At 39.3% G+C, this 72089-nt stretch overlaps 3 protein-coding genes and 1 long non-coding RNA gene across 4 annotated transcripts; 1 reads left to right on the top strand and 3 right to left on the bottom strand.

The window, feature by feature from the left end:
- Positions 1-22566: 22566 nt before the first annotated feature.
- LOC133806800 (diacylglycerol kinase 7-like) lies at positions 22567-23891 on the bottom strand. The gene is made up of 5 exons (XM_062244890.1): positions 23685-23891; positions 23439-23521; positions 23190-23260; positions 22805-22882; positions 22567-22633 (listed from the first exon to the last, which is right to left on the bottom strand). The coding sequence occupies exons 1-5, from the start codon at positions 23764-23766 to the stop codon at positions 22567-22569; spliced, it is 381 nt and encodes a 126-aa protein (XP_062100874.1). The 5' UTR covers positions 23767-23891.
- Positions 23892-24414: 523 nt separating this feature from the next.
- Positions 24415-26138, bottom strand: LOC133804830 (uncharacterized). The gene is made up of 5 exons (XR_009878652.1): positions 25866-26138; positions 25235-25288; positions 24750-25017; positions 24540-24599; positions 24415-24437 (listed from the first exon to the last, which is right to left on the bottom strand). It is a non-coding gene; the product is annotated as an uncharacterized LOC133804830 (long non-coding RNA).
- An 11669-nt stretch (positions 26139-37807) lies between these two features.
- Positions 37808-41567, top strand: LOC133806964 (probable methyltransferase PMT10). Its single transcript, XM_062245059.1, has 9 exons — positions 37808-38684; positions 38866-39015; positions 39115-39385; positions 39513-39623; positions 39794-39953; positions 40298-40555; positions 40689-40811; positions 40934-41011; positions 41135-41567. The coding sequence occupies exons 1-9, from the start codon at positions 38031-38033 to the stop codon at positions 41331-41333; spliced, it is 2004 nt and encodes a 667-aa protein (XP_062101043.1). The 5' UTR covers positions 37808-38030; the 3' UTR covers positions 41334-41567.
- A 344-nt stretch (positions 41568-41911) lies between these two features.
- LOC133806965 (BTB/POZ domain-containing protein At4g08455) lies at positions 41912-44001 on the bottom strand. Its single transcript, XM_062245060.1, has 2 exons — positions 43527-44001; positions 41912-42557 (listed from the first exon to the last, which is right to left on the bottom strand). The coding sequence occupies exons 1-2, from the start codon at positions 43890-43892 to the stop codon at positions 42090-42092; spliced, it is 834 nt and encodes a 277-aa protein (XP_062101044.1). The 5' UTR covers positions 43893-44001; the 3' UTR covers positions 41912-42089.
- Positions 44002-72089: the final 28088 nt, after the last annotated feature.

Below are 72089 nucleotides of genomic sequence, written 5' to 3'. Positions count from 1 at the left end.
CAGCATTCGATGCGGAGAGGTCCTAACCCGAGTCAGCAAATCATTGAGCCACTGTATAAGTCTGCACAAGAAAAATAACAATAACGATGATAAGCAAAAGAGAGAGAGAGAGAGAGAGAGAGAAAAGTGGTAAGGCCAATGTAAGATTCATGAACTCACCCAAGTGGCAGAGCGCACAAGAGTCTCCCCAAGCTCTAACATGGAAAAACTCCCAAGACCTCTCCAATCAGCCTCAGGAAGATCCGTGGTGACCTGGACATACCGTTGCCCATAAGAGGTCGCCATGCGACCTACCCAAGGTGCCTCCTCTGAGCCAAGGGTGTCTGGCTAGGTAGGGACAGATGACCCGCTCACCGAAGGAGGAGGGTGCACAGGAAGATAGAAAAAATGAGACCTCAATGGACCAGGATTGAGGGAAGCTTGAGGGAAAACATCGAAGTCCTCAAAATAGGGATAGGCGAAGCCCCTCGGCATGGCCTGTTGATCGTGGGAGTGGGAGTCCATGTCATGGTCTATAGGGGCTAAAGGAGGGCACCCGTTAGGAGACAGAGATGATCGACGGGGTTGCCTAAGTCCTAGGGAGAGCCCCACTGGCACACTCTCTACCTCACCCCCATCCAAGTGAGGTTCAGCCAAAACAGCCTTTTTCTTCCGCTCAGAAATATGCCACAGCAACCCAGGCTCCGAAACCGCAGATAGGTTGTAACGGTTGAGGTTAGTCACAGTGAAGAGACGGGCAGCCATTTTCTCGGCAAGGTCAGCGTCGATAAGCTTGCTCACCGCCTCCACCTCCGACTTGGAAACGCTGGGAACGATGAAGTTTTCTACACAATCAACACAGTTCCCAATATGAACGTAAGTTCCAAAACAGTCAGTTCAAAATTAAAAAAAAAAACTTGAAGTACTTACTAGGAGTCGAGCGAAAATGCTCACGAATAGAAAGGGGACATTTCACAAAGAAGAAGTCCTGCTTCCAGGTCCCTGGGTTGGACACAGAACCCTCTATCAAGGAGACAGTAGAATTGTCTTTCTGCAGGAAATAAAATCCTTTGGATCTAGGGGTGGGCATGAGGTTGTACATGTAATGCACCTCCTAAGTAGAGGGAGCATGCCCGTTATGCTCCATATACGCCATAAAGAGGCAGCTCAAAGTCAGCCAGCTGTTGGGTGCCAACTAGAGCGGAGCAAGGTCGAAATGGTTGAGAACCATGATGAAAAATGGGTGTAATGGGATTGTACCGCCCACCTTTAAGATGTGCTCACTCGTGGCCACAAAGCCCTGAGTAGGGTTGTCAGCCCGGAACTTGTTCGAAGGAACATATAGCTTGTACTCCGGGCTAACACATTATTTCTCTGCTAATTCTAGCAGTTTGTTCTTGGACACGTGGGACACCAGAGTAGATGCCAACAGGGGACCAAATTCTTGTTGCTCAGGGGCCACCTGTCGCCGTACTCTCTTCGACATATCTACAAAACCAAAAGAAAAAGGTGAGGTAGAAATAGGGTACTTTACCCTCCATTTTTTCTTCCTAGCAAGGGTCTTCCACCGAGGCACTGAGTGTGAAAGCGCTAAGCAAGGGTAGCCCGAGAACAAGGGTTGAGGAGAAAATGGGATGGCCCCATGACAGTCATTAGGGGAAAATAGGGTAGGAGGCTCGGGTGGGAGATTTCCCTCCATAAACTCCAACTTCATCTACAAATCTAAAAGGGTCACCCTAAGGTTTGCTATGTGGTCATTAAGGTCAAGGGGGAAAGATACTCCGTCTCCCCTCAAAACTGAGTCTATTTCGCTCTCTACCACCCAGATTTTACGTCTAAGTTCAGCCATGTGCTCAAGATGATGAATACGGGCCTACCTCAAGGTGTTGTAGTCTTGGTGAAGGTTGTCTTCGGAGGACTCCGAGTCTGAAGATAAGTCTACAAACTCGACCCCCGGAGGAACACCGGATGATCCTTCACATGCCATGGGACCTCATCTCGTAAGTAAATATTGTTCACGTATAAATGAGGGGATTGCTACAAAACACAAAGGAATGGGCTCAAAACCTCTAGGCACAAGCACTCTAAATGACCAACTACGGGGTATGAATGAGGGCATGCAACTGGGTTAACTCACGACGAGCTCAGGCCAAAGTACCCCATCCCGAGTGGTGCTAATTTAGACCCAATAAACATAAGGGAGAAAGAAAGTATACCTCAAGCAAGTAAAATTGGGCACTGTCGTGGTCAAAAGCAGGTCGAGGGCTGAAAGCACCGTCGCGGTCGAAGAGAAGCAAGTGGTTGAAAGTACGCGTCTGGAAAAACAAAGGAAAAAGGTGTTTTAGTCCTCAAGTACCTGCATGGATATAGACATACAAGAAATGAACTCAAATAAAAAGAAGAAAAACAAGAAAGAAAAAGTGAGGTTGTGGGGGATTGAACCCCTTACCTCCTGAAAGGAGCAAGGATCCCAAAACCACTAAGCTGAAGAGGTAAAGTGTAAATAATAGGCTAGATATGAAGGCTTATTTATAGGAGCCGTAGGCTCATCTTAACCATCGATCCTAAAGACTGATCAATGGCCAAGAAGGGAGCTTGGCATCTAGATTGGGATCCACGAAGCAAAATGATAGGCTCACGATCAATCTCAAGAAATCACAAGGATCACCACTAACACCACCCATGCTTTCAAGACACGATATCGAAAAGTCTACCAGAGCGCCTAAAGGCCCTCTCCTAGACTGGGGGACAAGTGTGGATGCTCAAATTTCCATGCTTGTAGAAAATCCAAAGCACACACTAATGTCCCAAAAATGCCCAAATACAGACCTGTGCCCACGCCCCTAGGTGTGTATTGGGAAACCTTACCAAATGAAACCCCAGCAAGTGTGCTGCCCAGGACCTCTCGTCTCATCCCTCATGAGCCCCGGAGGTGTTCCACGTGAGGCCCTCAAGAACCTACGCAAGGTCGTCACCCCCACATCTCCGCAAGGCTGTTATGCCCTCGCCTCGTCTCGCGCCACCAAGGCCTCGCGAGGGAGCGTCTCACGCCACCAGGGCCTCACGAGGGAGCGTCTTGCGCCAGCAAGGCTTCGCGAGGGAGCATCTCGCGTCACCAGGGCCGCGCCTCTAGGAACTCATGAGGGAGCGCCTCGCCTCACACGCCCAAGGAATTTTGCGAGGCCACATCGCCTTAGACACCGACAACCGTCTCGCGCCACCACGGCCTCGCGGGGGAGCGTCTCGCACCACCAGGGCCTCACGAGGGAGCACCTTGCCTCACACGCCCAGGTGTCTTGTGAGGCCACGTTGCCTCGGACACCCACGACCATCTCGCGCCACTGAGGCTGCACCACCAGGGCCTTGCGAGGGAGAGCCTCGCCTCGCACGCCCAGGCATTTTGCGAGGCCACATCGCCTCGGACACACACAACTGTCTCGCGCACCAACAGGTGTCTCACCAAGAGTGGAATCTCACGCACCTATCACCCACGTATCGTGGGTGGCCTTGAGGTGCTTCGAGCATCTCGTGCCAAGGGCCCCGCCTTGCGCCAAGGGCCCAAGAGCCCCGTTTCGCACCACGACCCCTGCATGCACCAGGTGTCTCACACCCTGCACCTTAAGTGGGTGTCTCCTATGAAGACCTATGGAGAGTCCAACATTTAGAGGTAAAATCCCAAGTATAATTCAAAAGGATCGTACCAGTACGATCTTGTACGGGGTACGACCTTTAAGACCCCATATGTCTGATCCGAATACTCATGCCAGGCAAGTAGTGGGAGTACTAGGAGAAGGGACATGGCCTGTATGTCTCTGGCCAGATGTCAGAGTCAACACCACCACCATCTGCACCACTACGCCTGGCGCCCCTCCTCTGACACTCGTACTAAATAAGTAGTGAAGACAACCCCACGGACCCTGGCTATGCACTGGGGCCAACCCCACTACACCTGATACCACTCTCCTGACAATGTACTTGTGTACAATCTGGTCCCCTGGACCACAATGTATCAGGGGCCATTAGAGCCCACTATAAATGGAATCCCACTTCAACATTGAAGGGGGTTGGAAAAAACACCGTAGCTTGAGACAACAAAAGAATACAAGTTCTTTTCCCCCATTTTTCTTCCGCAACTATTTTCTAAGTTTCTAAGTCTTTGATTACATTGTTGAAGTTTTTCATTGATAAGCAATAGAATTTGATTTTTCTAACTTAACTTCATTGACGGGTTCTCACCATCAACAAAAGGGACCAGGGACAAAGAACACCCAAGATCGATTGCAAATACACTTTTTTTAAGGCGAAGACTCTTTCCTCTGGATTTGCCTTTTCTTTTTATTTATATTTTAAAGGAAAATTTGTCTATTTATAAATAAAATAGGGTACCAAATCAAAAATACCCTACCCACTATATACATGTCCATTTGATCCTAGTATTTTCCTTAGTTCCGAAAATATCCTTGTCATTTGTTTCCCACTTTCTCTCTCTACTCTCTCAGACTCTCTCTATTCTCTCCCTCACTCTCTTGGTCCCGAAACCAAAATCCCCAAAATCTCTCACTCTCCCTTCACATTCACTGTGGAATTTGTGGGCAATGTCTTCCACAACCGAACATCAGTGGCAAGAAATCTCGACCGGAGTAGGCGGGTAGGCGAGAAAACCCAAGAGATCGACGAAACAACCCCGAAAAAGAAAAAGGTGAGGGATTTACTTGTTTATTCTGCAATAAATTGTCCAGACTTGGTTTATTTGTTAATTTTTTGTTCATAGGATAGATCGGGGCTGGGGAATAATGAAATCTGGGTTTTTTTTTAGATTTTTGTTCACCTCGATAGAAATCGACATGCCTCGATAGTATATGTTAGGTTCTGTGTTTGATTGTGCCTTAATAGACCTTGATAGACCTCAACAGGCCTTGATAGAATTAAGCATAAACTTATTTTTGCATCTGCCTCGATAGAATTAGGCACAAACTGATTTTTTGCATCTGCCTCAATAGGTCTCGATAGGCCTCGATAAGCCTTAATAGAGTTAGATATATTCTGATTTTGCATTCCCTCGATAGACCTTGATAGGCCTCGATAGAATTAGGTATTTTTATTGTAACGTCCTGGATTTTTAAGACTCGATAATGCGGAAATATAAACATGTTCATGTAACAAAATGTCTAAAAAACCCGTATATAAAAATAACTTTTTAAAATTCGTATGGTCATACTTAATATTTAATACAAACATAGTTTATGAAGAGTAAACTGAGCCTAGTTTATGAAAATAAAACAACATTTCCAAGAACAAAATAGCTTCCCAAAAGGTCGGACCAAATGTACATCCACAAAGTAAACTCCAGCGCTCACTACTTTGTTTTGCCCTTGTTCTTACCTACAACAGGAAACAACTAGGTAAGCGAAAATGCTTAGTAAGTTCAACTTTAAAACAAAAGCATGCCGAGAAGACATGTGGTCATTGACCAAGTTACTGTCCACTGATAACAATAGCTCACAAAATTAGTGTTCCGGACCCTGCGCAATCAATTTCAAGAACGTAAAAGCGTCCTGGAAAACTTATGGTTATGCCTGATAACCAATGGAAAACTATTTCATATAAACACATAAATCCCTACACTCAAAATCCCAGAGCAAGCGGATATAATGTATCACAATATAATTTGAGACCAACGCTCTTAATTTTCCTTTTATTTTTCTTAAGGTTTTAATCTCTAAAACCGTTTTAAGAAAATAGCCTAATTCTAACTTAATTAGGAAAAACTGTTAATAATTGCTTTTAAGACTTACCAAGTCTTTATCTTGCAATAAGCACAAAAATGTATTTTTTCTTAAGTTCCAAAATCCCATTTTTGCACCAAGTGTTAAAACCTCGTTTTTCATATTTTTAACAACACACTTTGCTAGGTCGTAACTTTAAATTTACGTACCCAATTGTTACCAAAATTTCCCAATTCAATCTTTGGTATGCCATTTAGGTCTTTGTAAAATATTAGGTCAAAAAGATCATTTTTTATTGGTGAAAATATTTTCCTAACAATTAGTTAAAAATTACCTTATTTTCAAGTCCTTATTTTTTCAAAACTTTGGCACTTAATAACTCTCAGACCGTTCAGTATTTTGTTACCAGATTTTACAGTGGAATACTAGGTTAAGCCAAAAACATGTCCACCAAATTTTAGTAAAACTGGATTCATTTTCCCTATACAGTGGCTGTCCAAACTTGGTCCCGAATTTAAGAATACGAAAAAAAAAACAGTTTTTTACCTAAACTTTGAAATAGCATATCTCATTCATTTCCAAATGTTTTTGAGAGTTTTAAAAGCTCGAATTTATGTAATACATCTCAAAAATATCACAGTATAATTTATTTTTCAAAATCAGTAGACAGTGGATGCTTGACCCAATGGAAGTCACGGCCCAAAACTTGTATTTTTGTTTTGGGGTTTCCAACAAAACCCTTAGGGATTTTGGGTCCCTATTTTCAAAAATCAACATACAAGCATCATAAAAAATTTGAAGAAACTACCATTTCCTTATTACACCATCAATAAGAAACTTTAAGCATAAAATACACAAAATAATGCTTAAAATAAAAGCCATACAAAAACAACCATAAAAAGTAAATTTTTTACCTGTTGTTGTTCTTGCTTTAGGTTTTGATGTTTCTACTAGCTTTAGATCCTTCAAGACTCTTTCAAAACCTTAAACCAACTCCCCCAACAACATATATAGTTAGTTATTGAAGGAACTATGGTTAAAAACTCTATAAAAGTCAAGTTTTTGAAACTTTTACCTTAGGGAAAAACTCTTCCAAGACCAAAGCTTAAGCTTCCAAGCTTTCTTAGTGTTCTTGGTAGTTGAAAATGATGAGAAAGCTTGAGAGATAATTTTTGAACAAGATGAGAGTGATATGAGAGAAGGGGGGTCGGTTTGGGGTGGTTGAAAGAACATAGACAACTCTAAAATATCTAAAACACTTAAGTGTTTTTACCTTTATCACTTTATGTCATTAACAATAATTTAAATGTGATTTAAAACTTAATTAATTTGATCGACACAATTAATATCCTCACTTGGTCGGCCACCTTTTTCAATTTATGCATTTATATTATTTTTTTTATATAAAGGTTAACAAACATTTCCTAAGAATTTGTCTTTTTTTCCAAAATTTCAAAAATGACTTTCTATAACCGTTTTAACTCTTATAAAGTTTTTAAAAAAAATAAAATTTAACACATAATAATTAAATTAAATGTCTCGCACATTTAATTTAATAAATCACACAATACAATTTAATCTAAGGTTCATTTATAGAATAAAATTCCCCAATTCAGTAAAATTAAGCATTTAACACAAAATGCCCTAAAATTCCCATTTCCTCCTAGGTTTATTATTTTTTTACCAAACTTTAATTTTTATGATTGTATTTTATGCCCAAAATATATTTGCCATACTTTTTCATTTTATTTTCTGAGATTTTTATCTAATTAGGGTTTTTGTGTCGGTCCAAGACCGAAAGTCTTCTCTTGACTTTTAATCACAAACTTCATAATTTGGCTAGCAATAACTTATGGAAATAAATTCCAAACAAATATAATATTATTTAAAATAATATTTATAACTCGGGGAAATTAATCCTGACCCGAGTCGTTTAAAGGTACCCAAAACGCAGGGCGTTACAATACCTACAATTTATAGAGGTTTCGTCCTCGAAACTTGAAACAAATAAGGATACAACTCCCTCATCTTGTCTTCTGTTTCCCAGGTCGCCTCTTCTATGCCATGGTTACTCCACTGCACCTTTACCAACGGTGCGGTCTTGTTCCTCAACACTTTTTCCTTCTGGTCTAGAATCATCACCGACTTCTCCTCATAGACGAGTTGAGGATCAACGCTCAGCTGCTCATAGCCGAGTACATGCGAGGGATCCTGCATGTATTTTCTCAACAAGGATACATGAAACACGTCATGCACCTTAGATAGGGCAGGCGAAAGAGCTAATGATAAGCTACTTCCCTGATCCTCTCTATGATTTCGAAAGGTCCAACGAACCTTGGGCTAAGTTTTCCTTTCTTCCTGAACCGCATAGCCCCTCGTAGCGGAGCTACCTTTAGCAAAACATTATTGCCAACCTCAAACGCTAGGGGTCTCCTACGTCAGTCGGCATATTTGCACTGTCGATCTACCGAAGTTTGCAAATGTTGCCTTATTTGCCGGATGTCCTCGGTAACCTAATCAACCTCATCTGATTCGAGAAACTTTCTTTCATCGGCCTCATGCCAATGAATTAGTTTTCGACATTTCTTTCCATACAAAGCCTCATATAGAGCCGTCTTGATGGAATCATGATAGCTGTTGTTGTAAGTGAACTCTATCAGTGGAAGCTTTTCATTCCATGACCCCTTGAAAGTTGAGCACGCATGCTCTTAGCATATCTTCCAGGGTCTGAATTTTTCGTTCTCTTTGACCATTTGTTTGCATGTGGAAAGAAGTGTTGAACTTCAGTTTAGTACCCAACCTCGTTTGGATTCTATCCCAGAATGCCGAGGTGAAACATCCATCGCGATCTGATACGATGGAGTTGGGTACACCATGCAGTCTCACTATTTCTGCAATGTAAATATCTGCTCACTTATGTGCCCTTTAAGTTGCCTTGATCGGCAAGAAATGAGCAGACTTAGTCAGCCTATCTACGATAACCCACATGGCATCATGTCCCTTGGGAGTGGTTGGTAGACCTGTGACAAAGTCCATAGTGACCATCTCCCACTTCCATTCCGGAATTTCTAAGGGCTGCAACAATCTGACTGATCGTTGATGCTTGGCCTTTGTCTGCTGACAAGTCAAGCAGTGTGCCACATATTTTGTTGTCTCATTTTTCATCCCAGGCCACCAAAAGTACTTCTTCAAGTCTTGGTACATTTTCGTGGTGCCCGAATGCATGGCATAAGGAGCATTATGTCCCTCGAAAAAGATCTGCTTCTTGATCTCGTCATCGTCTGGAACAAATATTATGCCCTTGAACCCCAATACTCCATCTTCAGAGATATGAAATCCTGATCGCCCCTCCTTCCTCACTTCATACACCATTCCTTGTACCCCAGGATCGACTAACTACCCCCCTTTTATAGCTTCCATAATTGTAGGCTCGATAGAGAGGTTAGCCAATTGACCGACTACTATCTCTAAATCCAAGATAGCAAGGTCGGCACGTAACTACTGCGAAATCTCTTTCACTATCATCTCGTAAGCTCTTGGCTGTCGACTCAATGCATCTACCACCTTGTTTGCTTTTCTCAGGTGGTACAGAATGTCACAATCGTAGTCGTTGAACAGCTCCAACCATCGACGTTGTCTCATATTCAATTCCTTCTGATTGAAGAAATACTTCAGGCTTTTGTGATCAGTGTAGATGTCGTAGTGTATCCCGTATCAGTAGTGCCTCCAAATTTTCAATGTGAAAACCACCGCTGCCAGCTCTAGGTCATGAGTGGGATTGTTCTTCTCGTAATTCTTTAGTTGTTGAGAGCATAAGAAATTACTTTAATGTGCTGCATCAGCACTGCTCCCAACCCTCGGCATGAGGCATTGCTATAAATAGTATATCCCCCTGTGCCGTTAGGGATTGTCAGCACTGGGGCAGTTGTCAATCTCGTTTTCAGCTCCTGAAAACTCTTCTCGCACTTGTCAATCCATTCGTACTTGATGTTTTTGCAAGTGAGAGCAGTCATTGGTGCAGCTATTTTGGAAAGTCCTCCACAAATCGCCAGTAATATCCTGCTAACCCAAGAAAACTTCTAACCTCATGAGCATTTTTCGGAGGTTTCCACTACTTAACTACTTCTATCTTGGCGGGATCTACCGAAATTCCGTCTCCCGACACTATGTGGCCCAGAAAACTAACTTTCTTTAGCTAGAATTTGCATTTCAAAAACTTAGTGTGAAGCTTTTCATCTTGCAGACACTGGAGGACCAGTTTGAGATGCGTTGCATGCTCTTCTTGGTTTTTCGAGTATATTAGAATATCGTCAATGAACATGACGACGAACTTATCCAAATACTCGTGAAATACGCGATTCATGAGATCCATGAATGTTGCAGGCGCATTGGTTAGTCCAAAGGACATCACTAAGAACTTTTAGTGACCATAGCGCATTCTGAAGGTCGTCTTTGGTATATCCGTCTCCTTAACCTTGAGCTGATGGTAGCCTGATTGCATGTCTATTTTGGAGAATACTGACGCTCCTTGCAGTTGATCGAAAAGATCGTCAATCCTGGGAAATGGATATCAGTTCTTGATCATCACTTTGTTCAACTCCTGATAGTCAATGTACATTCTCATCGAGCCGTCTTTCTTCTTCACGAATAAGATCGAGGCTCCCCACGAAGAATGGCTTAGCCCTATGCACTTCTTGTCTAGTAACTCTTGCAGCTACGACTGCAACTCCTTCAATTCAGCTGGCGCCTTCCTGTAAGGAGTCTTTGAGATCGACGTAGTTCCTAGAATTAGATCTATTTCAAACACAATCTCTCGGTCTGGTGGAAACCCTAAGAGATTTTCAAGAAATACCTCGGGAAACTTGCACACAACTGATACATCAGAAGGTTGTTGACCCATCTCTTTATCCTTATCCACTATGTTTGCCAGAAAACTAATTCATCTGTCACTCAACATTTTTCTTGCCTTCATCGCAGAAATCATGGGGCACTTCTTTTCTCTTGACATACCCTTGAACTCGAATGGTTTTTCTCCCGCTAGGGTGAAGACCACTTTTCTGCGCTTGCAATTGATAACGGCTCCATATCTGGTTAACCTATCCATCCCAAATATGATGTCGTATTCATGTAGGTCCAAGACTAACAAATCCACCGTCAGCTCATGACCTTCAACCCAAACTGGTACGGCTCTAACCCATGTTCACACCAGCATATCCTCTCCTGAAGGTAAAGATACCCCACAAATAACAGGCATAGGCTCAGGCATTCTATTTGATTTTTCCACAAAGGATGCATATACAAAAGAATGTGATGCACCAGTATCCATTAATGCATATGCCGAGGTTTAGGCGATAGAAATCTCACCTAACACCATATCAGATGGTCCAGCTCCTTTATCTCTTTGCATAAGTGCATAACCTCGAGGCGGAGCTCCAATTTGTTTCTGCTGGTCATTTTCATTTCCCTTGGCTGGAATTTGACACTCTTTAGCAAAGTGCCCTGGCTTTCCATAGTTATAACATATCCCACACTCGCCTCGATGGTGTTGGTTACACTTGTTGCACAGTGGCCATTGTTCAAACTCACGTCTCAACTTTTTGTTGGGACTAACCATTGCCTGATTGGGAGGTCCCCCTTTTCTTTTGTTATTTCCCCCAACATTCGGTCTTGTGCCTCTTGGATTGTTTGTCCTCCCTGAGTTCTGGCCAAACCTCAAGTTCAACTTTCCTCTTGGGCCATTTTGATTGGCCTGAAACTGTTTGGGTTTGTTGGGAGTGTACCTCCTGTCTTCGTTCTTATGTGGTTCTGGCTTGTCCGACACGGCCGAAGACTCTTGGCGAAGAGCCCATTCCACAGCCTCGGCATACATTTCTGGGCCAGTCTTACCAGTGTCTACACACCTGGCAATGTCTCTAGGCAAGCCCTTCATAAAACTCCAGGTCTTATTCTCTTCAGTGTTCACCTAGTTCTTCATGAACCTAGTTAGCTGGTCGAATTTTTGAACATAGTCTTGCACGCTCGACATTCCTTACTTCAGATTAGTGAACTCATTCACTTTGTGCTTGATCACTGCCTTATTGAAGTATTTTCCATTGAACAAGGTCAAGAACTCTAACCATTCCATCTCGGCAACATTATGCCCTTTCTTGGCTGCGTCCCACCAGATGTGGGCATCTTTTCTTAGCATATAGGTCGCGCAAACTACCTTCTCTCTCTTGGTAGTTTCAATGAAGTCGAAGATCCTTTCCAAGATACTTATCCATTCCTCTGCCACTAATGGGTCAGTGGTCTCCTCAAACATAGGTGGATTCTGGTTGCCGAACCTTTATGATATAGGTTTCACTCAGGCAGTTCTTGGTTCTTCTACTAGCGGTACAGGTTGTTCAATGACAGCCTGTGGGCCAGGGTTTTGTTCTTCATTATTTTCAAGTGATATTTCATTGTTTTGAGAGTTATTGGGTGGCATGGGGAGTCATCCCAAAAGGGTGTTAAACCTTTCAGCGTGGAGGGCATCAGAGTCCTCCTGTCTCTTTTGCCCTCTTTCAATTTGGGCTCCCTACGTCTCCACTAGCCTTTGCAGATTATTCATTTACTCTGCTATCTCGCGAACTCTAGCAACTTGGTTTGGAGCTTTAGCGGTAGACGCGTTCTGAGCTCTAGCAGCAGGCACAGCCTGGCCCCAACCAGCAGCATCCATTCCTCTTTGAGCTCTTTTCCTTACCATTTGTTTGATTTAAAATCAAAAAGCTCTTAAACGCATAGGGGTGAGAAGTTAATACCAACAAAGATAGTTACTTAACATTCAGAGATATAATCTAGCAATACAAAATGATAATGACAGATCATGCCATAAAGTTTTAGTTAGCAGAACGATAAATACACAAGAGAAACCTAGCTACACGTCGGGTTTCTACGTCTGCCTACTACAACTATACAAAAGTCCTACAACCTAGTAGGTTTGCGAAGTCTTTTCAAAAAGTATCAACAAGACCCTCACATTATAACCTAATCTAGGTTATCCATCAAGATATCCAACTTATGTTGGTATCCTTGTTCGGCTTCTCAGGATCCTCCTCTGACTCTACCGCCCTACCTCGAGGTATGTTATCAACCACGGAGATAGGTCAATACATGGCCCAAATGCTAGCTCGATTTGCACACGAAATTCATCCCATGTGTCACGAATCAGTCGCCAACGTCTGTGATGAAACCATATTTGTGTCGAGCCTCTCAGACAAGTGCTGACATATCACACTCCCCGTCGCTCAGGTGTGTTGTCCCTATCAAGGACTTCTGTGATATAATGAGTCCATTGCCAAGTGACACACCGATGTTATTGATAGTACTCGAAACATCACGGATTCTTATCGTTAAAGATTCTATAGTAATCGATCCTAGGCATAGGGATCGTGGGTAGGTTTCCTATGACAAGGTCACCTATCTCAGGTATATCGACCATAACCTACAATTTATAGAATTGAGGGAAATAAAAGAAAGCAAAGAAAACATATATGAAAAGACGGTACTTATAGTGAGTGTTGGTCTATCTTTGCGAAATGTACATGTGGGTTGTCTAAAGAACCAACTTAACTTGAGCTCTGATACGAATTGTAATGTCCCGGATTTTTAAGACTCAATAATGCGGAAATATAAACGTTTTCATGTAACAAAATTTCTCAAAAACCCGTATATAAAAATAAAACTTTTTAAAAGTCGTGTGGCCATACTTAATATTTAATACAAACATAGTTTATGAAGAGTAAAATGAGCCTAGTTTATGAAAATAAAACGACATTTCCAAAAACAAAACAGCTTCCCAAAAGGTCGGACTACATGTACATCCACAAAGTAGACTCCAACGCTCACTGCTCTGTTTTTCCCTTGTTCTTACCTACAACAGGAAACAACTAGGTAAGCGAAAATGCTTAGTAAGTTCAACTTTAAAACAAAAGCATGCAGAGAAAGACAGGTGGTCACTGACCAAGTTATTGTCCACTGATAACAATAGCTCACAAAATTTGGGTTTAGGATCCATCCGGACCCTACGCAATCAATTTCAAGAACGCAAAAGTGTCCTAACAAACTTATGGTTATGCCTGATAACCAATGGCAACCTATTTCATATAAATAGATAAATCCCTGCACTCAAAATCCCAGAGCAAGCAGATATAATATATCACAATATAATTCGAGACTAACGCTCAACAATTTCCAACAATTCGGGCGTATCACACCCTCTAACAATTTTGCTAATCAGTAGGGGATAACCGAGTCTCAACACTAAGATCTAGCCAATAAATATCCCCATCAAGGGTAACTATCGAGTTACCTAGGGCATCACTACTTATCCAAGAGTAAATCCCTCACAAGGGTAACCATTAAGCCACTTAAGGTGTTGCTACTATTCAAGAGTGTAATCGAAGCTACACAAGTTTACAAAGACTTCTATGTTAATCAGTGATGCTGGTGAGCAGTTGCCCCTATGGTGTTCAACCTCACTCAAACTTGGCAACCCCTAGTATCTCTAGGCACTCTCACTGAATGGCCAATATTCATAGCTACTATCTGGGAATAACTTATCAGAGCACTTGCTCGGGTTCCAACTGTTCAATGATTAAGTAAGCATGAGGGCCCCTAGGTCCCATTCATTTTGGCGCCCCTAAGTTTAAACCAGCAAACCTCACCTCTTGGCCACTCGTCGTGGTAATTAACCGGACATGATAATATCAATCAATCAGTCTGACGGTGAGGGCCGCTAGGTCCCATTCATTTTGGCGCCCCTAGGTTTAAACCAGCAATCCTCACCTCTTGTCCACTCGTCACGATAGTGAACCAAACTTAATAAAATCAAACAAGCAGTGTGACAGGGGTTAGCCATCTAGGATATGACGGATATTAACCGTTCATATATTCTGAATCAACACCTACTAGACTAACATCTCTGTGTAAACTTTCTACGGCAGTGTATACATGTGCATGTGTTTCTATACTAACATATTTTACACCAGTTGTTTCATGTTGTAGCCAAACAATAGAAGTTGACTTACCTGGAGTCCTTAGCTCTCTGCAAGATTTCAGCCTACAATGTATTACGCTTAGCCAATACTGTAATTATCCATACAATATACTCGGATTAATTATGGCACTCATAATTCATTATTATTATTTTGGACAGTTTGGTCATTTTCAAAATCATTTGTAAGGATTAAAGATCCTTATTTGGTTTTAAACCCATTCAAGAAATTCATACTCAAAAATTTGAAACTAAACCCTAAGTCTCGGGGAGACCTATCCCATGGTCTGGATACCTAGGCTCGGGTATCGCAATAGTATTTTCCCATAATCCGCTAAAAATCTTATTCTTTAATAGTTTTGCTATTAACCCATACTTTCAACAAGTCGGTTAAATATATAAAAGATTTTAGCCAGTATTATATCCAGAAAATACTAATTAAATTCCTCAATTATTTTTCAAGAAAATATTCTCTTAATTTTCCTTTTATTTTTCTTAAGGTTTTAATCTCTAAAAACTATTTTAAGAAAATAGCCTAATTCTAACTTAATTAGGAAAAATCATTAATAATTGCTTTTAAGACTTACCAAGTCTTTATCTTGCAATAAGCACAAAAATGTATTTTTTTCTTAAGTTCCAAAATCTCATTTTTGCGCTAAGTGTGAAAATCTCATTTTTCTCATTTTTAACTACACACTATGTTAGGTCATAACTTGAAATTTACTTACCCAATTGTTACCAAAATTTCCCAATTCAATCTCTGGTATGCCATTTAGGTCTTTGTAAAATCTTAGGTCAAAGTGAGCATTTTTTATTGGTGAAAATATTTTCCAAACATTGAGGTAAAAATGACCTTATTTTCAAGTCCTTATTTTTTTCTAAACTTTGGCACTTAATAACTCTTAGAAAGTTTAGTATTTTGTTACTAGATTTTACAGTGGAATACAAGGTTATGCCAAGAACATGGCCACCAAATTTTAGCAAAAACTTGATTCATTTTCCCTATACAGTGGCTATTCAAACTTGGTCCCAAATTTAAGAATACGAAGAAAAAAAACTGTTTTTTACCTAAACTTTGAAATAGCATATCTCACTCATTTCTAAATGTTTTTTAGTGTTTCAAAAGCTCAAATTCACGTACTCTATCTCAAAAACATTGTAGTATAATTTATTTTTACAAATCAGTATACAGTGGATGCTTGACCCCTTGGAAGTCACGGCCCAAAACTTGTGTTTTTGTTTTCGGGTTTCCAACAAAACCCTTAGGGATTTTGGGTCCCTATTTTCAAAAATCAACATACAAGCATCATAAAAAATTTCAAGCAACTACCATAGCCTTATTACACCATCAATAAGAAACTTTAAGCATAAAATACACAAAATAATGCTTAAAATAAAAACCATACAAAAACAACGATAAAAAGTAAACTTTTTACCTTTTGTTGTTCTTGCTTTAGGTTTTGATGTTTCTACTAGATTTAGATCCTTCAAGACTCTTTCAAAACCTTAAACCAACTCCCCCAACAATATATATAGTTAGTTATTGAAGGATCTATGGTTAAAAACTCTATAATAGTCAAGTTATAGAAACTTTTACCTTAGGGAAAAATTCTTCCAAGACCAAAGCTTAAGCTTCCAAGCTGTCTTAGTGTTCTTGGTAGTTGAAAATGATGAGAAAACTTGAGAGATAATTTTTTAACAAGATGAGAGTGATATGAGAGAAGGGGGGTCAGTTTTGGGGTGGTTGGGAGAACATAGACAACTCTAAAATATCTAAAATACTTAAGTGTTTTTACCTTTATCACTTTGTGTCAGTAACCCTAATTTAAATGTGATTTAAAACTTAATTAATTTGGTCCACACAATTAATATCCTCACATGGATGACCACCTCTTTCTATTTATGCATTTATATTATTATTTTTTTATATAAAGGTTAATAAACATGCGTAAGAATTTGTCTTTTTTTTTTCCAAAAAATGACTTTCTATGACCTTTTTAACTCTTATAATGTTTTAAAAAAAAATAAAACTTAACACATAATAATTAAATTAAATGTCTCTCACATTTAATTTAATAAATCATACAATACAATTTAATCTAAGGTCCATTTGTGGAATAAAATTCTCTAATTCGGTAAAATTAAGCATTTAACACAAAATGCCCTTAAATTTCCATTTCCTCTTAGGTTTATTATTTTTTACCAAAATTTAATTTTTATGAATGTATTTTATGCCCAAAATATATTTTCCATAGTTTTTCATTTTATTTTCCGAGATTTTTACCCGATTAGGGTTTTTGTGTCTGTCCAAGACCGAAAGTCTTATATTGACTTTTAATCACAAACTTCATAATTTGGCTAGCAATAGCTCATGAAAATAAATTCCAAACAAATATAATATTATTTAAAATAATATTCTTAACTCGGGGAAAACAATCCCGACCCAAGTCGTTTAAAGGTACCCGAAATGCAGTGTGTTACATTTATGATTTAGCATGGGCCTCGATAGGAATCGATAGGCCTCTATAAAATGCGATAATATTAGGTATATTTTATTTTTCCTATGCCTCTATAGACCTTGTTAGTAATGGTTAGCATCACTATTGTGCGATACCTCGATAGGCCTCGATATTTTATCCGTCGCTTGATTTTTTAAAACCTCGATGGGCCTCAACATGCCTCGATGGTCCTCGATGTTTACCAGATTGTTTAAAATATATTCCTAACAAAAAAAATTTCTTCAGATGCCTGACTTTATTGTGCCATTGGAGAAGCACTTTCTTGGTCGTGTCACCTATAGGGGTAGTGCTTACTTGGATCCCCTTATAGAGCAGTTTAGGAGGCATGGGCTAATTGAACGGGCAGAGGCATGCTCGTTGGGACAGTACTTCAAGGCTATGCCCTTTAGTTTTTATGAGGTTCTACTGCATCAGCTTATGTTGTGGAATGTGGTAAGCAAAAAGCTTAAAGATGGCTAGTTCTACCTAGGCAACACTCTCTGCAAATTTGGGATTGCAGAGTTTGCCCTAGTCACCATGCTGAATTTTAGGAACACACTGTCCTAGATGAGTTGAGAGGACATATTTCAAGTGATCGGATCATCCAAGAATACTTTAATGGTGATTTTAAGATTAGTTTCGACTAGTTGGAAGACGCTTTGAAGGCCTCAAAAAACCCAAAAGATGCATTTAAGCTGGGTTTGTGCTATTTGATAGAGGGGGTATTGAATGCCCCAGAGAAGACAACACATATATGGGGTGATTCCCTAAAGATGGCTGAGGATCTTGACTACTTTTTCAAGTATCCGTGGGGGAAGTTTTCCTTCAAGAAGGTTATTAGAGGAGTTCAGAAGGACATGCAGAAGCAATTGAAGCATTATGAGGAGAAGAAGAAAGAGGTTTTAAGAAGAAAAAAAACAAAAGGAGTCGAAGTATAGTTTCTATGGCTATGCCCTCGCCCTTCTGTTGTAGCATCCCAGATTTGCTAATAAGGCTTAGGGCCTTGATTAGCATGCCGGGAGGGAAATAATTGATTTAATTATGCTAGTATGTGAATTTAATGATTATGTGATTAGAAATGCATGTTTAGGTGAATTAAATTTGCATGTGGGCGCCATCTGGTTATTAGGGGCATATTTGTAATTTTAGCTCATTGAGGGCATAAATGTGATATATGTGAATATTGTGATTGATACCACAAGAGTGTGTTGATATATTTGTGACGCACGATCTGAGACGGTCCTAGAGAGCAGTTTAGCTGAATAGTCACAACAGGGTCGAAACAAGCTCCTAAGCAATGGCATGAGAAATTTGATCAAGCCATCATGTCTAATGGGTTTAGACATAACAATGGAGACAAGTGTTTGTATTCCAAAACTTGTAAGGGATATGTGATCATTGCTTGCTTATACGTGGATGACATGCTTATTCTAAGTAATAGCATGAAAGGGATAGAAGAAACGAAAAGGTTTCTATCATCAACCTTCAAGATGAAAGATCTTGGAAAAGTTGGCACCATACTTCGTATCAAAGTAAAGAAACATAGTGGGGTTTTCCATAAGGGCAAGCCCACTATGTTGAGAAAGTATTGAACAAATTTAACCATCTCAAGGTTAAAGATACCAATACTCCATTCGATCATAGTGCAAAATTAGAGAAGAATGAAGGAAGAGCAGTGGCTCAATTGGAGTACGCTAGTGCTATAGGGAGTCTAATGTACGCTGCCCAATGTACTAGACCTAATATAGCATTTGCGGTAAGTAAACTTAGTAGGTTTACAAGTAATCCAAGTGTGGACCACTGGAAGGCAATTGGAAGAGTCCTAGGTTATCTCAAGAAAACCAAAGGACTAAGCCTTCACTACACCAAATTTCCTTCAATTTTAGAAGGATATACAGATGCAAGTTGGATATCCAATCTTGGGGACAACTTGTCCACAACTAGTTGGGTATTTACACTTAGTGGAGGTGCAATTTCTTGGGGTTCCAAGAAACAAACCTGTATATCTCATTCCACTATGGAAGCAGAGTTCATAGCTCTAGCTGCTACCGGCAAAGAGGCTGAATGGTTAAGGGATCTGTTGATAGAGATTCCCCTAATCAAAGAAAATGTATCTACTATATCGATACATTGTGATTGCCAAGCGACATTGGCTAGAGCATACATCGGAGTGTATAATGGGAAGTCTAGACATATTAGTCTAAGACATGGATATGTAAGAGAATTGATTCAAAGAGGAGTCATCTCAATATCCTATGTGAGAATAAGTGAAAATCTGGCGGATCCTTTCACTAAGCCACTAACGAGGGATTTAGTGGCTGCATCATCTTGAGGGATGGGACTTAAACTCCCTAAAGAGATTCACGATTGATGGTAACCTATCTTAACACTAGTTATTTAACTAGTGTTAGGTTCAATAGGTAACAACAAGTCAATCAAGTGACTATAGTTGTACTCAAAACAAGTCCCATCTGACATATTGAGTACTTGTGTGTTACCAAGTGGAGGGTTTAAACCGAAAGGTTTTTTAATAGAATTCAGTCTTGTGAAGACAAGTATTTTTGGTAACAAAATACTGTAAAAATTCTACCTATGTGGACCTAGGGGTGGTGCTGCCTCTCATGAGAATTGGGAGTATTCTCAAGAACGTCCATGAATGGAAAGTGCACATGGCCATTAACGATGCAAAGCAAGACATAGAGGTCTCAAGTGAACATCGCAAAGGTGTGTGTGTTATCACCGATTTGTTATCATGAAAAGATGGTTCAATGCCTAGTGCAATCAAATTTTCGACAAATTTTGTGATAATTACACTATAGTAAAGTTCAAGTTGAAAAACACTTTTCTTTATGCACTAATGCAATGACTCCTATAAGAGAGAGTTCTTATTTAATCAATTGGGGGATATGTTATATTTCAAAATATAATGATTGATTAAATAAGTGTTACAATAGACAACTATTTAATCTAGTGGGGGAATGTTATATTATTTTATAATATAATGTAATATTATATTATATTATAATATAATGTTTTAGATTAAATAAATGTGACAAATAGTGTCACATATGGTAACATATAATAGAGAGTTACAATATTTAGATATATGAGATATATCCAAATAATGTAACATATTTGGTGTTACAAATTTGTAACTTCCAAATATTACCCTTTATTATGTAAATTTTTTGTTCATAATATTGAGATGAATTTCATAAAGCCATATGTGAAATGTTTGTTAGAGATATGATTTTAACCCTAATAATGTGTTTTGGGAGTTACAAAATCATTTGGGAGGGTTTGGAACCGTTTGGAAAAACAACACATTTTTAAGTGCTGAAATTGGTCGGTGGCCGCGGCCACTGAATGTTGGTAGCCGCAGCTTATGGGACAGAGACTAGTGGCCGCGGCCACTAATGTCTCTGGTCGCGGTCACAGGCCAAAAACTGACAAATTTTTCAGTTTTTTCAATCTTTGTTGAACGGCTCAAAAAACCTACATAACTCCCAAATCTCATTTTTAATTCCATATGAATCCAATTAAACATTGGTAACAGCCATGGGGGTTGGTGGAATTTGAAATTCAAAGGGTGTCTCTAAACTCTATAAATAGGAGCCTATAGCTCACTTGTAAGACACAACATTTCTATCCATTACAGCACTTGGCTAGAAACACCTTGAGGCTTGATAATTCCAGAAAGCTTTTCCAATATCTAAGAGAGATCCCTTAGTTCTTTAGTTAGGGGGAAATAAGCTTTTGGACAAAGGTTTTAAACCTTGTTCAAGTTGGTGATCCCCAACCCTCTTCACTTAGGTTGTGTAAGTGAGAGTTTTCTTGTATTTCTGCTCTCCATTTTATTGTATTGTTTTCTTCTTATTCTCTTGTTCTTTTTACTTGTATATTTTGTTTAAGAGTTGTAATCCTTTCTTTCGTTTCAACCACCTTTATTTTACTTGTAATCCTTTGCTTAGAGTTGTATTCTCACCATTCTCTTCTTCATCATCATCTTCTTCATTTTCTTTGTTTATTTGTAATTTTCAGTTATAGAGTTGTAACTCCTTTTAATCAATCATTATTTATTTGTAATATATTGCATATAGTTGTAATTTCTTACCATTTCCATTGAGACAAAAACATATTTTCCTAACATGTATTGCTTATAAAGTTATGTCAAACATGTGGTTGTGACTGATCGGCAAGAGTCGGAAGCGGCAAGATCTAGGAGCGGCAACGGGTCGGGATTGGTGTTAAGCATGCTAAATGCAAGCCGCTAGGGCGAGATCCTTTAAGGGTGTTGTACACACCCATTCGGTTAAGATCGCGGACCTGGTGCCTGAAAGCTCACCCTGAGAGAAGGAGACCGTTGCTGTGATACTGTGTTGCTAAGATGTTATGCTATTGTGCTTATGTGTTGATATACTTCTATGATGCTATGTTGTTGTACTTATGTGTTGTTATACTGCTATGATGTGATGTTGTTGTGTTGTTGTGCCATTGTGTATTCCACTACAAGAAAAAATGCTTTTAATAACACCGAAAATGTGTTATCAAAACATACGATAACACTTTCTGATGTGTTAAGACTGACTATGTTATCGTAGGTCAGGGTACTTTACATAACACTTTATCAGTGTTATACAGATGTGTTATTGTACTGTCAACGATAACACAATTTCTGTGTTATTTAAATATATATTTAAGTGTTTAATTATGTTATTTATAGTCGATTATATAACACATTTTTTGTGTTATACTACACTTTAGTATAACACATTTTTTGTGTTATACTACACTTTAGTATAACACATTATTTGTGTTATACTACACTTCAGTATAACACATGTGTTATATTAGCTTAGAGAAACATAATCTTTTTTTACTTACACAAAACTAGGAAAACAAATATGAAAGTTGAAGACAAATAAGGTAACATAAATAGATTATTATTAATTACTCAAATGTAATTACAATATTTAGTCTACTAGTCTAGGCTTAAGAAATCATATTACAACATAATTTATGCCAAATTCTGATTCCTTTATCACTAAACACAAAACAAGAAATGTATACAAAAATTAGTGAAATACATTCTTCCATTCTAAAGGCCTCAACTACAAATGTTGTCAAGAATTGCTCCAAAGAAATCATCTCAATATACCTGCACATTGTAAAAAAAAAAATCCTTTTATTATTAAGAACATAAGACTTAAGCTAGTTTCCACCTGTAAGCATATAAAGTTTAAATTAAATTTGTAATAATTCCAAAACTTGACGAAACAGCAGGGTATAGCATGATGTTCTACCATGCAAAATGACTGAAGCAACAAAACATGCAACTTAAAACAATAAGCTAAACGAACGAAGAGAAAACTCCACTTCCATAGTTATGAAGATTTAAAGCAACAATAGCTCTTACACTAGAGGAACACATAATTACAAAATGAGATTTATAGAATAAGAATATCAATGAAAAATGTATAAATGATGATAATACTTAGCGACAGAGATGGTACTAATCTAAGAAGAATAAGAAGAAACACATTGCCAGATAAAATTATATTGCAAATAAAACAAACTCACAAACGTACCTTGACGGAACAGTAATTTGCTCCCATTCTGAGCAATTGACCTTTTTGACATGCAGCCTTAAAATATTTGTTAGTCCCCTGAGCCAAAAAAGTATTAAGACGTGTAAGCAAATACAGATTATGATCAAGGCAGAATATTGTTACTCTTAATGACTACAGCTCTGAACAAATTATCAACCACAACAGGAGAATCATTTAAAAATATGCTTTGTGCTTTCACCCCTTAAGCCCTAGTAATTTTAGAAGGAGAAAAGCACAAGAGAATAAAATTAAATCAAAGTGGAATCCTACTTGCTGATAAATTATTTCCATCAGCAAGCAACAAATCATAAAGCAGAACAACCCTCTTAACAAAACAAACTGCTTAAACTTAAAGATATTTCACCTTAATTGTGGATCACTTGTAAAAGGTGTAAAGAACCAACCTTGACCGCAACTATAACCAGAATAGATCAGCTGCGACGATCAATTAGAAGAGTTTAGCTGGTAAAATAAATAAGCATTGTGCTTTTTTTCCAGCAGGGTACATTTACATCAAGATACAAATATCCAAATAACAATTTTAGTTCTAAAAAATCATTGGTAATAGTCCGTAATCACAAGACTTTTCACATAATAAGATAACAAACCAGACCTTATTAGAAATTGGTCCTTGTGCCAGGTAAGGTTTCTCATTACGTAAATGATGAAAGCCGTAAGCCACCTGAGCATCCATTCCTGTAATATAGATCCAAAAAATAAGGAGGCTTGTGTAGAATGATAAAAAATACAGCCTTGGTCTGCTTCATATAAAACTAAGAGGGAGCGAACCACACACACACATATACTAATACAGAATAATTATCAGCTCTTAGACAAGTCAAAAATCACACAAACATACCTATGCTAAAGTAATTATAAAATACTCCTTCATAACAAGTCTTTTTCTCAGGCAACTCCCCTTCAATCTCCAACCCCTGCATTTAAATACATTTCACCTATTTAGGTTAATTTGTTCACATGAAAATAAATAAATTTAATACTTCACATTTTACAAAGACTAACACAAAACATATTCTAAGTTTAATATGCAGCACATCAAAGATTTCAAAACAAAGTTCATTTTCTTACAAGCAATTAAAAAAAATAGCTTTAAAAAAAGTTAAATTTTCCATGTTTATATTGTTTTATATATCTTGACGATTAGAATAAATCTCTCTAGATCAAACACTAGAATGAAAACAGGAAAAAAAAAATTAATTACATCAAAACTTCAAAAATCCCATTAACTAGCCTCTACAATTTTATTTTTCTGGATGAATTATAAGATTCAAAAGAATGATGCACAAGAAATTGCCTAATGTCACATCTAGCATTATACACAATCCAGAGCAGAGCAATAGAATATATGCTATAATGCTATATAGTCCACCTTCTCACTAATTATTCTTACTTAAAAAAAAAACTTTTGTGAGGCTTGAACAATATGAGAACCTAATATTTCATAGCAAAGCAACAGCACAGATATTAGGCCCAGAACGCAACCTGATCGTTATAATGGCAGAGCATTAATCAACAATGGTCTGCAAAGAAACAGCACAAAGTCCAATCTTTCATAGCAGAGCAACAGCACAAAGTCCAATCTTTCAGATATCTGCAGCAGTAACAACAATGGCAGAGCATTAATCAATTAACAGCTCAATCACAGAACACTAATCGAACGGTTAAGCATAAATATTCATAGAAGTGATCTAACCTTCTCAGTAGATCCAAACTGTACTAGTCCTCGTGGTTCAACCGGTACTACCACAATGGTCTGCAAAGTGAGTTTGATTGTTAATAATTCTGAGTTGTGAGGTAGAATTGAACAACTTTGACAACATATGAGAAGAAACCATAAAATTTATAACACAAGTTTCTACCATACTAATCTCAATTAAAGTACTCAAAAAGAAAAAAATTGTACCTTTATTCCAGAGGAAAACTGATAGCAAACCTTAGAATCATCCTGTAGAGTGAAAGAAAATTCACAAAATAAGCAAACATAACAAGAATTCTAACTTCAAAAAATTCAACATATGTATGTGATTTCAACTCTAAAAACTGAAAAAGAAAGAAGAAATACCTGAAATGTGTGTTTATTTTCAGTAGATCTGAAAGAATTCCATTCCCCACTTGGCCCATCAGCTTGAATCCATTGGTACTTCCCATTTAAAGCAGTTTGACCAATAATTCTACATTGACACATATACAAACAACAAACATTAATGTATAGTTTCATGAAAATTCAGAGAAGCATCAAAATATGAGCAATGCAGAAGAAAGAGCACATAGTCCAACCATGGAAAACAGAAAAATTATATAAGTTTCATGCAAGTCAATACCTGAAATCAAGAATTTCAACATCTATGAGTAATTATACACAGTTATGTTAGGAAAAGAGATGCTTACCGCCCATGTAAAAAGAAGGCTGACTTTTTCCCTTTCCTTTCCTGTGTTCACCAACTGAAAACAGACAAAGTCTACTAAGTAACTTTCTAACAACAATATCAAATTCGTAAATTTATGACTAAAATATCATATTCTAGATCATGCTAAAATATTCACACACTTATTTAAGTTACACTTGTATAGAATTTAAAAATAAAGGTTATATTTCTGTATTAATTATGCTCATGCTAAATATTCCTACACAATCTAATGCATCAAATTTTAACAATAAGACCTACTTCTAACATTCGATATGAAAATACCAAGTTACCAACCTAATAGCTTCAGGATCATTTTTTAAAGCTTGTAAATGCTCAGAATTGGTTGATAGACCACCATTGGAAAACACTCTCTCTGTTTTACCTGAGTCACTGATGTCTCGTGATTGTGTGACTGAACACTGTGTTGATGAACATTTAATGTCATAAGAAGCTGCACTCTCATCTTCATTTATCTCTTCAATTACTAAGCCTAAAAATCAATCAAAAATAAAATAAAACTTACAAAGTTTAACATAAAGCTTCATACAAACTTCATGCAAGGTAATGAACTAACATCAACTGAAAATAAAATAAGTACAAAATTAACAAACCTCTTGGTGCACGTGCACCTCCCTCCTTCAGTAATCTTTCCTCAACATCCCTGTTAAAACAATATATGCTAGTTAAAAAAAGAAAAAGAAGGAACAATTGATGTTAATCTGCTATAACAAAGTCCAAGAAGATCATTCACAAGAAATCACACCTCAAGACCTCTGCAATTGTTTCATCATCAGGAGAAACTTCATGAGCCTTGATAAGATCAGAGACAGCATCCTAACAACAAGAATGTCCCCCAATGGTTAGCAGGGCAATTGCATAAACATCCTTCAGAAGACATTTATTATAAGCATTATTTTCTGATAATCAAATTGTCAGTTTACGCATTCTTCATTTCATTCTAACTCTATAATCCACTCTTCATTCCATGTTCAGAAAATCAGAAATAGTAGAGGAGTATCATTATAAGAAACAAAAAATGGAAAACTGCCCGTCCTCTAAGTCACACTTAAGCTATAAACGAAACTACTATATAGGATTTGGGCCACAGCTTTCCTATCAGTAAGAGGGTTAAAGCTTATGGAAGGTAGTTGTTTCAGTTGAGGCATCTAGCCAACTTGCATAGGCCTCATCTCTACAGAAAGCAATGAAAAATATTTCCCTATAAATTGCTGAAGGTTTTCCTTTCATCTCTAAAGGGAACCACAAGCGAGTTTGGCAAATAGGTTCCTGATCTAAAGGTCTCAGGTATACATATCCTATAACTATAACAATGGGGTATTCTTTCCCTTTTAAGTACTTTCTGCTCCATGTTTATCAAAACGAAAGTTAAGATTGCTAACATCCTGTGGTGCTAGTAATTATTAATAAAGTTGGTGTACCAAACAAATAAAATAGTTCATTTCGTTTTGGCAGCACTACAAATGACAAAATCCACGCTACCCTCTAAGTCAATAAAACAAAAGTTAATGAATTTAACGTTCAAAATGTATTGAGAATAGAACTTAAGCTTAGGCATACTATCTTTCATCGTGTAGGTGGCCAACTTAACGCAATGCTTACTGAGCCATAAAAATTAAGAATCTCAATGTTAACATTAAAATTTCTCAAAATGAAAAAGTAAAAGATCAGAACAAACAAACCTGTTTCTTCAGCATCTGAGCTCCATTCAATTCATAAGTGATCTGGGCATCAAGACATGTACGCATAGCTGCTATCTCTTCAGGCGTTGAGTTAGCCATCTTCTCTCCAATCTCAGCCATCTCCTCTGGACGGGTATGCTTCAACTGTTCTGCTGCATTCTTCAGGTCTTCAGGCCTCAAGTTCTTCATGCCTTCAGAGGCCATCTTCAATAACTCCGGATTAGACATCATCTGCAGCGCCAGTTAGGCAAAATTACCATCACAACCATAACCAGTTAGGAGATCATAGGTGAATTCTAATAAAACCAAAACCCCAATTATCAATGAAAGTCTTATAAGAATGTTTTAACCCTAGGATACAATGAGCCTAACATAGAAGTAACAAATAGAATGTTTCATGACCTGATTTGGAAAAATATCATGAACAAACCAAAAAACTATTACAAACATACCCACTTCTCAAATTTAATAAATTCTCTTTACTTTGACAAAAAAAAATCCAACCAATTTAACTTTTAACTATAAGTGTCCCATTTTACTAATAATAAAATAAAAAAGAATACTACATGGTCCTTGCATTCTCAATTTTACTATTCCAGTCAGTATCTCTAAAAGAAACAACAGAAAAGCAAAGGGCAGAACAAAGACAAGGACAAAACAATTAACCAAAATAGGCACAAACAAGGTATATAAATCATAATGTCAATGTCCACCAACTCCAACCTTGCACTGACATAATCAAATCAAATCAAATCCAATGAACTCTTTGGCCTACGAAAATAAAGTAACTACAAAAGAAGAAGCTTTAAGAAGAAAAGAGAATAAATATGGTTATACAGGGTCATCAACTTATTCTTAGAGAATAAATATCGAAACAGAAGGCAGGGTAGTGAGATCCCTTTGCCAACATCCCAAGCCTCATCATCGAGAGCCCGTCGTCGTCACCACCTACAGAAGATAAAGAAAGGGTGAGCAAGAGAAAGACGAGAAAAAGAAAGGTACCGAGATACCTATGTCGTAGTACCGAGATTCAAAATCAGTGGTCATATAATAATAAAAGGCCACAAACAGAATTATAATTGTGCTTCATCTTAATCAATTGACTATTCTCCTTCACACCATGGCAAAGAACTATCACCTTTCCTCATTTAACTACAACAATATCAAAGTTCAATAATAATGTAAATTTTTTATCATCAATAACCTTAACTACCATATCAAATTCAACATGACACAAAGGCTTAAGTCTTTTACATATGTTTCGATCAGAGCACTTTGAATTTTTTTTGTAGCAAGAGTACTTTCAATTTAATAACAATATAGAAATATATATGTATATATAACACAACCCAAATAAATCATTCAATGTCCTATTAAAAAAAACTACTGCAGTACCAAATTTTGGTTTTCAAACAATCCACTTTCATTTCCCATGATTAAGGGTAGTCATGACTATAAAACTTTTGGCAATTGTCCAGATAGAAGAACTAGTCCTTACTCAATTCTATCTCATTACACTCCAGCTTGTAATTAAGTATACTCAAATTTATGTGTTCTCCCTTGCTGATATACTCAAAGCAATGCCCTGATACCACAACTGGAACCCCATGGTTTCCTGCAGCAATAGAAGCCGTGTGCCTATACATTATATCAAGATCAATCAGTGAATCTTGAAGAGTTAAAGAGGCAATAGGGGAAAGAAAAATTACTATAGATTTTTTCCTCAAATCTAAAATATTTGTGTATTTTATATACATATATTTACCTTTCTCATCGAGTATGTCATTTCAAGATTTATATAATTATACTTTACATTCAAATGAATCTACTGGCAGTGTTTGTGCTTTATCTAACAGAAATATGAATGAACAAACAATTGTGTATCAATATCTAAATGTTTGTGCATTATCTAAATGGAGACTTGGTGTGGTGCATGCCCAACTTGGGAAACAGACAAAAGACAATAATATAGCAACAATAACAATATCAATTATACTACTAATAATGAAAAATTTTAGTTTCCGTTTAAGTAATAAAAACAACACATGGCCAAGCACAGAGCCAGCTCATTGGCAGTTTTTTTTCTTTCCTTTTTAAAATTTTCTTTTAATAGCTAAAAATATGACAAAGCTCCAATGAAAATTTGAAAATATAAAAGCACCCCCATGAGCTAAATTCAAAGGTCATCTCTGTAAACGATAGACAAATTGAGAGATTTGGGAGTGTGAAAAGTGATTTCTGTATTGAATAAATAATTACAGATACAAGAGAGTTTATATACAATAATTAAGCTTGGCAAAACTAACTCTAACAAACACAGATACTAAATACAACAATGACTAACAAGAAGAATCTTTAAAAATCCTACCAGCCCAAAATGGAGGCACTCCACTTAACAGAATGTAAAGAATCACTCCAGCACTCCAAACATCTTTAAAAATCCTACCAGCCCTTTAGATTGTGGCTTTGCCTAGAGGGTTCAATATGAACCACATTGAGATTTCACAGAAATTGAGTGAATCAGTCACCACATGGAAACATAATTTTCTTTGGTTCCTGCACAATTTTATGACAAGAAACAACGATCAAGGTCTGATATATCTATTTCATACCAACAATAACATGGAATCCAGAATAAGTAGTTACAAGTGTAGAATGAAATAAAAGCCAAGAAGCCGCCGCAACATTTTTTTACCATTGCTTAAAATCTGCATTATTGGGAAAGGAAACATAGAAGAATAGTAGGAATTCAAATTACCGCCGCTGCAGAAATAGTGGAGCTAACAACCACTGCACATGCCAGAATATTATCAGAGAAGACAACATAATGATGAAGGTTCTGATCATGCATAAATTTTAGCTTCTGTTGCTTGGGAAGCTGCCACTCTTCTGGCTATAAAGCAAAGCATTCAACAGTAAGGCGCATAGCAAGACAACGGAGCCCTTTCAAGGTAGTTCGTGAAGCAATATGGAAAAGATATGTTGCTTGCTTCTTTTGCAATCGGTTGTGTGAGCCATAGCACAAAGCTTAGCAGCCATGGCAGAGCAATCAGGGTACACCGCACTGGCTTTAGACAATGAAGTTTCCATGTGTTTCATTTTCTGCAAAGCATTGCAATATCACGGGTTTTAGATTGAAATGAATCTCTGGAACTCACTATTACAGAAAACAATTAAAAAATAAAACAAAATTATATACCTCCTGGACAACTCGAAATCCTTTGTACGCTCACCAAGTGATCGCTCCACCTCTTTAATTCGTAGTCTCACCGATAAGCAATACTGTAACCTAGATGTTCAAATGGTGAAATGAATATACTAATCTGGCACTTCATTTTTAGACAAAGTTACAAATACCAAATTGCTTCTCACAGATTGACCAACCAACACGAGTGGGTGCTGACCCAACTTAAAACCAGAGTAGTAATATTCGAACCATTCCAATCCCAATTTCTCGTCCTAGTTTATGCAAATAATACTTAAAAATCGAAATGCATTTGGCTTTAGCAAGAAAAGGGAAGATAGATAGATGAATGGAGGAGGGCAGAACCTTAGATTTTGGAGCTTGCCGAAGATAGAAGATCAGTGCCTCAGAGTTTTGGGTTGAGTGAACTAGAGATGGTTAGAGCTGCACGGACTTTGGGTTGAGGAAATGGAAATGGGTCTCTCGGTCTCACATATTTTCAGGGTCTCTCGGTCTCACTAAAATTCAGGAAATGGGTCTCTCGGTCTCACTGGAATTGAGGAAATGGGTCTCTCGGTCTCACATATTTTCAGGTCTCAGGAATGAAAAAAAAGGCTAAGTGGCGGGTCTCACAAATTTTCAGGTCTCAGTAATGAAAAAAAAAAGGCTAAGTGGCAGGATGGTGTATATTACCGCCCTTTTTTCATGCCAATATAATACTCTAGCATAACACATTTTTATTAGTATTATATTCATGTGTTATAGAAATGGGTATTTGGTGTAGTGAATAACAGTTGAAGATTGTTTATTGCCTTTGATTAAGTATTTATTTGTTGAGATAAATTATAGTATGTTGTGCTTTAAGGTTCTCTTGCTAGGCCTCGGCTCACGGGTGATCTGTGGTGCAGGTAAGGACAAGGAAAAGATCGATAAACCATGAGTTATAAGGCATGGAGCGGTGCGTAAATGTTTGGCCTACCTGGCCACCATGGCCAGGGTATTCTGAGGAGCGGGTTATAAATGTTGATTTTGTCGCTTAGGTCGACTGTAAAGTAACTTTTTGAGTTGTAAATATGTTTCTAAATAGTATTATGGGATCCTAATGTAACCTTTTCAAGATTTAAATGAATGGCCAAACTTTTGCACCAAAATCTTATTTAAATGAGTTTTTATTTTAATTAACCACACTTTTTGGTCTAATACCTTGATTAGCGAGCTAATGATACATTTTAAAATCACATCGTAATGACTTTAGGGGAGGTAGGGCATTACATCTGTACTGGGCTTTTGAGGCCATGCCAGCTATTAGGAGTAAGTTTGGTGAGAATAGTGGGAACCAGATTCCAAAGATGCTTAGTTGGGTTACGAAGAACGACATCACTCTTTCAACAGCTGAGTTGGTTCCTATGTTCGCTAAGCGTCAAGTAAGTTCCACTTTATCTTGTTAAATGTCACAAATTAATTGATTAACGATTTATTTTATTAAAGTTTTTCTAACATATGTTATTCGACCATGCAGTTATTGGTATTTTCCATGCTGAAGCCACGTCCCAGTGAGGTAGTGTACTACAATAGCCTCCCAAACGTTGATTCCAGGTTATTTCCCGAGTTGGAATCTACTGTAATGGATGCTGGGATTGCAACGGAGGAAGTAGAGCCCGAGAAGGAGGCAGAGAAGCTGGCAGAGGTTGCAAAGGAAGCTTCTACTTTTTACGAGGATGTCCCAAGGGTTGAGGAGGGCACTTCACAGGCCTGTACATCTTCCTCTAGTCAGGTTTCCTAGCCTGATTATGTGTAGTTGATGCAAAGGCTCAAGAGGATTAAGGAGGGCTAGTCTGATTATGCCCAGATCACATGGTGATGCTTGACAGTGGTCTTTATCTCGAATTTCTTGTGAGCAAGTGTGTACTTCATTGTATACAGTAATCTCGAACATTTCAGATCGCATTTTTTTTCTTTCCCCTCAATCTCCAACCACAATCAAGATCCTTGCAGGTAATGTAAGGCCTCTATATCCTCTTTGGTGAACATGGGAGCACTCCATGTTCTACAATCTTCACCTAAGCCCAATGGAGAACTCCATCTAAAACTATCATCGGTTCTACTTAGAACTGGACGACTACTGCTAGTCTCAGGTGTTTGCTGATCTTCTATTCTGCGCTCCTCAACTACCATAACATCTTAACTCTGTGTTGGAAAATCTGCCCTAATATTTGACCCACCAAGATCTGCTACATCAGCAACAGGATCGTCGTTGACATAAGGATCGTATCCATAGGGATCATACTCCGCTATGTCATGAAAATATGGTGGATCTCTAACAGGGATATCATCATGGACTATAACGTCTGGATTTGTCTCGGGAACAAATGTCTCAACCTCACTTTGAGTTCCTTTGAAACCATGACATGCGGGAGAAATGTTCTCTTCAAATCGGACTTCTTTATTAACGTTGGGAGAGGCTGATGCATTTCTTATACCTCCCTTCTTAACCAATGTCACACATACAGGAATCAGCTTCTCCACAGATTTCGATGCTAACCCAATGAATGCATGCACATGCCTATCATTTTTTATAACTATAGGTTTGACAAATTGTGAGAGGCATGTGTATGGGACCTCAATTTTAAAGTCATACACACATTTATCCACTTCAAGCTCATTGTACAGAATGTTAAGCAGTTTCTCATACGTCACACCCTTCTCCAAAGGCAGAACTTGATTTTCAGCATCCCTAAAAATCCAATCCCTATTTTCTAGTTCCCAAACACCATTGAATGCAACAAATATGGAAACAGTTGAATCAGTAAAAAAAACAAAAAAATGTCAAAAATTAAAAGTATAACATAAAACAACAAAAAATCGATTTCTATCCAGATATGCCGAGGCCTATCGAGTACAATCGAGGTACATCAAGGCAGACTACCCAAAAAAAATTTCTTATGAACCCATCGAGGCACATACAACATACATTAAGTTCTATACCTCTATCGAGGTCCATCGATGACCATCGAGTCATATCGAGGTAGCCAATTTCCCTAAAGGTATGAGGGTTTTATTGAGTCTCATCGAGGCATATCGAGGTATCCAATTGACATAAGCATGTGAGGGTTTTATCGAGGTCTATCGAGACTCATTGAGGCAGACAAAAAGCCTAGAAAAAAAACCAAGAAAGGAACGAAAATTCATTTCGACAGTGAAAAATTACAATAAAACACGAAGGCATACACAAATCTGTTTGAAATAGCACAAGCAATGTAGATAAATAAGTTTTCTCATTGCATATAATAAATATATACTTACCCATACAATTTTTGCCCCTAGATCCAAAAGAGAAATGGTTTCTTGGTTTGAAAGGATTTACAACTTGCTCCTAGATCCGAAATACAAAATGACCTCAAAAATTAGTATAGATTAAGATAATGGCGTCTGCCTTTGTGTATGAGAGCTTAGAGAGAGATAGAGAGGGAAAACGTGAGAGATAGATATGGAGAAGACAATAGGAGAAAACAAGAGGAAAACTTATGTTTGGAGCATTTTGGGTATAAAAGAGAATACTAAGATAAAAATCTGATATTTTTTTAGCTAGGTACTATTTTAACATATGACCCCCTATTATGCATCAAAAATCAAATTTCTCTTTTTAAATTAAAAAGAAAAGACTATCAGAGACAATGTCCAACTTTAATTGTTGCCACATACTTCTATTGTCAAAGAGTTCACAAGAAAAATTATAAATTACATGCGTCCATATTGTACCCTTATGTTTACCCATGCTTTAAACCAATTAGAATCTCAAACAAAACAACCGCATGGTGCGCCCGCACCAAAGAATTTTTCTATATTTATATATTTATGACAAAAGTGTAGAAACTAACTTGGATGTTACTAAAACTTATGATAAAGAAGTAACGAAATAAATAAAGAGGTATGTTGATGCCATTAATCATAAATAATATTAATTAATATAAATAATTATTTTTATTAAGGATTTAATTGTTAAAATTTTAAGAATATAAATGTAAGGTTAAAAAAACTACAATTTTTTTAAAAATAATTTGATAAGAAAATTTAATTTTAAGAAACTAATTAATAATTATACTTAATTTATTTATTTTTAAATAAGACCTAATCATAATTAAGAATATTTTAGAAATAATAAATACTATGTGATCAGGTAATTATTATGGGCCCATTTGATAAAAAATTTGTTTTTGAATTTTTTAAACACAAAATTAGAAATATTATTTTATTTTTGTTTTTTTATTTTTAAAAAATAAAAATATGTTTGGTAACTATTTTTGTTTTTTGTTTTTAAAAACAAAAAATAATAAATGTGTTTGATAACTTTTATATTTATTTTTTATTTAACAATTTGATGTGTTGATTTGAAGAAGAGAAAAAAAAATAAAAGGGAAAAATAGAAATTGTTTAAAAAAAATTTGAAAAAAATTTGAAAGTGAAAATTTTTCATTTTCAAAATTTAATAAATTTTAATTAAAATTTTAAAAAAATAATAAATAAAAATAAAGTTATCAAATATATTTTATGCTTAATTTTTAAATTTCTAATTAATTAAATAAAAAACTATTTTTGTAAGTGTTACCAAACAATCCTATGTTATTGGTTATTAATTAATTCTCATTATATTTTTTTAGTGAATTGCGAATTAATATCAATCATACAATAACAATCTAACAATTAGAGTCAACGTAACCATGAATATATATATATATATATATATATTTTTTTTTATTGATATAATAGTAACCCTTGAAAAAAAAAATATCAATAGTAACACCCTACATATATAAAAATATTTCAACTTGATAACTTAATATCGCACATATACCCTTCTTATTTTTAAAGCCATACTTTTGTTCACGTTTTCTCTTGTAGGGTAGGCATCTTGTTCAACTTCAGGTATGATGTTGTCCTAACATATAAAAGACACCAAAAAGTTATAGCTATCTAAACAGTGTAGTAAGACTTTTATGGAGAGAACATATTTATAATAAAAAAAATATTTAATACTTAGTGTATTAAAAATAAATATTAGGAGTTTTATTTTTAAATGTATTTATAAAAATAGGGAATGTTAAAAATAAAGAGTGATTTTATTATTATTATTATTATTATTATTATTATTATTTTGACTTGTTGGAAAAGAGAAAGAAAAAAAATATTTTTTTAAAAGAAAAAGATAAATGAATTGAAAATTTTGAAAAATAATATTTATTTCACTTGTAACTAAACAAGTAAACTATAAAGACCTTCGGCAAAACTTCTGCTTTTGCTTATAATATAAGTAGAAGTTTTAGTTCTATCATACAAATATATTTTTTAATGAAAAATTCTTTTTAAAATATTTAGATATCAATTAAATAAGATATTTTATGAGTAAATTACGAATAATAAAGTTATTATAATTTAAAATAAAGCTTCTCAAAAATGTTTTTAGAAAAAATTAGGAATCTCAACTTCTTCAAAAAGATATTTTAAATTTTAAAAAAAATATTTTTTTAACCAAAATACTCTTAAAAGTAATTTTTTTAATCCTAAAAACTAAAATTAGCTTAGCAAAACATAGCCATGATTAAGATATTGAAAAGAAAAATCATATTACATATAAATTTTTTGAATAGGCAATTACTTATAATTTCATCTATAATGTACATAAAATTGGATGGAATCTAAACTTATAATTAAGGTTTAAACAAGAAAGTTCTCATATATTAATCACATCACAGCTCCCTCTTCAAGACATGTGTGCCAAAATATCTCTCCAACTATTACTGCATACATTCATTAAACAAACTAAAATGAAAAGAGTTTAATAATTTATAAAAAAAAAAAAGTTAATAATATTGACCATATTTACTAGGAGGGTACATTGGTTAGTTTGGTTGGATTATAGCATATTTTAAGTAACCCAATGTAAATATTGAGTTGCAAACATCCAACTGTAACTCACCCAAATAAAGAAAATTTTTTTTAACACACTCAATAATTTTGACGATTTGGTTGGGTTAACCCGTTAAACCAATCTTCAATGTTTTTTGTTTTTTTAGTTTTCAAATAATCAAATTTAATAAATTAAAAGTATAGTATGTATCTTTCAAGCATAAAAATATTATATTCTAAATTCATTGTTAAAAATATAAGTTTTCATTCTTTTAATTTTTTAAAAGGATAATTTATGTAATATTATATACTATTGTTTTAGCTAAAACTAGCGTGATGATGTGGCATAAAATTTGGACACGTGGCGGTCCAAACCACAGCCTAGTCGGCAGAGCTCTCGTCGACCCTCGACAAGGGGACAAGGAAGCAAGGACAGTCATTTTGTCACATTTAGACTTAAAGATAATTCAAATAAATGCTAACTAGACTGGTCGGTACACACACAACCAGAGGTGGTCAGACAATATGCGAAGAACTCACAAAGTTAGTTAAAACTAGATATTTATTGAATATTCACTTATCTTATATTATTTTATTAATATTTATTACATAAATCGTGTAAGGTTTAAGGCCCATTTATGTACATTCCTAAGTTTATAAATAGATGTCTTGGTGAATCATCAATTCTTATGTTGTGATTGTTGAACCTCTAGAGAATTTACAATTTTAATTGCTTTTATGCACGGATTTTGTACTCTCTCAAACTCGCAAAACTCAATTGATCCAATTCATCGGATTGGGGGTTTGAGGCTTCTACATATATAAAGGTACTAAGGTGGACGTAGGTTATTGCCATTTTGAGGTCGAACCACTATAAAAATCATGTCGTTTACACTTCTTAAGTTCAGTTCTCATTTCACATCGTTTAGTTGACTCCGTGTCATTGGATTATTTCGACGGGTCAACAACTATATATATATATATATGTATGTATAAAAAAATCTCTTATTTGATTTATTTGGATGGGTTGGAAAATATTTCAATCTGCATAATTCTTAGATTGGGGTTTGAATTTTCGTTGGGTTATCTGGGTTACGTTTTTTACTAGTTTTTTCAGTTGGTTTGTGTGGGTTATTCAGTTTGGGCAGTTTGCAAAAATTCTTCAACCCTAATAGTTACTTTAGTATTAGTTATATATATATATATATTTATAATAATGAGGATTCTCCCGTGCACCCCTTTGGTGTTTTTGACTCAAAAAATATTTTTGACAATTTTTTATAATTGTGTACATTATAGTTATTTAGAGTATCGTACAAATTTTTAAAAAATTATGAATAATCTATAATAAATAAAATAAAGTTTAAATATTTTACCTTCTATATACATACAAAAATAATCATATGTGTCAAACTATTTAAACTTTGTGTTTTATCTTATAAATTATTTAAAATTTTCTAAAAAAATTTTAAAATATTCTAAACAACGACAGTATACACTGCCATGACAAAAAAAAAAAGAACAATCAAAAAATTAACGACGATGCAGCCACATGAGAGAGCGGTAAGAAACGGAATCCACGTGAGGAACACGCGAATATTATACATTCAGTCAGAGGCAAAACATATTATAGTACAGCCAATTTTTATTTATTTATTTTTGAGAAAAATAGGGAGCCAAGCCAATATTTCTACGTTATCCTTTTCCCCATAAATATATTTAAAATAGTAAGTAATAAATAAAACTCCCCCGTTTATAGTAGAGAGAGAGATTTTTTATAGCACAGCTCTTGTGTTGTCTTCACTATAGTAGTACTACTGTGCTTTGTCCTCTTCACTGATTACTATGGAGACGGAATGAGTCATTCCTTCTCGTTTTCTCTCTCTAGAATCCAAATTCAGAGATCAGCTTTCTGATCAAACGGATCATTTTCCCCAGAAAATTTATTTACTTACTTTTCTCATCATCCAATCAAATCAATCAATACCATGAAGACCGTCACCTCCACCGCAACCGACATTCTCAAAACCCCGACTTTTGTCAAAGTATCCGCCATTGTTCTAATCTCTCTCTCCGTGTTCTTCCTCGCTTGTCATTTCTTCTCTAACTCTTACTATCCCCTCGCCTTCACTTTCTTCTCCCCTTCCTCCGTGGTCTCCGATGATGATGGTGATTTTCGAGGATTCACTTCGTCTGTTAATTCCCCCTCACTGATGGATTCTCCATTGTCGTCTCCTCTTCCTCTGCCACCGCTGCGGACACCTCCACCTCCGCCACCTCCCTCGGCAGCGAGGAGGACGGGGATAGTCGACGAGAATGGGGCGATGTCGGAGGAGTTTGAGGTCGGAGAGTTCGATCCGAGTTTGATAGAGGATCTGAGGAATTGCAGCGGTGGAGGTGAAAGAATAGACAATGGGGTTAAGGAGAAGGTTAGGGTTGAGAAGTTCAAGCTCTGTGATCAGAGCATGATGGACTACATTCCTTGTCTGGATAATGTGGAGGAGATAAAGAAGTTGAATTCGACCCAGAGAGGGGAGAAGTTCGAGAGGCATTGCCCTGGCGAAGGCAAAGCTTTGGATTGCGTGGTGCCGAGGCCCAAAGGCTACCAGAATCGGATTCCATGGCCGCAAAGCAGAAACGAGGTAAATTGAACCGGAAGTATCTACATTGTCGTTGATATTGAATTGGGTTTCTTTCTTTTGGAATTGTTCTGGTTCTTGTTCTTGCTGCAAAAACTGTAGTTCTTCAATTCTTTTCTTTTTATATTCATGATATTATTATGAAGATATGCTCTCAGTTGATGATCAAGATTGAATTTTGCAGGTATGGTTCAGTAATGTTCCTCATACACGTCTGGTTGCAGACAAAGGCGGTCAGAATTGGATAGCTGTAAAGGAAGATAAATTTGTTTTTCCTGGAGGTGGGACACAGTTTATTCATGGTGCGGATAAATACTTGGACCAGATTTCAGAGGTTGGGGACTTTCACGATTCTTTGTAACATTAAATTAATTTACATTAATGGTTTTTCTTGTAATGACATTCATCAGTCTTATGATTACTTGAATAACAGATGGTTCCCCAAATTGCATTCGGGCGAAACACACGAATTGCGTTAGACATTGGTTGTGGAGTGGCAAGTTTCGGAGCCTTTTTGATGCAACGTAATGTGACCACTTTGTCAATAGCACCGAAAGATGTCCATAAGAATCAGATTCAGTTTGCATTGGAGCGAGGTGTGCCTGCTATGGTCGCCGCATTTGCCACGAGGCGGTTGTTGTATCCAAGCCAGGCATTTGACTTGATTCATTGCTCAAGATGCAGAGTTAATTGGACTCGGGATGGTGCTGTTTTCTTCTTGTATCTTTTTCGTGTTGAAAATGTTTCCTCCCTACAAGATTTTTGTAGACAATTCCTTTTGCTGATTTCATCTCACATTTTAGATTTCTCACTCTTGTGCTTGTGATGTAGACGGAATTTTGCTTCTCGAGGTCAACAGGTTGTTAAGGGCCGGAGGATATTTTGTTTGGGCAGCACAACCTGTTAATAAACACGAAGAAAACCTGCAAGAACAATGGAAAGGTTGTTCATCAAGTTAATTTGTTACATTTCATTGCTGCATAAAATATCTTTCTTGGTTTTAATGCTGCAAATCCAGGAGTGTGGCCGTTTTGTTTTTCAGTCTATGCATCTGAACCATTTTGGTCTTCTTCATTTTGGTTGCAATCATTTTTGGGTTCATTATTTTACAGAGATGGAAGACCTCACCACCCGTATTTGTTGGGAACTTGTAAAGAAAGAAGGATATATTGTTATATGGCAGAAGCCTTTGAACAATAGCTGCTACTCTAATCGCAACCCTGGAGTGCAGCCTCAGCTATGTGATACCACTGATGATCCAGATAGTGTTTGGTAACACCCTATTTCCTTTCATGCTGCCGTCAACTTCATAAAAACTCATTTTCAACTGCCGTGGTCTATAAATTTGCGTAGTTTACTTTTTGCATGATGTCTGAGTGAGGAATTGAGAATGTCACGGAGTAGGTGGAAGATGACTTAGTAGGACTCTCGTAATGCAGATTGTTAGAAGTCCAAGTCCAACAGTAGGAACTAATGATTGAGTGGTTTTCTGTTATTATCTTGAAATGTGCTTCATATTTGTGGCAGGGTATATCTGTGGATATATGGGATTTGAAAATATATTTTTGGCAGGTTCATTTCTTATTTTCACTCCTTAATTTGTATATTTTCGGCAGGTACGTTAGTTTGAAGCCATGCATCACTCGATTGCCCGATAATGGTTTTGGAGCTAACCTTACTGCATGGCCTGAACGACTTCAAAATCCACCAGAAAGGCTCCAGAGCATAACGATGGATGGCTACATATCTAGAAAGGAACTCCTTAGAGCAGAATCACAGTACTGGAAGGATATAATAGATGGCTATCTTCGTGCTTATCACTGGAGAGAGTTGAAGTTTAGAAATATTCTGGACATGAGAGCTGGATTTGGAGGGTATACAAATAAAAGAAACATTTATTCTTCTGCTACCTTAATCATGTTATTAATTAGTTTGGTTTAATTTTTATGCCTTTTCTAACTCCATATTCATCATCAATTTGATTGGAAATCATGTTTGTCATGGCAGGTTTGCAACAGCTCTCATCGAGCACCAATATGATGGCTGGGTTATGAACGTTGTCCCTGTTAGTGGGTTTAATACGTTGCCTGTTATCTATGATCGTGGACTCGTTGGAGTTATGCATGATTGGTATGGCATTAACGCACCTCGTGCAAGTTTTTCGTAGTGTTGGAAGGCAACGATTGAAAAAAAACAGTTAAGACTATTTGTATTTCATCCCCTGTAACTTTGGACTCTTGTTTGCTTGGCAGGTGCGAGCCATTTGACACTTATCCAAGGACATATGACTTAATACATGCGGCAGGTCTCTTCTCTATTGAAAAAAAGAGGTATAATGTCCCTTGACCTCTTATTTGTGCAATTTAATTACTTTAATTTTACGTAGCCTATGATGTTGAGCAAGTAAACCCTATTTTCTCTGCAACTTAAAGACTATATTTGGTTGAGTACAGATGTAACATAACAAGCATCATGCTTGAGATTGATCGGATGATGAGGCCCGGTGGCCGGGCTTATATACGTGACTCAGTATCTGTAATAAGCGAACTTCAAGAAATTGCTAGTGCCATAGGTTGGGTGCCTGCATTACATGACACAGGTGAAGGTCCTTTTGCAAGCTGGAAAATCCTAATATGTGAGAAGCGGTTGTGACAAGCTCCGGTGATCCAAAGCATCTTCAATGTCTAGGTTTCCATCTACCTGAAAATCTCAAATATAACATTTAAGCTAACTGTATGTCATTATGCAAATTTATTTTTAATATGTATGTAGTATTTTAGCATTCATGTCCTTCCTAAGAAAAGAGAATAGGAAAAGAAAGAATTTCATACTAGCAGATTGTTTTTTACATTAATAATAATAAGATAACCAAGTTGGCTTTTGTTAAAGTTTTTTCTTGAAATGTACTATTTGCATTTTGTCGCTTTTAGTTACTTTAATGTTTAGCTTTGTCTTCCCTTGAAACTTAAAAAATGAAGTTTGGTCAATATTCTCATTTCTAGAATGAGATCCACAAGACAAGGCACACGGAGTGGCAAGAATTGAGCTGCCGTAATACAACTCCCAAAACAATATTAAAGGCACGGAACAGATTGTTTATTTTCCCACTCACCACGCCAAATTAGCTATTTACGATTGACAAATCAAGAAATTATTTTACGAAGTTTATGCAAGTTGCAGGAAAAGGAACAAAATAACAAAATATATAAAAACATTTTGGAGAGGATCAGTTAATGCACCATGATTTTTCCAAACTTCTTTATTCACAGTTAGGGGACCGAAGAAAACAGAAATCTCTACAGAGAAAACTAAAAACTAAAACTCGTCCAGAGTCAATATTCCACAGACTAGAGAATGATTTTTTGCCCCAAAATCAGCATAAAACCACAATTGCTCAAGTAATCATCTCTATGTCTTCTGAGAAGAATCTTTACAGGCAGCTGTATTGACTTGTTTGGAGAGAGAAGCTTCATAGATTTCAACTATAAGGCGTGGATCTTTCTCCTTAAGCTCCAAATACTCCTCTCTTTTAGTTAGCTTGTCCATGTTCTCTGTAATCAGTAGCAAGGATGCCTCGAGGACAAGCTTAGCATTGTGCTGGTGGGCGAAGGCATAGCTCCCAATTGAATTGTCCCAGTTCAAAGTGGATACCAGGAACCTCTCACAATAGGTCTTGAGATGATTTACCTGATATTTTTCAGCCAACACTACGAGGGAATAAGCCATACGCTCATTAAGACTGGCCTCGGCTGTGTACAAATAGTTGACAAAGGCACGAAGGGCCTCGTATGATACATCGTTGATCTTTATGGTGCCGCTTCGGCTTTCTTCCATTTCACTCTCGAGCATGGCTTTGAATACTGGGGAACGACTCACCTGTTATGTGTCAAATGGCACAATAAATGTCAAATCCAAGAAGACAAAGATAATAATGATGGTGATTTGTTCCAGGACTTCACCTTTTCCAGAGTAAAAAAGCAGAGCAGAGCAGGTAAATTTGCTTAAATCAAAGAGCAATTTGCTACGTGCACTAAGCCAGATAATCACAATTGACAAAAGAAAAGACTATCTTAAATTCTCGACACACGAAACTTCAGCAGGAACAAGATTACCATTTATATATATATATGGCTAGTGTCAAGTAATAAACCACACGCGCACATAAGCTGGAACTTAGATTGAAGGGAAAGCATTGAATATTCACTATATTGAACTAGCAATCCAATTAAAGGCACATGACTTGATACATAATTCAGCACCTCAGGTTTTAAAAAATTAACATTGCAAGTCCTCCATTCCATCTATAAAATTCACAACTACTTGTACAAGCGCAAACAAAATCACCAAATCGAATGGATTTGGGAATGAATCAAGCAATGGAGCCAGATAAGAATAAGAATAGCTTCATAGTTTCGAGACATGTCTCTGAACTCTACACTCAAGGTAAGGCAAAGTATGTACCAGCACAAAATTAACAAATGATAACTAAAGTATTAACACCTGACTACCTGAATTACTTTTCTTCATCAACAATAACACTCTAACCCCATCACGATTCACTCTCATGTTTAAGGATTCTTTACCACCATAATGCTATGCCAGCATCACATAAATTCAAACTTAATGTTTAAGAGGTTTAAAGAAGTGGAATTTCGCCCAAATACACAAAATTATATATTCCAGTACTCCATTCAAATGGATAAACAAAGCATATTTCACTTCATTTAATAACCACACTGCGTGTCGCATAACATTATAGTACAGAACAATCCATAGACATTTGCATAAAGAAGAGCAAATAAACGAAATAATAATAATAAAGAAGAAGAAGAACCGGGTACTGACCAAAACAGCCTTATGAGCCGGAACGGGCGGGGCAGGAGCACCGGAAGTGCCTTCGAATGCAACCAAAACGACGTCGGAGAAGCAAGGAGAATAGGACCTAGGGCCAGTGCAGTAATGGTTGGGATAATAGATAGGATCGCAGAGCTTGAGAAAAGCGACCTTGGCTTTGAGGTCTTCGATCTCGCGCTTGAGGTCCTCCTCCGTCTCGTTGGCCTCGTCGTAGCACTCCTTGCAGGTGCCGCCATCATGTGCGTCGTAGTCCTCCTGACACGATATGCACCTCGTCGTCTCCGTAACTGAATCTGAATCCGAGTCCATATCCGTCTCGTAATTCTGACTCTGCGACGTAAGACGGCGCCGTCGCATCACGCTGTGACAGCCCTTTCCGACGAGCCGTGGATATAGCGTTGAATTTATTTATTTATATTCTAGAGTGCTAATAATTAAAAGATAAAAAATGTCCCTCTCACCTAGCATTTATTACCTTCAATTCACAATTCTCTTTTGTATCGAGGGTTAGATGATTTGATAATTATCTTACATTTATGGGATTATACATTTGGGTACTACTCCAACATAAATTTATTAGTCAATACTTCAAGGATTATTGGTGTACCTTTATGTTTTCGCATTTACATAGTTATAATTAATTTTTTATATACGACGATATATATTATATTTACAGTATTTATTTTATTAGTTTTTGAGAAATTTTAAATAATTTAATATGTCCCAAAATCCGTTCAAATAATTTGTTGCATGCATACTTATTACTATTTGAATTTTTATTTCGACACTGTAAATTATTTAGAATTTCCAAGAAATAGTGGTATATCTGCTATAATTACAAATACAATGTCATATAAAATAAAAATTAGTTGTTGACTGCATTTTTCGCTATCAACTTAATAAAATAACTTTAAAGAAAATAATAAAGATAAACACCAAGATTTTATGTGGTTCAAATTATAAAATAACCTAGTCTACGAATCTTTAGTATTAGTGTTCTTGAACCTTGAGATGGCAAGCTTCAATTGAGGTTTTCTGAGGCAGCGTATATATTGCTCTGAGTACAAAAGTTGTGAATCATTTTTCAATTGTATCCTCGCCCTATTTATAAGGGCTGAAGGTCATTAGTATCATTAATTACAAATATTCTCCAATTATTTGGGGAGTTAATTGGTATTTAACCCTTATGAATGCTCTAATAAAGACTGTGGGCCCGTGCGTATCGTAGGGGACCCAATCCGTAGGTCGTAGTCCATCAACTTTACAGGAGACATGCCCCTGACACTGTTAAGGTGCAGTTGCATGTTTTCCTGTGTGAGGCGGCTATGTGGGAAATATCAATTGTCGATAGTACAAACTTGGTGCCACTACTCGAGGCACCCAAAAAGTTGTCAGACAATCTTGTGGTGGCCCAAGGCTACAGTGAGTGACACCTGGCGCTCTCCCCAGGCCCGAGGACAAAGCTCCTAAACCTGGAGGACTAACGGATCAAGAAGACAGGTGGACCTCCTGGGTCGTCCTCGAAACGTGGCCTCACTTGGGAGACATCCACGCCCGAGAGAAACTCGGCCTGCTGGGACAGATACTACACTCCGAGGAGCTCTGGACGAGCTCTACAGAACTTCATCAACTCCCGAGGAGCTTAATTACTTCTCTAATGACTGCCACGTGTCCAATGATGAAATCATAGACAACATTTCCCCCTAAGTCTTCACTTGTGTTTCAGACAATGGAGACTTAATCTGAGAGGAGTAATTTCAAGGGTCCTCAAGAGGTGGCTCTTGAGCTCTTCATGATGTCATATTCGAAAAATGCAAAACCACGTGTTGGATCCCCATTGCTAGGCTCATCAATCAGTGCAATTAATAAAGAGTCTATTCCACTCCCAAGACATCCAATCTATACCCGAAGTGTCCTTTCGCCCTGTATCCGGGGCTACCTTTTCCCATGCTAATAATCACGATCCATGCCTTGATAATTGTGGCTGTTGGATCACGCTTGAGTGCCTACCTCATAGGTGATCAACAGTCGGGGTGGAGTTGCTTCCACCCCAAGTTCTTCGAGTATAAAACTTGAGAACTGCCTCTCACACAGTCGCCTTGGTTATTTGAAATTCGAAAAGTATCAGAGCTCTCAAACTCGTCCCAAATTTTTACCACTTCCAGAACCTAAAACCATCATCGACATCTGTGTCTTTGACGACCTGGACGGTTGGAGAGAATCATTATTTTTCTGGTTCAATAACAAGAAGCACTTCCGGGTTTGTACGCGACACATCACCTATAGGCGCTTCATATCGAGTAAGTAAATTCGGCCAGTTCTTGTTTTTAAGTTCTGGTTTGTCAAGTGTGTGGTTGCAGGCTTATGGCCTTGATGTTTTTGGCATTTAGAGATCTTTTAGACCTCTTTTTAGTCATTTTAGGCTCATTTTGACGTTTAAAATGGTCACAATGGCCTGTTCCACGCTTTATGCGTTCTTTTTTGTGCCTTTGGGCATTCTGCCGGAATTTGGAAAATTTCCAGATTCCAACGAGGTTCATGAACTCCGGTGGTGTTCTTTGGCACCAATCTGTTGGTTCTGAGGATACCCTAGTCCCTTAGCATTCTTTCTCTTCCACTCCCCGAGCAGTAGTCTTAGGGTCTCTCGTTTTGACCTGTTTTCTTTCTGGTCAAGGCATTAACTGCTTGGTTTTGTTTCAGATGTCCAAGGAGCTACATCATCTCCACCGATAAGGATCTTACAACTTTGACCACGAGATCTTGGAGATGGATCGGGATGCGAGATGACTCCCCGAGAAGAAGAAGCAGAAGGCTGTGGAGCAAAGCAGGGCCCTCGTAGTGAGGGAAGAAAACGCTCAGGCGACATAGAGGCCCGTCTAAGTTGGCATCTCAGAGGAAGAGGCCAATATGGGTCCCTTTCCAGGGGATAGAACCTATACCGTCGACGGCTTCGAGGCGGAGGAGCTCCCGAGCAAGCTTAGGCACTGGGGAGCTCTTAACAAGATCCTCTCCCACCACAGAGTGGATACACGGGACATGCTGGTGCGCTTGTACCGGGAGTGTGAGAGGGCGCACAAGAGCGTCTACGGCCTCGGAGCGTGGAGCACCTCTCACCTCCAAAAGGGAGCCACACTACTGCTCCACCAGTACTATGCCGACTTTTTTAAGTTCGTCGGTATAGATCCTATCCAGATATCTCCAAATGGATATCAACTGCTATCAAGGCTATTCTTTCTGTACAGGAAGCTGAACTGGCATGCCCCTTCTCCAGCAGAGATCCTTTACGTCTACAATTTCCAAGCCTTCCCAAATAGGGATAATCGCGATGAGTACTATACTTTGATGAAGTATACGTACCAGAGTTTGTCATACAAGGCTATGAGTGGCAATGAGAGCCACATGCAGGACTACAAAAACCACTTCTTCTGGAAAAGTGGCTTCCCCACGCGGACCAATCCCACCTTACTCTTGGACTTCGCCAGGGCTGGTAAGTTTCACCTCGAAGTTCAATAAGTTGTCCTCCTCTTGTGTCTGGTCCTTAGGAATTGAGTTTTTTGCAGGTCCTTTCCATTGTACTCATCACGTGGATGCCTACCATGAGAGGTTCCAAAAGATGCAAACCCTCCTCGACGAGGAGATGAGCCTCACCTTCCTCATCACGGTGGCTCTCCTGCGCAAATATGGTCTTTTGCAGGAAGGTCAACGCATAAGCTCCGTGAGCCTGTCCAACTTCCGGGACTAGAACAAATCATTGGAGGACACCATGCTTCAAACGAAGTACGTGGCAGGGCAGGCACTCCTTTGGTATAACTAGAGGATGCTCGAGGAGCACGTGGAAACAGTGCTCGTTGTTCAGGTTGCTGCCGAGTCCCAAGAGAGCGAGGAGCTTGAGGCGGAGCTCGAGGTGGGGATAGAGTCATCTTCCATGCCTCAAGGTAAATCCCCCATAACCCTTTACCATGCTAAGCATGTAGGGCACAGAGTTAGTAGTGACCACACCTGGGATTCCCCATCACTCCTCAAGTGCAGGTAGGTCTTGGAGCATCAATGGACAGAGGATGAGTTCCAGGATTATCAAGACTTGATTGATGTTTTCCTTCGCCACCCCAAGAGGAAGCTTCCCCCTCAAGGATTCATGCCTCTAGACGAGGTGACGTCCATGCATGCCGGGTGGTTTTTCCAGTACGAGACCAACACCACACAAGAGATGGGTCGACTAATCCGTGAGTTTTCCCACTCCATTCTTCACCTGGGGAAGCTTTATAGCGGTGGGGTTTCTGAGGAGATTCTGCATACTTGCATGCATTTGTCATTTTATGCTTTATTAATCCATCTTTCCTTCCCTTCGAATTCTAACATGGTTCTTTCTTTTGCAGACAACATGGGCATGTCCGACTGCATCCGGGCAAAACGTCAGAGGGTATCAGGACCCTCTCAAATTGAAGTCCCAAACACACCATGAGTTGATCTTCCTCTCCCGGTGACTGATCCTGCGGCCTCAGCGGCCCATACAGCCCTGGCAGCCTCTGCGCTCCTGGCGCCTTTGGCGTCCTCAGCGGCCCCTGCAGCCCCGATGACTGCTCCACAAGTCCAACCCATGGGACCAGTGGTGTCTGGCAAGGTCATTGACCTAGAGGAATCCCTTGCATGCGATGTGGGGTCTTCTCAGAAAGGAAAGGAAAGGAAATCCCTTCTTCCGAGGTGTCTGGCGGTCCTCCAGCTAGAACACCTCGCCTCATTATCTTCCCCAAACACTTCAAAGGGGAAGATTTGGAGAAGCTTAAGTGCGTGGTTGAATACTTCAACAATCATATCAACAAGGGGAACAAGGACTTCAAAGTCCTGGCGGAGTACCTGCGCAAAGACAGGTCGCAGAATTCGCTGCCTCCTCTTAGCCATGAGGAGGATAAGCCCCTCCAAGCGGGGAGGGTCAGTGATCGGATGGCCTTGCTAGCGGTGGAGCTTCTTCAGGGATTGGCGGGGTCCCTCTACGAGATTCCATTTCACAGCTTCACCCATTGTACCAATGATAGCGAATTATCATTCCTTGCCACCTGCCATTTCGCCGCTCTGCGTGTAAGCTACCTTCAATTTTTCCAAGTTCTCTATTTTAGCCGCGTCTTCCCTTGTAACTAGCTGATTTTATCGTGCAGACCATGGTATTCTGTCAGAGACTTGGGGACGTCGTCACGATGAGGTCCTTTGAGTTCTAGGAGCTCAAGGAGCTTAGGGATACCTCAATTCCCCTGGAGGAGCACTCGTGGCTCTAGAAGGCCATGGAGGACGAGAAGAGCTGCGCCTCTAAGCTGGAGAACCAACTGGCCATGGAGCGGTCCAAGTTGTAGACACTCGAGGATACTTCGTCAAAGTTGCTGGAGGATGCGGCAGACTACACCCAAGTCGTGGAGGAGGCCGCCCGTAAGATGGTAGAAGATCTCGCGATCGCACAAGAGGAAATTCGCATCGCCCGTGAGGATTCCTCCAAGCAGTTGGCTGAAGCAACCAAGGCCCGAGAAGAGGCTGCGCAAGCCGAGGCAGTTTCCAAGGACATCAAGGGCCTGAAACTTTAAGCTAAGAATCTGAGGCGTCAAACTGATGATCTGAAGCATCAAAATGAGAAGTTGACCAAGGAACTCAACATTATGGCCGAGGACACCGTCTCTGGGCGAATAAGCCCTTGTAATCTTTTATTTTCTTTCAATAGGATTGTGTGCCATTCACTTTTGGGGTACAGACAAGTTTATTGCTCAAGCCCCCGAGCACAATTTGTAAATAATTTGCCTTTATATCCTTGTGAATGACTTTTTCTTGTACTATTCCTATGCCTTCATTACTTTATCACTCGACACATTTTTAGCGTTTAGTAATTCTGCAATTTTGTCTTACAAATTTGTCAAGGTTTATACCTTTATACGTCCACTACTCATGGGACTTAGCCTTCGAGATTTAGGACTTTATTGCCCTAGTTAGCTCAACTAGGGACTTGTGCTCGAGTCTTGGCTAATCGAGTCTTGTCAACTCACCTAGTATTATGACACTTTTAGGCACTTAGTGTTGTTCCCAAGGCCCACTGTCCTCTGGAGTAACTTTAGTACACTATCGAGTGGAAGCACTCGACGTGTCATTATACCCACGAGTTCCAACAACTCAGGTCTTAGGAGGTTAATCTTACTTAGGGTTCGAAGACGTAGTGTTACTCCTTCGGCGCATAGTCCTTGAGAAGGTATACTAGGTCCATTTTACGGGTCCGCCCCCGAGTAAAGATTACTCAATTTTTGGAAATTGAGAACCCGTAGCCAGTCCTCAAGCTCATAGTCCTCAGGACGTGGGTTGAGTTCTCCGCCCTGCTAGGCCAGGCCTTGCGGTCAAGTTTTTGGCAACTTGACGCTTGCACCCGAGCACGGGAGACTAGAGGCTTGAGACGTGGTTACTACTCCTCGGGCGCGCAGTCCTTAGGGGGTAACTCTAGATCACCCATTAAGTGGGTTTTTTAGGTTTTACTAATACTAGATCTTACTAGGTTGCTCCGTTCTCGCCAGCCTTGATGTTAGGCTTACTCCTCTTGTGATAAGCTTAGTTTCCTAGGTCCTGCTCTGCGAGTACGGGTGGTCATGTTTTAGGTAACTTGAAGCTTACGCCTGAGAATCGCTGCCTCGAGCTTCCGTTCACTTTTTGGGGTTTAGGAATTGGTTAGTGCTCCTCCGGCGCATGGTCCTCGAGAGATAACCTCGAATTCACTCTCGTGTTACTTTGATTTTTCAGCACTAGGGTTTACTCCCTAGGTTGTGACACTAGGCCTGCTCTGCTCATGACGAGCATAGCTTCCTAGGCTACTCAGTGCTACTCTGGGCTCATGGTCCCTGAGAGGTTAACACTGGACAGAGTTTCCCCCGAGTATAAATGACTCGGGGGTCCGTTCGCCCATAGGAAGTCGGGAACCCATAGTTGGTCTTCAAGACACAACTCAGGTTCTCCGCTCGTAGGTTACTTGGTTTATCAGCCTACTTACACCGACCTTGACACTAGGATAAGCTTAGCTTCCTTGGTCACGCTTCGCGAGCGTCTATCCAGCGAGGAGACCCAGCTATGCCCCCCGAGTGACCGGAGACTTGTTTGCGTTCACTTGTCCAAGCCAGCGAGCGGGTACACCTTGGGAAGTGAAATTACTGAATTAAAATTTAAAATACAAGCAATTTCTATGAATTTCATCTATCGTGTTTTGCACACACAATTTCCATTAAATGCGCTCGTAGGCTAAAAAATGACTACAAAACTTAGAAAAACATTGCTTATATTACTGGTAATACCGACGAAGGTACTCGACATTCTAGACATGGGGCACCAACTCCCCACATAGTCTGGCCAATTTGTATGTCCCTGGACACACGATGCTCTCGAATTGATATAGGCTTTCCTAGTTAGGGCCCAATACTCCAGCAACAAATTCTCACATGGCTAAGAAGAATCTTCACAACATCAAATCTCCAACTCCAAACTTCATATCCTTTTGTTGGCGTGGTTTTTCGCCAACAGTGGATTAAGAAATCTGACAACAGAGATATTAGGCTTTCTTGCTAAATCGTGATTAGACAAATGAAAAATATCACAAACACTCACACTTTAACGTGGTTCGGTGGTTAAAATCTACCTAGTCCATGAGATAATCTTATTAATCTATTTAAGGCTCTAGGTGAAATTGTTTCTTATAATTTCAGCAGAGTTTCTGTATATCCAGAAGCATCCACTTTTTCTATCCATTCCCTGATATTTATAGAGGGTTTTCCTAGATAGCTTTGGGTAACCGCGTGCATAAATATGGTAAATAATAAATCAGAATAATCTCCCATTTACATAGGGATATGATTGCCTATGGAGTTTACATATGTTGTCTCGGGTAATAAATGTGTAATAAAATCTGGGCATTAATGAGTGTACAAGGAATCTCTAAGTCTTTTGGGATCCTTCACAATGCGTCATGATCAGGCTTCCACGAGTTGAACACTTCCTTGAAGCTGAATGTTGGACAGATAACCTAACCTGACACGAGCCAAGTTTAGTCTAAAAGGCGATCTAGCCATCACGCATCTCAAACTAGGTTGTTGGCACAAGAGGCAATCTGGAGATTATCTGGTTGTCACACTATCAAGTTAGACTTGAGCTGCTCACACTAGAGTTAGCTAAAGGTTCTACCTGTACACTTTCTCCATGCACTTATCTGCCAGTTGTACCCTGGGCTGAGTGATTCAATTCGTATTTATTTTGGGGTACAACATTTGCCCCAAGCTCCTACTCGTGCATGATGTCACCTCCAACACGCACAGTAGGGGATTTTAGGCTTCTGTTATGTGAAATCGTGCTCACCCACTACTCGAGTCCTAAACACGTGTCAATCTGTAATAGGTGCTTGTTTGGGTTTCGAGTACTGTGACAATTGTCCTATCAACTTTTTTTCGTCACAATGGTTATTTAATCTAGGCCCTTGGATCCCGAACTGACCCAATCGAGTGGCTCAGAATGGTTCCTGAAGTTTAAGTATAAATAAGAGATACAAACCTGAACCTCACCACCTTTGCATTAAAAAAACTTCCCTTTCCTTCTCAAAGTACCTTCAGAAACCTTCTGCATTCTCTCATTCTCTAGAAGCTTTCAGGCTACTATCTTTGGATCTGTCATCACTTCCTTCGATCGAACATCTAATTTGTAAGTATTTCTATACCCAATTTAAATTTCACCCTCTTATTTTTCAATAATTTTTATGAAATTTCTGAGTATAGTTTCTTACTTCAGCCATGTTCGAGTTTAATAGAGGTTTTTAATAAGCCAAAACAATAGTGCTAGTTATGATTAGAAATAATGTACATAAAAAACAGGTAATTTTCTAAGTTTTGAAAGAGAATCACCTATGTATGCATAGAAATTTGAGGATTTTTAGGCTCAGTTCTGGGTAGCTTAAAGGCTACGATTCCCTAAGCGGTTTTGCATCAAACTGCCTTAAAAAAGGTATTGGATCTGACACGCGAATCCCAAAGTATCAGGGGATTTCTCGAGTTTACAGCGCATGGTTACTGAATGCACATGGACACACACGTTGTTGCTAGGATATATCTTAGCTCGTGTGTTTCCTAGGTCGAATAAATCAAATTCAAACCCTCAGGTCACCGTACCTTTATCGTTGTAGCAAGGTTTTATCTTAGGTCGCCTCTAACAGGTCGCTTTGTCGTCAGGCGAGCTAGATCATGGCCCATCAGAAGAAGTCAGTCGCAAGCTCTTCTTCCCAAAGCATGAGTAAGGGCAAGCAGATTGCATCGGAGACCCCTATTCCCCACTTCGGCCCGGTAATGGATAGGGAGATCTTAGTTGACCCCAATGCCTTTTTTGAGACTGAGCGCATCAAATCCCGAATAAAGACTCAAGGAAAGGTGAATAAAATCTTGCTGAGCCGTGGTATCGAATTGGGGTCCAAGGGCCTTATTGCCCGATCTCCATTTGAAGGAGAGTGGAGTTGCACTCCATTTCAGGATGACTTTGAGGCTTGGAGTGACGAGCATCTGAAAGCAGGTGCCTTTCTCCCTTTAGACCACTACTTTGTGGATTTTTTGAACTACGTTGAACTGGCGCCATTCCAGCTTCCACCCAATTCATATCGGCTTTTGGCGGGGCTGAAATATTTATTTTGAAACACGAGTGGGATGTCCCTACCCCTGCCGACATCATGTAATTCTTTTGTCTCAAAGCCAACCTCGAACAAAAGGGGCGAGGTGACAACTTCTACTACCTCACCAGATTCCCCAATACGGCCTCCGTCATCGACCTCCCTAGCCACCCAAATGACTGCACGGATCAATTCTTCATGTAAAATGGGTTCAAGAACTGCATCCTTCAGTATTTCAACCATCCTCGTAATTTTCTTAGCTCTTCGAATTTCGTACTTGAATTCATTTTTGATCAAGTTTAAACATATTTTGATTGAGTTGTTACTTTGTGCATCTATACACTAGAGAACGGGGAGATCATACACCCTTGGAGGTCAATATGAGATGTTGTCTTGTATTCCTACCAAGGAGAAGGAGTTTCGGATGATAGTTAATGACGCTACCATGGTGGCTTACAAAATGATCCGGAAAGATCAGACACTGGCCATTAGAGCTTGAGGTCCTCCCCCCAAGCTCTCTCCTCCTCAAGAAGTCACCCCTATCGTTGAAGACACTAAAGAGGAAGAAGAGGTCACATAGCTGGTGCTCAAAAGAAGGGTCCCTGAAGATGGACAACATCCTGACCCAGATCGAGCTTAATTGGGGGCGTCTGTAACGTCCCAAATTTGCTAATAAGGCTTAATGCCTTGATTAGTGTGTTGGGAGGGCATAATTAGATTTATATGTGAAATTAATTGAATATATGTGTGATTACGTGGCATATATGAATTATATTGTGATATGAATATGTATGCATGTTTATGTGTATTAAATATGCAGGTGGGCCCGTTTTTGTTAATAAAGGCATATTTGTAATTTTGACCCGTTGAGGGTATAAATGTAATTATATGCATGATGTGATTGAGACCACATTATTATGTGGATATATTAGTGATATTCGGCTTGAGGCGACCCTAGTGAGCGAGTTAGCAGAAAAGTCACAACGGGGTCAAATACCCAGCTCGGGGTGAGCCTAGGAGTATTTTAGTAATTTAGTGCATAGTTGGGATTTATCGGGTGATGGGTAGTTATTAGGTGATTATTTGGGTATGTCGGGACTAACTGGAATCTTAAGTGTAATTTGAGGATTAGCGGGAAATGTGGCTAATGACCATTTTGCCCTTGAGGGCATTGAAGGGAAACTCTTGGATGAGGGGCATATCTTTTCTAGCCTTGGTTGGACTTAGTTAGACTAGAAGCCCTCAGAAACTACGGGAAACAAAACAACACTCTCAACTCCATCCATCCATTCTCTCTCTCTCTCTCTCTCTCTCTCTCACGTTCATCTCTCTCTCTTAATCCAATGGGAAGCATTTGAAATGTTTAAGGAATTGGCCAGGGAACCTAAGGAGCTGAAGCTAGGATTTGGATTAAGAGATAGTTTGGGGTCAAAATCACTGTTGAGGTAAGATTTGTACCCTGATTCTGCAGTGAATTCTTTAATTAATTCAAGTTTTGACTGAGTTTTAACTCTAGCTTTAGTTTTTGAGTTTTGGTAAGATTGTGGTTTAGTGTTTGGGGTAATTGTGTTGCTGATGTTGTGTTATTGAGAGTCTAGGACTCAATTGGGACTTAAGTCCAACTTTGGGTTTTGTTTGGAGAGGTTCTGGCTCGAGGAATAATGTAGGAAAAACCCAGAAAATCTGGGTTCGCGAGGTCATGTCGCGACCCATATGAACTCAGAGGCTAAGGTGGTTCTTTGAATTGTCTTAGCGCCGCGATGCTGGGTGGGTTGCGCTGCGGCGCGTGTTTAGGGAACTTTGGGAGAATTTTGGCCAAATGGGGTTTTTAAGCTCAGGAACTCAAACCTAAAGGCTCGGGATGGATTCTACTATCCGGTTTAGTAGAATTTGAGGTCCCGGAGGCTAGTGAGCAATTTTGAAGCTTTTAATTAGTTTAGATCTTGATGATTACCGTTATTGCGTTATGACTAGATTATACCGCTAAGGCTCGAGAGTAGGGATCATGCTCGGGATCGCCATACACTGTCTACTCAAGACTCGAGGTAAGAAAACTACTCCCTGGTTGTAATTGGGGCTCGGTCCCTATTAATGAATATGACTATAATTGTACTTGTGATTATCTGGTTAGGCATGCTTGCATCTGATTGTGTGTTATGCAATCTATATGTTTGATTATATATAATCTGAAAGTTTGGCCTAAGGGTGCTGGGGATGGAAATAAGCATGCAGAACGCAAGCCATTTGGCTAGGGCAACCTGGGAGTGCGATACACGCTTGGCTAGCCTGAACGCCACCTAAATAAGTAGAAGTGTTATCTACGCTTGTCTAACTCGTTGATTGTTTAAGTTGAGCTATGCGTTTGTTTGAGTAGTGTTGCTATTGCTAAGCTTGTTGTTTATATTCTATTGCTTATTTGAATCTATTGATTTAAGTTTTCTTGCTGAGCCTTGGCTCACGAGTGCTATGTGGTGTAGGTAAGGGAAATGGGAAGCTAGACCAGTAATGAGTTGGAGAGCTTTAGAGGCGGCATGTATATTTGCAGTTGCTCGACCGCCATGGCCGAGGTTTCAATAGGGACTAGAGCCAAACCTTAATTTTGCCACTTAGACTGTCTTATGTTGTAATTACTTTTGGGAGTTGTAAATGCCTTGTAAATATTTATTTTGGGATCCCATGTACAGACTCAAACTTTTAAATGAAAATCATTATTCCTATGATCAAATTTTTTAAACCCTAATCTTCCAATTACCCTTAGTTACACGTTTATATCCAAATGACTTGATTAGCAAGTCCAGTACTATTTAAAATACAAACTGTAATGTTCTTGGCTATCTTGGGCATTACAACTTGGTATCAGAGTGGTCTAGGTTTAAGGGTTCTTAAAGATTGGCTGGGCATGTACACTCACCGCTAAAGACAAGCTCGACTCAGGGTTTGGTAACTATTTATGTGGTTATGTGTGTTTAACTGCTTAAATAAGATATAAATGCCTTATTTGCCTATTTATTAGGGAGCATGAGATATACTAATAGAGCCTGGCCCTTGACTGCTATGTGTACATGAAAATACATGCTTATTAGCATCGCTACTGCATGTTAGTATTATTGGAATGCCTGTTAGCATTGTTATTGAAATACCTGTTATTAGAATTCATGTTAGCATTGTGATTGCATGTAATTGCTTAATTGTTGATGTTGGACCGTGGGGTGACTTCTAAAAACCTTTAATCATTGCCTGATCAGCCGAGTCATTGATTGCAGATATATTTGGAGAGTTATGCCTCCAAGGCGATCAGTTCGAATAGCCGACACTGGGATCGAGGCAAGAGATGATAACCAAGATTAGAACCCTTCACCAGTCCCTGAGAACTGGCAGCAGATGTGTAACGCCCTCCTAATAAAGGACCGTTACATTGTGTATTTTAAATAGTGCTAGACTTGCTAAACGAGTCATTTGGCCATAACTGTGTAACTAAACGTGATTAATTATTTAAGGTTAAAATTTTTGGTAAAAAGGTATAATCGTTTCACTAAAACGTTTACTTCCACACATGGGATTCCAAACTAACATTTAAAAATGTTTATTACAATTGTAAAGTTACAACAATCCGACCTAAGTGGCAAAATAGGGTTTGACCCTAGTTCCTCTGAGAAATCCTGGTCGTGGTGGTCGAGCAGCTGCATATGTACACATCATTGCCGAAGCTCTCCAACTCATGGATGGTCCAACTTCCTTTTCCTCTTACCCGCACCACAAAGCACCCATGAGCCAAGGCTTAGTAAGAAAACTTAAACATGCTCATAAGCAGTTAATAACATGTTACCAAATCATAATAAGCATGTGTGGTAGTAACAACCCTACTCATGCATGCACACCATTCATATAAATGACTACAGTGTCATATGGGGCCAGTTGCCCTAAATAAATGATTGTTGAATGATATCGGGGCCCGTTTCCCAAATACATGATTAATAAATCATAATGGGCTCAACGCCCTAGGATATGGGACTAATGAGTCACCCCGAGGCCCTTTGCTCTATCCTCTGTATAACCAGTCTTGGAGCTGGCCCAACGTACCTGGCGCTGAATTTTCCATGACCAATGGGTCGGTCAAGTGTATGATGCGCTCATCATTAGCCTAACCATATCGACCAGTGCTCAGCACGCTATTTCCGCCCTTGACTTATAAGTCAATGCTTTCGACCAGCGCTCAAAGCACTATTGTCGTTCTTGACTCATAAGTCAAGTCTTTTCAATCGGATAATGCAGACAACATATATCATATATCAAATATCCAGATACAGAGCATTCAACATGCTTAATTAAATAATCTCAAGCATAATCATAATCATGCACATTCTCAGGGGCCCAAGCACTGATAAAATCTATATTCAACATTCGGTCAAGCTGTAATCACGTACACCACGTATTGGGTGCAGTTTTCTTACCTTTGATCCAAGCACAGGTTAAGAATGAACAACCCTCGAGCACGATCCTGGTTCCGAGCCCCTAGCGATAACCTAGTCACAGCCAAGAATAGAATCTTGTCAATAACGAGTGAATAAAGGCTTCTGGACCGAGTCCTAGTCTCCAGGACATCGAATTCTAATAAATTGGGTAGTAGGATCAATCCCGAGCCCTTAGGTTTGAGTTCCCGCACTCAAAACCCTCTTTGGCCAAAAAAAAAATCCTTTATTTGCGCCACGACGCTCCCAATTAGATTCATGGCACCCCCCACACTTAGAGCCACGACTCTCCATAAACAGAGAGCCCAACCCCTAACTTACTCTGGATTCGAGCCACGACACAACACCACAAGCATCGTGGTGCGATAGCAGTTTAGAGAATCGCCCAGGCCCCTTGGTTCATGAAGGTCGCAGAGCGACCCCGCGAACCTAGTTTTCTCTTAGCCAAATCCTGTAAAACTCACCCCAAAATAGTACCAAACCCATAATTCAATCCCTAAACATCATCAGTACTTCCTAGGCAACAAAACTCAACTTACAATCGGATCAAAAACTCACCGAAACCATAAAATCCAATCAAAGCTTAAGAAACTTAAGGAAAACAAAACTCAGAAACTTAAAGCTTAGATTACTTCTTATTAAGTTATTTTCCAGCTACATCCTTTGGCTATCAAGCTTCTAATCTTCCCTAGAATCGTTATGACTCTAACCTTGCTTGAATCAGAGCTCTAAAACTCGAGTTTCCTTCAAAATCACTAAAGAGCTTAAATGAGAGAACGGGAGAGAGAACGAGAGAGTTTTCTGAGTTATACGGTTATAAGAGGTTACTTAAGGTTCAAGTAAGCTTAAGCAAATCCCAAGGCTCGGGGTACCCAAAAACGTCCCCGAGGGAAAAATGGTCATTCCCATAATTCCCCCCTAATCTCACCAACTCCGAATATATCCTCAAATATTAAATCCCATTACCCAATATCCCGGTAATGTACAAAATACCCCTTGACTCACCCCGAGTCGAGTATTGGTCCTGTTGTGACTTTCCCACTATCTTGCTCCCTAGGATCGCCTCATGCCGAGTAACCCAAATAATGGGCCAAATTATGAAAATTGCCCTTTTAATCAGAAACGGGCCCACATGCATATTTAATACACCTAAAAATGCATATCAAGCCATATTATAATATAACTCACATAATCATATAATGATACACATATATCACATAAACACATAATTTTCCATAATTTGCCATCCTGGCCCCCTAATCAAGGTCTTAAGCCTTATTAGGTAATTTGGGACGTTACAATTATCCCCTCCTTATAGGAATTTCGTCCTCAAAATTTTACATGAACAACTCGGGATACTGATCCTGCATATCTAACTCTAGTTCTCAGGTTGCTCCCTCGACCTCACTATTCCTCAGGACCTTGTCCTTCCTGTCTAAAATCTGAACTGGCTGCTCCTCATAGGATAACTCTGCCTCCAATTCCAGATCCTCATACCTCAACACATGAGTCTCATCTGATACATATTTCCTCAACATGGAAATATGAAATACAATGTGTACGGATGGCAGTGCCGGAGGTAAGGCCAATCTATAAGCCACCTAATCGATCCCCTCTAGGATCTCAAACGGTCCTACACATCTAGGTCTCAACTTTCCCTTTTTCCCAAATTTTCTTCACCCATTTCCATGGTGAAACTCTAAGGAAGACATAGTCTCCCACTTGGAACTCTATGTTCCTCCACTTTGGGTCTGAATAACTTTTCTGTCTATTTTGAGAAGCGAGCATTTGAGCTCTAATTTTTTTCAATGACCCCAGTGGTCCTCTGAACTATCTTAGGACCCTAAATATTTCCTCTCATCCCAGTGAATGGGCGATCTACACCTCCTACCATACAACATCTCATAAGGTGCCACTCCAATAGTCAACTGGTAGCTGTCATTATAGGAAAAACTCTATTAGAGGCAAATATTCATTCCAGGACCCTTCAAAGTCCAATATGCATGCTCTCAGCATGTCCTCCAATATCTGGATAATCCTCTCTGATTTACCATCAGTCTAAGGATGGTACGCTGTACTGAACTTCGGCTGTGTACCCATCACCTTCTATAACCTTCAACAAAACTTGGAAGTAAAGATAGGGTTCCTATCCGATAGGATAGACCTCGAAGGCCCATGAAGGCGTACTATCTCTCTGACATCGAGATCTGCATACTGGTCAATTGTATTGTTCACCCTCACTGGTAAAAAGTGAACTGACTTCGTATACCGGTCCATAATGACTCAGATTGAATCATGTTGGCCCACTATCCTGGGCAACCCCACCATGAAGTCCATCGTGATGTCCTCCTACTTCCACTCTGGGATACCCAAGGGCTGTAGTAGCCCCAGTGGTCTCTTATGCTTTGACTTGACCTACTGACAGGTTAGGCACTTTGCTACGTACTCGGTCACGTCCCTCTTCATCCCAGGCCACCAATATAAAGCTTTCAAATCATGGTACGTCTTCATGGTGCCTGGATGTAGAGAATAAGGGATAGTATAAAATTCATCCAGAATCTCCTGTCTAATCCCTATGTCCATTGGAATACAAATCCAACCCTTATACTTCAATAAACTCATGCCTGACACTGTATAGTCCTTAGCTACTCCAACTAGGACATCCCTTCCAATCTTTCCCAATTGTGGGTCACTCAACTGTTTTTCTTTGATCCTCTCTAAAAGGGTAGACTGAAGCATAATGTTGGCCAACTGGCCCACCAGTAACTCTACTCCAGCTCTGGTATATCCTCTACTAACTCTTTAGATATCTGTCTCGCATTGTACAACTGCTGCAAGTTCTAGATCATGAGTGGGGGTACCATATTCCTTCAACTGACATGATGCATAGGCAATCACCTTTCCTATCTGCATAAGGACACAACCTAAACCCTGTCTCGAGGCGTCACGATAAACCATAAACTTGTTCTGATCTATAGGAAGACTCAGAATTGGAGTTGAAATCAATCACCGCTTCTGTTCCTAGAAGCTATTCTCACACCTATCTGACCATGCAAACTTCTGATTTTTGCGTGTCAGTTATGTCAATGAGGTAACAATCCTTGAGAACCCTTCCACAAAATGCATGTAATACCCTGCCAATCCAAGGAAACTCCTAATCTCTGAGGCGTTCCTTAGCCTTGGCCAATCTCTGATTGAGAGTATACCAAAATATCGTCGATGAAGACGATCACAAACACCCTGTTCATCTGATCCATAAAAGCAACTAAGGCATTAGTCAAACCAAAAGACATGACTAAGAACTCCTAATGCCCAAATTTGGTACGAAAAGCAGTCTTCTGCATATTCTCCTCCCTGATCCTCAGCTGGTAATAACTAGATCGAAGATCTATCTTGGATAATACCGTCTTACCTTGTAACTGAACCTTTAGTTCCTTCAACTCTACTGGAGTTGTTCGTACGGTGCCCTAGAAACTAGTTCTGTCCTTGGCACCAACTTAATCGCAACTCTATCTCCCTGTGTAGAGGTAACCCTGGCAGATCCTCTAGAAACAAATCTAAAAACTCACAGACTAATCTAGTATATCTTGGTCCCACTGGAACGACCTGAGTGGTATCCACCACACTAGCTAAGAATCCTATGCATCCCCCTTGCAATAGGTATCTCGCTCTAAATACAGATATCATAGGTATATGGGGTCCATGCACAGTGCCAACAAATACAAGGTGTAACGCCCTGGATAACCAAGACTGTTACACTGTGTATTTTAAAATAGTGCAAGACTTGCTAATCAAGTCATTTGAACATAAATGTGATTCTAAAGCCAACTAACAGGTTAGGGTTAAAAGATTTTGATCATAAATGGTTAATTTTCATTAGAACAAATGTTTGATACATGGGATCCAAAAAACAGGGTTTATGTGGTAAATATAACTCTCAAAAGTTTATACAACAAAAGCCAGTCTAATGACAAAATACAATTTAGAGCTCTATTCCTTTAACTTTCCCTCGGCCATGGCAGTCAAGCAGCTGACGATGTACACTTCGCCCCCAGAGCTCGCTAACTCATGGTTGGTTCAGTTTCCCTTTGCCTTTACCTGCACCACGTAGCACCCGTGAGCCAAGGATCAGCAAGAAAACCATAAACAAAAAAAAAAAATATAGCAGCAGTAGCATTCAATCAACTTTAATCCAATTAATTCAATTATTCAGCAGAGTACAAGCATTAAGCTAAACAACATAAAAAATGTATTTTCAAGCATACATCTCAATCAGTAATACAAATGTTCAGGTGTTGGCACCCTCAGGCTGAGTCCTCTGTTTATCTAGCTGATCCCGACTCACTTAAGCCGAGCTGCGTTCAGTACGCTTATCATCAGCCCCGACACCCTTATGCTGTACTTTCATATAACTCATAACAGCCATATAAGTACAGAATACATACGTTCAATTACAGGGAAACTCAGTCCCGTTCACAACCACATGGGTGTAATTTTCTTACCTCGAATCTCGAGCAATGGATAAAGAACAGTTCTGAGCACAACCCTCAGTCCCAAGCCTTAGCAGTAATCCTTGTCACAAGAAATGATGAATAATGATCAACTTCTAATCCAATTAAATGTTTTGGAAACAAATACTGGCCTCCGAGACCTCGAATTCTACTAAACCGGGTAGTAGAGTTCATCCCAAGCGCTTAGGTTTGAATCCCCAAGCCTCCCCAAGCCTAAAACCTTGGCTGCCCTTTATTTTTCATTTAGGGTCGTGACTTGCCCTTAAGGGTCGCAGCCCGCCCCTTAGACAGAGGCTAAGCCCTCCCTGCTAGAGGGTATGGGCCGCGACTTGCACCCCCTGGGTTGCGGTGCATTTGGTGAACCAGAGGCATCTAGCCTCCTCAAGCATGCAGGCTGCGATGCCTGAAGAACAGGACCACGACCCAAGCCCCCAAACCCAGAACCTCCCCCCCCCCCCCCCCTTTTTGAGTGTTTCCCTCGAGTATAAGCCTTAAAATTCAACCCAAACCTTCAGCCAAACTCAGAATTGAACCCATAATTCTCATCCCTATAACCTAAACATCATATCCAATCTATAAAAAATTCTTGCACCCATCAAACACCCATAATCAATCACAACCTAGAATTCATGCAACCTCTAAACTCTACTAACAATTTAGCAGAATTCAGTAGTTAGAACTTTGAAACCTTACCTCAGTTTGTAGTTTAAATCCTCAGCAAGCACTTGGACTAATCCTAGCTTTAGTTTCCCCTAATTTCCACCCCAAATCTAGCTTGACTTCTTGAATTCTCTTCCTCTAGCTTCAAGGTTTCAAAACACAAGGGAGGGAGAGAATATACGTGAGTGAGAGAGAAAGAGAGTCCTTCTTGGTGTTTCTGATAAATTCCTAAGGCTTCCTGTGTATATCCTTAACCTAAAAAGACTAAATTGCCCTCAAGCTTTCCCAACCCTCTAATTGCCTCTAGGGTAAAATAGTCATTTCTCGATTCCCGCTAATTCTTCAAGTCATCCTACCAATTTCCCATTAATCATGTCATGCCCAACTAATTACCAAATACTCACTCCTTACTCAATAAACCCCAAATTATATTCTAAGTTCCCAAAATACCCCTAAGCTCATCCCGAGTCGGGTATTATTCCCTGCTGTGACTATTCTGCTAATCCGCTCACTAGGATTGCCTCAAGCCATATACTGCAAATATATCCACATAATAATGTGGTCTCAATCATTTAACACATATAATCACATTTATGCCCTAACGGGCCAAAAATTACAGATATGCCCTTATAAACAATAACGAGCCCACATGCATATCTAGCACTCATATACATGCATATAATATATTCACATAATCATATAAATCATGCACGCCACATAGTCACGCATTTAAATCACATAATCACATACATATCCAATTATGCCCTCCCGGCATGCTAATCCAGGTATTAAACCCTATTAGCATTTTTGTGTCATTACACAAGGGATCCTCACCCTTAGGCTCAAGGGTTACCATCTTTTTCATGCAATCTATCATTGCTCTATACTTGGCTAACCAATCCATATCCAAGATCATATCAAAGTCGGTCATAACCAACTATATCAAGTCAAGTGATGAAAATGAATGAGTTTACCAGTTTGGTACAGGGCAATATGACAGTCACTGAGTATGCTCTGAAATTTGACAGGCTGGCTATGTTTGCACCTGACATAGTGCCTATAGACGCAGTAAGGCAAGACAAATTTGTTCGGGGATTGAATGCTATAATAGCCCGGGATGTGCGTATTACATCAGTACCTTGGGAAACTACTTATGCCCAGGTGGTTGAGAAAACCCACACAACTGAGGAGGCAGAGAACAAGATATGGAGGGACAGTGCTGCACGATGTGATGTTCGAAGGGCAGTGCCTCCATTTGTAGGATCTGGTAGGGGTGGAGGCCTTAGTGATCAGAAGAGGAAGACCCCTGACACCTCAACCACTACAAGTCCTGATATGAAGGGTCAGGGTGTCCAGAGTGGCCGCCAGGGAGACAGTGAGACTTGGAGGAGTTACCCAGAGTGTGCCAAGTGTAGGAGGTGCCATCTTGGAAAATTTCGGGTGAAGGCATGCTATTTGTGCGGGGTGGTTGGACATCTCAAGAAAGACTGCCCGAGCGTGAAGAAGGAAGAACCAAGGAAGGTGGACAGCTTGACTCCAGCTAGAGTGTTCGCCCTGACTCAGGCAGAGGCTTAGGCTAGTCCCTCAATGGTGACAGGTCAGCTTTCTAGTACTGGCACTCCATATACTATATTGATTGATTCTGGTGCTACACATTCATTTGTTCCTAGCAGAGTGATTGATAGATAACCACATAGGGTTCCAAATTCTCATCACAACATAACCACGTAATCCACATACTAATTCGGTGCTTCTACTAGATGCAACAAAATAAAGAAAACATGGCACCAGAACCAATTAGCAAAATATAAGAATCAGAACTTGAAAGCTGACCTATCACTACTGAGGGACTAGCCTCAGCCTCTAACTGCGTTAGATCGAACACTCGAGTTGGAGTCAAGCTATCCGCCCCATTTGGTTCATCTGTAACATCCCAAATTACCTAATAAGGCTTAGGGCCTTGATTAGGGGGCCAAGATGGCAAACTATGGAAAATTATGTGTTTATGTGATATATATGTGTGTAACATTATATGATTTTGTGAGTTATATTATAATATGACTTAATATGCATGTTTAGGTGTATTAAATATGCATGTGGGTCCGTTTCTTATCAGTAGGGAAATTTTTGTTATTTGGCATGTTATGGGTATATTTGGCATATATGTGATATGTGTGTGGGACCACATTATTATGTGGATATATTTGGTTTACTCGGCACGAGGCGATCCTAGGGAGCAAGCTAGCGGGAAAGTCATAATGGGACCAATACTTGACTCGGGGTGAGTCAATGTGTATTTTGGGTGTTTAGTAAATTACCGTGATATTGGGTAATGGGAATAAATATTTGAGGATATATTTGGAGTTTGTGAGATCAGGAGGGAATTCTGGGGATTTTGACCATTTTACCCTCGGGGATGTTTTTGGTACCCTAAGCCTTGGGATTTGCTTAAGGTTACTTGAGCTTTAAGTAACATGACAGAAATAGAAATCACGTTCAAACACCCTCGCTCTCTTTCCCGTTCTCTCACTTGACGCTCGTTAGCATTTTCGAAGGAAACTCGAGTTTTAGGGCTCAGAATCATGCAATGTTAGAGTCATAACGATTCCAAGGAAGATTAAAAAGTTGATAGGTGGAGGATTTAGCTAGAAAACACCTTAATCATATGTATTTAAGCTTTGAATATCTGAGTTTCTGTTTCCTTAAGTTTCTTGAGTTTTGATTTGGATTTTATGGTTCGGTGAGTTTTTGATCCATTTGAAAAATAGATTTTGTTGTGTCAAACTTTCTAGGGATGTTTTGATTTTGAATGGTGGGTTTGGTATGGATTTGGGGTGAGTTTTGAGAGAATTTGGATATGAGAAATCTGGGTTTGCGGGATAGTGCTACATGAGGTGATGTTCAGAGGGCAGTGCTTCCATTTGTAGGATTTGGTAGGGGCGGAGGCCCTAGTGATCATAAGAGGAAGACCCCTAACACCTCGACCACTATAGGTCCTCATATGAAGGGTCGGGGTGTCCAGGGCGGCCGCCAAGGCGACAGTGAGAATTGGAGGAGTTACCCAGAGTATGCTAGGTGTAGGAAGCGTCATCTTGGCGAATGTCAAGCGAAGGAATGATATTTGTGCGGGGTGGTAGGACATCTCAAGAAAGACTACTCGAGTGTGAAGAAGGAATAACCAAGGAAGGCGGATAGCTTGACTCCAGCTTGAGTGTTCGCTTTGACTCAGGCAGAGGCTTAGGCTAGTCCCTCAGTGGTCATAGGTTAACTTTCTAGTGTTGGCACTCCATATACTGTATTGATTGATTCTGGTGCTACACATTCATTTGTTTCTAGCAGAGTGATTGATAGATTATGTAGGCCTTGTGATTGGGACTATATTGCCTACTGGGAGTTGGTAGTCTCTAGGAGAAGGGTTAGATCATTACCACTGGTGGTGGACAATAGGGAACTATCAGTGGACTTTATTGAGTCGGGTATGGATGATTTTGACATGATTTTGGTAATAGATTGGTTAGCCATGTATGGGGAAACTATAGACTACAAGAAGAAGATGGTGACTTTTGAGCCTGAGGGTGAGGATCCCTTTGTTTTTGTTGATACTGTGCATGGATCCCGTATTCCCATGATATCAACATTGAGGGCTAGAGACCTATTATAAGGAGGTTGTATAGGATTCCTAGCTAGTGTGGGGGATACCACTAAGGTCATGCTAGTGGGACCAGAGGATACCAGACTGGTGTGTGAGTTCTTAGATGTGTTCCCTGAGGACTGACCAGGATTACAACCGCATCGGAAGATTGGGTTCATCATTGAGTTGGCGCCAGGTACAGAACCAGTGTCGAGGGCACCATACAAAATGGCTCCGGCAGAGCTGAAGAAGTTGAAGGTACAGTTACAAGAATTATTGAATCTGAGATTTATCAAACTTAGCTTCTCACCGTGGGGTGCTCCGGTTTTGTTTGTGAAGAAGAAGGATGGGAACTTGAGGATGTGTATAGATTACAAGGAGTTGAACAAGCTGACTATCAAGAACAAGTACCCACTACCGAGGATAAATGACCTGTTTGATCAGTTGCAGGGTAAGATAATATTCTCGAAGATTGATCTCCGATCTAGTTATCACCAGCTGAGGATCAAGGATGAGGATATTTCGAAGATGGCATTTCGCACAAGTTATGGGCATTACGAGTTTCTAGTTATTTCATTTGGATTGACCAATGCCCCAGCAACCTTTATGGATCTGATGAACAGGGTGTTCAAGGATTATTTAGATCAGTTCATAATTATCTTCATCGACGATATCTTGGTTTACTATCGTTCAGAGTCAGAGCATGAGCAACATCTTTGATTAGTATTGCAGAGATTGAGGGAACATTGGTTGTATGCCAAGTTTAAGGAGTGAGATTTTTGGTCACCGCAGGTGACATTCCTTGGTCACATTGTCAATGGAGACAAGACTAAGGTGGATCTGGCCAAGGTTGAAGCAGTTAGGGATTGGCCGAGGCCAAGGAATGCTTCGGAGGTTAGGAGTTTCCTTGGGTTGTCAGGATATTATCAACAATTTGTGGAGGGATTCTCAAAGATTGCTACACCACTGACAGAATTGACACGGAAGAACTTGAAGTTCGTGTGGTCAAACAGATGTGAGAATAGTTTCCAGGAGTTGAAGTGAAGGTTGATTACTGCTTCGGTGCTTAGTCTTCCTTCAGATGGGGATAAGTTTATGGTGTACTGTGATGCATCGAGACTAGGGTTAGGATGTGTGCTGATGCAGACTAGGAGGGTCATTGCATACGCATCGCGATAGCTGAAGGAATATAAGCTGTGGTACCCTACTCAAGATTTGGAGTTAGGAGTAGTGGTATTTGCACTGAAAGTGTGGCGGCACTATTTGTATGGAGAAAAGTATGAGATATACACCGATCATAAGAGTTTGGAGTATTTCTTTACCCAGAAGTACTTAACACATGAGACAGAGACGTTGCCTAGAGTTGGTAAAGGATTATGACTTTGAGATTCTTTATCATACAGGGAAAACCAATGTAGTGGGAGACGCTTTGAGTCAAAGGGTCCCAGAAAAATTGTTTAGTTCAAAGCAGACATCGAAGGAATTGGCAGAAGACATGACCAAAGCAAGGATAGAGTTGGTGGTGGGCCAGTTGGTCAATATTACCTTACAGTCCACTCTTTTGGCGAGAATAGAGGTGGGCCAGATGAGTAATTCAAAATTGGTAAAGTGTAGAGAGGATGTCCTATCTAGATTAGCTAAGGATTTTTCCATTACAGAGAAAGGTTTACTGAGATACAAGAATCGAATTTGTGTTTCGATGAATGTGGGTATCAGACGAGAGATCCTTGATGAATCTCATACCACATCGTATTCACTACATCCAAGCACCACGAAGATGTATCAGGTTCTAAGGTCATTGTATTGGTGGCCTGGAATGAAGAAGGATGTGGTTGACTATGTGGTGAAGTGTCTAACCTGTCAGCAGGTGAAGGTTGAACACCAGTGACCAGTGGAGTTGTTACAGCCTTTAGGTATTTCCGAGTGGAAATGGGAAGTTGTTACTATGGAATTTGTAGGAGGCTTGCCCAGGACAGTGGGGCAACATGACTCGATATGGGTGGTAATGGAAAGATATACCAAGTCGGCTCATTTTCTACCAATGAGGACAAACTATACTATGGACCAGTATGCAGAGTTGTATGTGAGAGAGATTGTACGTATCCATGGGGTTCCAAAATCTATATTGTCGAGCCGGGAGCCCATTTTTACCTCCAAGTTTTGGGGAAGCCTGTAGAAGGCTATGAGGACTCAGTTGAAGTTCAGTACATCCTATCATCCTCAGATAGACGAGCAGTCGAAGAGGACGATTCAGATATTGGAGGACATGCTTATAGAATGTGTACTAGATTTTGACGGGTCATGGGGTAAGTATCTTACGTTGATTGAGTTTTCATACAATAACAGCTATCAATCAACAATTGGAGTAGCCCCATATGAGATAATGTATGGCAGGAAGTTTAGGCCACCCATTCACTAGGACGAAATGGGAGAAAAAAAGTATTTGGGTCCTGAGATGGTTCAGAGGACTAATGAGGCTATTGAGAAGATTCGAGCTTGAATGCTCGCCTCACTAGGCCGACAGAAAAGCTACACTGACCCCAAGCGTAGGAACGTGGAGTTCCAGGTAGGGGACCACGTATTTCTGCGAGTTTCACCAATGTGGCGAGTAAGGAGGTTTGGAAAGAAGGGTAACCTGAGCCCTAGGTTTATAGGACCTTTCGAGATTCTGGAAAGGACTGAGCATGTAACCTATAGATTGGCGTTGCCCCCATCATTATCAGAAGTGCATGATGTGTTTCACATCTCAATGCTTCAGAAGTATGTGTCAGATTTTACCCATGTATTGGGATATGAGGATCTAGAGCTACAAGTAGACTTGTCTTATGAGGAGCATCCGGTTCAGATCCTGGATAGAAAGGACAAGGTTTTGAGGAACTAGACAATTCAACTAGTTAAAGTTTTATGGAGGAATAGCAAGGTCGAGGAAGCGACCTGGACGCTAGTGTCAGTTATGTGGGATCAGCATCCCAAGTTGTTCAGGTGAATTTTGAGGATGAAATTTTCAGTAGGAGGGGATAGTTGTAACGTCCCAAGTTTGCTAATAAGGCTTAATGCCTTGATTAGTGTGTTGGGATGGCATAATTAGATTTATATGTGAAATTAATTGAATATATGTGTGATTAAGTGGCATATATGAATTATATTGTGATATGAATATGTATGCATGTTTAAATGTATTAAATATGCAGGTGGGTCCATTTTTGTTAATAAGGACATATTTGTAATTTGACCCATTGAGGGTATAAATGTAATTAGTTATGTGATTGAGATCTCATTATTATGTTGATATATTAGCAATATTCGGCTCGAGGAGACCCTAGTGAACGAGTTAGCGGAAAAGTCACAACGGGGTCAAATACCCGACTCGAGGTGAGCCTAGGGGTATTTTAGTAAGTATTTGGGATTTATCGGGTGATAGGTAGTTATTAGGTGATTATTTGGGTATGTCGGGACTAACTGGAATCTTAAGTGTAGTTTGAGGATTAGCGAGAAATGTGGCTAATGACCGTTTTTCCCTTGAGGGCATTGAAGGGAAACTCTTGGATGAGAGGCATTATGGTCTTTTTCTAGCCTTGGTTGGACTTAGTTAGACTAGAAGCCCTCAGAAACTAAGGGAAATAGAACAACACTCTCAGCTCCATCCATCCATTCTCTCTCTCTCTCCCACGTTCATCTCTCTCTCTTGAGCCCTTGGGGTGTATTTGAAATTTTTGGGGAATTGGCCAGGGAGCCTAAGGAGCTGAAGCTAAGATTGGGATTAAGAGATAGTTTGAGGTCAAAATCACTGTTGAGATAAGATTTGTACCCTAATTCTGCTATGAATTCTTTAATTAAGTCAAGTTTTTACTGAGTTTTAACTCTAGCTTTAGTTTTTTAGTTTTGGTAAGAATGTGGTTTAGTGTTTGGGGTAATTGTGTTACTGATGTTGTGTTATTGAGAGTCTTGGACTCAATTTGGACTTAACTCCGACTTTTGGTTGGGTTTGGAGAGGTTTTGGCTCGAGGAAAAATGTAGGAAAAACCCAGAAAATCTGGGTTCATGGGGTCGCGCCGTGGCACTGTTCGCCGTAGGCTGCATGAACTCAGAGGCTAAGGGTGGTTCTTTGAACCGCCTTAGCGCCGCAGCGCTAGGTGGGTTGTGCTGCGGCGTGTGTCTAGGGAACTTAGAGATTTTGCTCTCTGACTTGTAGAGGGATGAGGCGCTTGTGGGGGGTGTCGCAGCTCAAATGGAGAATTTTGGCCAAATGGGGTTTTTAAGCTCGGGAACTCAAACATAAAGTGTAACATCCTCCTAATCCAGGACCGTTATACTTTGTACTTTAAATAGTGCCAGACTTGCTAATCAAGTCTCTTGGTTATAAACGTGTAACTAAGGTTAATGAGAATGGTTAGGGTTAAAAATTTTGGTCAAAAGGGAACGTTGACTTTTAATTTAAAAGTTTAGTATATACATGGGATCCCAAAATAACATAAACATATGTTTTAAAGGTTATATACAAGCCAAGCCAACCTAGGCGACAAAATAGGGGATACAACCCTAGTTCCTCCAAGATAACCCCAGCCGTGGTGGTCGAGTAGGCGCATATGTACATGCCTCCATCGAAGCTCTCCAACTCATGGCTAGTCCAGCTTCCCTTTCCCCTAACCTGCACCACATAGCATCCGTGAGCCGAGGCACAGCAAGAAAACTTAAACATGTGCATGAACAGTAAATATAGATTCCAGATACATATCTAGCATGCCCAACAGTAATATTCTACTCATGCATGCATAAAATTAAAAATAAATGATTATAGGATCATTCTGGGGCTCGTTTCTCTGAATAGATGACCATAGAGTCAAGTTGGGGCCCTATGCCCTAGCTAAGTGACTATAGAGTCACCCGGGGCTCTTTGCCCTAGCTCTGAGTAACTAGCCATAGAGCTAGCCAAGCGCTTTCTTTTCCAAATGGCCATAGGGTCAGACAATGTAATAGTACGTCTCTAATTAGGCATAAACCTATCGACCAGCGCACAACACGCTATTTCTGCCCTTGACTAATAAGCCAATGCCTTAACCAAATATTCAGACAACCAGATATAGATAAGCATACTTTAGATAATACAAAGTATGCATACATATTAATCATATATCTCAGCCATTTAAATATAAACACAGTAATAACCATGTTCCTTAACGAGGCCAAGCCCTAATCACGCAGATAATCACATTTAACACGTACTGGGGACAGTTTTCTTACCTTAGGTCCAAGTGCAATGTATAATGAGAACAACCCCCGAGCACGATCCCGGTTCTGAGCCCCTAGCGGTAACCTAGCCACAACCATAATATAGAATCTCATCAATAACGAGCGAGTAAAGGCTTCTGGACAAAGTCCTAGCCTCCGGGATGCCGAATTCTACTAAACTGGGTAGTAGAATCGATCCTGAGTCCCTAAGTTTGAGTTCCCGCACTCAAGACCTTCATGGGGCTCAAAATTGCTTCAAGCGTTGCGGCCCAAGGCAAAATAGTCGTAGCCCGCCACTAGTCAGAGGGCCCAAGGGCTCTCCTATGAAACACACGCGCCGCGACACTCCCTGCAGGCGTCGCAACTCAAAATGGAGGTTCATCACCTCCTTCTCCCTTTCGT

The sequence above is a fragment of the Humulus lupulus genome, chromosome X (genome assembly GCF_963169125.1).
Source record: "Humulus lupulus chromosome X, drHumLupu1.1, whole genome shotgun sequence".
NCBI lineage: Eukaryota > Viridiplantae > Streptophyta > Magnoliopsida > Rosales > Cannabaceae > Humulus > Humulus lupulus.
Note: the sequence above shows the minus strand (reverse complement) of the source record. Positions and strands in the feature narration are given on the sequence as shown.

Bases quoted from the DNA above. Each gene is read 5' to 3' on its own strand.
- LOC133806800 (XM_062244890.1), bottom strand. From the start codon at position 23,766: ATGCAGGGGTTGGAGATTGAAGGGGAGTTGCCTGAGAAAAAGACTTGT. The intron at 23,522-23,684 runs GTATGTTTGTGT...TCTATATTACAG, and splicing joins TTATAATTACTTTAGCATAG to GAATGGATGCTCAGGTGGCT. The intron at 22,883-23,189 runs GTGAAATATCTT...TTTTTGGCTCAG, and splicing joins ACAAGTGATCCACAATTAAG to GGGACTAACAAATATTTTAA.
- LOC133806964 (XM_062245059.1), top strand. From the start codon at position 38,031: ATGAAGACCGTCACCTCCACCGCAACCGACATTCTCAAAACCCCGACT. The intron at 39,386-39,512 runs GTGCTGTTTTCT...CTTGTGATGTAG, and splicing joins AGTTAATTGGACTCGGGATG to ACGGAATTTTGCTTCTCGAG. The intron at 39,624-39,793 runs GTTGTTCATCAA...ATTATTTTACAG, and splicing joins CCTGCAAGAACAATGGAAAG to AGATGGAAGACCTCACCACC.
- LOC133806965 (XM_062245060.1), bottom strand. From the start codon at position 43,892: ATGCGACGGCGCCGTCTTACGTCGCAGAGTCAGAATTACGAGACGGAT. The intron at 42,558-43,526 runs GTCAGTACCCGG...GACACATAACAG, and splicing joins CGGCTCATAAGGCTGTTTTG to GTGAGTCGTTCCCCAGTATT.